The 66,206-nt window shown below is 47.1% G+C and overlaps 2 pseudogenes; both read left to right on the top strand.

The window, feature by feature from the left end:
• The first annotated feature begins 50,097 nt into the window (after positions 1–50,097).
• Positions 50,098–54,112, top strand: LOC123191825 (uncharacterized; annotated as a pseudogene).
• A 2,424-nt stretch (positions 54,113–56,536) lies between these two features.
• Positions 56,537–58,484, top strand: LOC123190115 (uncharacterized; annotated as a pseudogene).
• Positions 58,485–66,206: the final 7,722 nt, after the last annotated feature.

Here is a 66,206-nt window from a genome sequence, read left to right on the forward strand (position 1 = left end):
GGGATAAAATGTGGCTTCTGCTGAGCTCCTGAAGTGTGCTTCCCTTGTCCATACTTCCTCTTGCGATTCTCGATCTGCTGCTGCTTCCCTTCAATCATGAGGGCACGATCTACCAACTCCTGGTAGCTGTTGAAGGTGGCTACCATTAACTGCATGCTCAACGCATCATTCAGTCCTTCCAGAAACTTCTCCTGCTTTGCTGCATCAGTTGCAACGTCATCTGGGGCATAACATGCTAGCTTACTAAAATCCTCTACATACTGGCCAACTGTCCGTCCTCCTTGGCGCAAGTTGCGAAACTCTCGCTTCTTTATGGCCATAGCTCCTGCTGAAACATGGGCAGTTTGAAAAGTCTGCTGAAACTGGTCCCACATGACAGTGTTGACAGGGAAAGTGGCTGTGAAATTCTCCCACCAAGATGTTGCGGGTCCTTCAAGCTGATGTGCGGCAAACTTCACCTTTTCCGCATCTGTGCATCCTGCTGTGGTCAACTCTCTAGCTGTCTTGCAGATCCAATCATCTGCTACTATTGGCTCGGTGCTACTGGAAAAAATCGGCGGATTCAGCCTAAGAAAACGGGCTAAGTGATCAACAGGTGGTGGTGGTGGTGGTGGTGGGTTGTTGTTGTTGTTCCCCTGATTCTGATTCTGGACTAGGAACTGCATCAACGTATTCTGCTGCTGGATCAACTGGGTGAGCTCCAGTGGGAAGGTAAATCTGGGGTCACGTCTCAGAGGCATCTGAGGGTTTAGAAAAGATGAGATTTAAGAATAGAGGGGTCTAAAGAGAAAACACTACCCATATGCACATGAGGCAAAAGCAAACAATTCACTTCATTCAATTAATCAAACAAGGGCATACAATCGATCTAACTATCACAAAAGTGCTTGGACTACTATATTTACATGGTGGACTACTACTACTACTGATGAGGTGGTCTACTGGAAATATTCTTCGGTTGCAGACTCCATGATATCTACTCCAGCTTCATCAACATAGTCATAATCGCTATCATCTGGATCCGAGTCGGTGTCGTTGATGATGATGTAGTCTTCCGGGCGAATCTCCTTGGGTTCTTTGTCTTCTTCTACTGGTGTAGGGCCTCCCATGAATATTCTGATCTTCTTGATCAGATTGTCATTCTTCTCCACTAATACTTCAATTTCCTCTTCATAATCTTCACGTGTAGCCTTGAGCTCTTCCTCTAGTTCCTTGATTCTTGTCTTTGTGTTCTTCAGGTCTATCATGTCGGCGCACATCTGGTTTTCCTGACATCGAATGTGCTGGTTTAACTCCTGAATAAAAGCTGCAATTGATCTATCCTTTCTGGTGCTGATCATCTCCCAGTGCTCATCTCGGCGCCCACAAATCTGGTAGATAGTATCCTTGAGATCATTGCGATAGACTTCTCCAATGCGTCCCATGGCGATGTGAGCTGCCATGCTCTTTCCTAGACTCCAAGTTGGTGCATCAAAAGAAAACTCTATGGGCTCAGTGACTGGCATGAACGTCCTTCCTGGAACTTGAACTTGAATCATCCAGCGCTCTTCTTCAGGTAAAGTGGTGTTGTAGGTTCCGATGAAGCTTGGTACTCCTATGTTTAGATATCTAGTGACTTCCTTCAAATGACGTCCAAAGGGTGTATCTTCATCCGGTTGAGTGAACTTGTTCCTTGCATCCGCCATCCCTAAAAGAGTAGAAAAGATGAGAAGACAGAAGGAGAAGAGAGTGAGTAGTGATCTAGGTCTTTTAGCTTAGTGGTCGTGTCCTACAGTCAGCGTGTGCTCTGATACCATCTTATAGCGACCAGACCTCAAACGGTCCAATCTCTGTGCTCTGGTGTCATCCCTGGATCAGTAATGCTGACACCACACAGTACTTGACGGATTTATAACAAAGTAGCAATCGCACACTTATTACATCGAATGTCTCAAAAGAGAACTTATTACAATAAATATGGCTTAAGGCCATCTAATAACGATAACAGCGGAAGGCTTGGAAGATAAGTGAGTCCATCAACTCCAACGGCATCACTCAGTATAGAACCACGACCTAAAAACTCCTTAATTGTCGTCTGAAAAGTCTGCAACATAAACGTTGCAGCCCGAAACGGGCCTGCACATGGAATATGCTGGCAAAGTAACACATAGAGAGTAATGGAATGAAATAGCTATTCTATATGCATATTTGGCTGGTGGACAGCTCTATGGTTGCAGTTTTGCGTAAAGCCAAATTTTCCCTACTGCAAAGGAATAAATTTTATTTAACTATCATGGTAGTTGTTAAATATTGAGAATGGTTGACAGCATTCTCAATCCCAATTAAGCATCATCATTAAACAAACCCAACAAAATTAATTTTATAGTAACATGTTGAGATGCACATGATAATCCAGGTACTAGATACTCAAGATGTCCATAACCGGGGACACGGCTAATCATGATTAGTTTATACACTCTGTAGAGGTTTGTGCACTTTTCCCCACAAGACTCGATCGCCTCCATTTGGTTTCTCACACTACATGGTGTTTGAGAAGACGGATGACCGAGACATAGTCTTTCAGAAGCGCTAGCACCTTACAATCGGGTAGACCGTTACACCTACTTTCCCCTACATCTGCTAGTCTACCACTGTAAGAGTTCGCACAACTTAATCAACTATGCTAAATCCCATAATAGCTTGTGGCTGCACACGGAAGTTTCTAGCATGAATAATCTCATGATCCCTTTGAGCCTGGGTGGCGGTCCATAAATAAAACAGGCAATCCTGGAATACCCAGGTACCTCAATCCACCCAGATGTGTGTTTAAGTTGCCACCTTAAGTAAACCATTAATTAACAATCACAAATCTGTCATGGATACACTAACCCAATCCACGTCTACTAGCATAGCATGGCATAATAAGAAAACGTAGAAGTAACTCCCAAAGGTTTGATAATAAATAGGTAATAGGTACTACCTCAACTACTTCCCAAACCCACAATTTAATTAGATCCTAATCATGCAATGTGTGAGGATTGATCTAATGCAATAAAACTAGGTAGTGGGAAAGCCTGATCAAAGTGTTACTTGCCTTGCTGATGATCCGGGAAACCTAGCGATTCGAAGTAGCAAGCGGCGCACTCCAGGTACTCTATCGCAAACAAACAAGCATACAATAAGTACTCAACTAAGGCACAGGTAAAACTCAAATAAGAGATCTAACCAGAAAGTTCAACTTAAGAACTCCGGTTGGCAAAAAGAATCAAATCGAACGAAGCAACGAAAGACAAACGGCAAAAGAAACAGGCTTCGTTTACTATTCTGGATCTAAGGCAATTTTTACGGTGACAAAAACTTGTTTAAGTTGGTTAGAAGGAAAAGGGTTTCGAGACGAAACTCCAGGCGCTTGAATCGCCTGATTCCGATAAACGAGCGAAAAGTTAGACTAAAACGAAAATCGAATTAGAAATCGCGATCAGAAAAATCGCGGATTTAATCCGAGAAAAGGAAAAAAGACGAACGTTCGCTAGAAAGAACGAATGGACGAACGCTCGCTATTTAAATAAACCGGAAAACCAATTTATTTAAAAGAAAAACAAAAACTAAAAAAACGAGCAAAACCGTCGGAAAACCGAACGGTTTTTCGGGAAAAACTAGCGACTAAAAAAAACTACATCCGGCAACTCCGACGACTAATCCGGTGGGTGGCGGCGGTGCTCCGGCGGCGACGGCGCGGGGCGGCAGCGACGAAGGCGGTGGCGGCGGCGCTAGGGTTTGGGAGGTCTCGGGTTGGGCTCCCCGGCTTATAAAGCCTGGACGGGCCTAGTGTCTGGGTCGGACACGGCGCATAGGTCGGTTGCGTTTTTTTTAATAGTTACGCTCAGAAGAAAAAAAGGAATACTAAACAGACTCCAAAAATCCCGAAATAAATTTCCTCGGCTTCTAAAATCAAGCCGCACAAGATGAACATTTATTTGGGGCCTAAATGCAATTTTGAAAAACGCGCATTTTTCCTAAATTCAAATAAAATAGCAAATAAAATCTTATTTGATTTTTTATTAAATCCTCAATATTTCTCTATTTTGGGAAAGTTATTTTATTCCTTCTCTCATATTTTTGTAATAGAAATAATTGAAGATAAAATAAATAAAATCAAATGATCCTATTTTCAAAATTTGAGACAACTCAAATATGAAAATAACGAAATCTCCAACTCTCTCCGAGGGTCCTTGAGTTGCGTGAAATTTCTTGGATCAACCAAAATGAAATAAATATGATATTCAATTATGATCTAGTGTATAACATTCCAAATTGAAAATTTGGGATGTTACAGACACGGCGGTGATGGGCGAGAAATTGTTGGCTGGAGCAGGCGGGCGCCGGCATGCGCAACGGCGGCGGCGGCATATTGATGAGTGCGCGTGTGGGAGCTTGCTTTAGTTTTATATATAAGGTTGGTCAAACTTAAAAGAAAACCGTACTAGTACACGTAAACTTTAGACTTAGGCAGCGCTTTTATTAGTTACTAGCTTATGTTCTTGCCCATTGTGACCAGCCTTAGTACCACGGCCACGATACGGAATCATGTGCAAGCGCGTGAACCGTGGCCGCGCGGTCGATCGAACGGTGCGTCACCGTGTCGCGCTCAAAGGACATCCACCGAAGCTTTTTGTGTGTGTGAAAACAATCCTCGAATATTACTCAACTTTTTTTCCTGTGAAAGTTCTTGACGCTGCAATATTTCCATATATATGAATTTAGCTCCAGTTCGTGTTTATTTGGATTTGGATATTTTAGGTGTGCCCTAAATTTTTTTAATACTGATTTTGTGTGTGTGACTGAGAGAGTACATGTGTATGTGTCCATATGTGTGTTGTGGCGGAAGGGCAATGTGGAGATGGTGTGCGTGTGATACAGACATAGAGAGGTGTGAATGTGCAAATGATCGTGCATGAGTGAGACATAGACGGATGCCGATATGTTGTGTATACATGAGAGAACGGTCTTCTAGTTTACTTGTGTGTGTGTGAGAGAGAGAGAGAGACAGAGAGAGGAGCATCCATAACACAACAACCATCTCTCTCGATTCGTCTGTCCCTCGCACGGTCGCATGCAACATATGCATCAACGCGCACATTTTGACACCCCTCACCCGGCCCCTGCCCACCTCAAGGCTCGCACAATCTGTTCATGAATACCCATTTCTCTCCTTAGGTTTGTTTTCTCTCAATATCTCTCTCTCTCTCTCTCTCACACACACACACACAGCACAACACACACACACACACACACTCCCCCGAGCACACAATTCATCCCTGTCGGTGTCAAAACCGGCGGATCTCGGGTAGGGGGTCCCGAACTGTGCGTCTAAGGCGGATGGTAACAGGAGGCAGGGAACACGATGTTTTACCCAGGTTCGGGCCCTTTTGATGGAGGTAAAACCCTACGTCCTGCTTGATTAATATTGATGATATGGGTAGTACAAGAGTAGATCTACCACGAGATCAGAGAGGCTAAACCCTAGAAGCTAGCCTATGGTATGATTGTATGTTGTCCTACGGACTAAAACCCTCCAGTTTATATAGACATCGGAAAGGGCTAGGGTTACACAAGGTCGGTTACAAAGGAGGAGATACACATATCCGTATTTCCTAGCTTGCCTTCCATGCCAAGTAGAGTCCCATCCGGACATGAGATGAAGTCTTCAATCTTGTATCTTCATAGTCCAACAGTCCGGCCAAAGGATAAAGTCCGACTGTCCGAAGACCCCCTAATCCAGGACTCCCCAGTAGCCCCTGAACCAGGCTTCAATGACGATGAGTCCGGTGCGCAGTATTGTCTTCGACATTGCAAGGCGGGTTCCTCCTCCGAATACACCACGGAAGAATTTGAATACAAGGATAGTGTCCGACCCTGCAAAATAAGTTCCACATACCACCGTAGAGAGAATAATATTTCCACAAATCCAATTTGCTAACTTGTTTTGGCAACACGACATTATGCCATGGCCCGGTGATTATTCGAACCGTTTCCTTTAACTAGCCCCGCACATAACGCGAGGCAATTTTTTGACACGTCTTGTCAAAGCAGAGATCGTGTCCCCTTATCACGGGATTCTCATCAATACGGGCATGGGTAACCCAACCGCGCCATCGATTACGGCGCTTGGGGGATAAGCGAGTTTTACCACGCTAGTGGGGACGCATAGTTTCGTCCGCCCATATAAAGGGATAAGGATTCACCTTTTCATCCATGCCTTCTTCCTCCTTTGCTCATCCAGTTTCGCACACTCGAGCTCCAGCGCCCAAGTCCGCACTTCCCACCTCAACCCTCTCCAACCATGTCCGGAGCGGGAGGCAGGTGGATGGTCTCCTCCGTTACGGAGGGACACATCAAGAAGCTGAGGAGAGACGGATACCTGCCGGACGACATTGCGCACCGGCTCCCAGATGAGGGGCAGATCATCCCCACCCCCAGGACCCATGAGAGGGTAGTGTTCCTTACCCATTTCCTCCGCGGACTGGGAATCCCTCTCCACCCTTTCGTCCGGGGGCTCATGTTCTACTACGGCCTGGATTTCCATGATATGTCCCCGAACTTCATCCTCAATATCTCGGCGTTTATCGTCGTGTGCGAGGCCTTCCTCCACATCCAGCCCCACTTTGGCTTATGGCTGAAGACCTTTAATGTCAAGCCGAAGGTAGTGAGCGGCCGCCAAGCGGAGTGCGGAGGCACCATGTTGGGCAAGATGCCCAACGTCACCTGGCTCTAGGGCTCCTTCGTGGAGACCATAAAGGGGTGGCAATCGGGGTGGTTCTATATCACCGAGCCGCGTGACTCTAAATGGGCAGCGGCCCCTGAGTTCCGATCCGGCATCCCCACGCGGCTCACCTCCTGGCAAGAGAAGAGCCTGTCCTGGAGTAGTTCGGTAGTGCTGACCGGACTCCAAACATGTATCTAAAACATGGTGAGCAAGAAGCTCAAACTCGTCAACGTAGTCCAGGTCATGCTCATCCATCGGATCCTCCCGTGTCAACGACAGGCTTTCAATTTATGGGAGTTCGACCCGGCCCAGCACCAAACTCTGAACAGGCTCTTCGACACAACACACGAGGATGCCTGGAAGGTGCTGTTCAAGGGTGCCGAGGTCCCTCCCTCACCGAGGACCGCAGGCTAAGTGCGAAGCGTCGAGCGCATTCGGTGAGTTCTATACATCTAGTAGGATATTTTATTTCCCCTAGCTTAATTACGAGCGGGGTCCGATCTCCATGCCTTTGACAGGACTGGGTGGAGACATCGGGGCAGATAAATTATTCGGCCCCTCTGCCCGAAGACACTGCAGATGCTCTCCTTACGGAGATGCTGACTCCGGCCCCTTATAAGGTGTCGGAGAAGACTAAGAAGGCCAAGGGAACCCGAAAGAGTTCTCGATGCCAGGCATCATCAGACTCATCGTTCGATAACTCTGCGACACACTCCTCCCCTGAAGACGAGGAGGAAGAAGAAGATGCTCCCCCTTCAGTTGGGGGAGACAAGAAAAGGAAGGCCGCCCCAACTGGGGAGGCCGAAGGGTCCAAGAAGGGAAGGACTCTCCTTCCCGACAGTTCCACCACCGCCGCCGAAGGCAAAGACGAGTGGCTGCTTAGGGCCAAGCCCCTGGCGAAGTCGTAAGTATTCGGATACCAGACTAACTCATAGCATTCCTTTGTCACACTGCTTCCCCTAACGCCGAATATGATTATGCAGGCCGCCACGAGCTCGTATCGATGTATCGTCAGACGGCTCCCTGGGCTCATCGGATATGGATAGCGATCCACTTCCGACCGCCACCTTCCCTTGCCCTGCGGACGACACCGAGGCATTGTCTCAAGTGGCACCGGGTCGAGGGGAGACAGTCTCGGAGGTGCCTCAAGGCGACCTTCCGGACTCCGGGAGTAGAGGAAACAAGGCCCCTGAAGGCTCCGAGTTTGGCCCTCAGCCGAACACCACGCCGGAACCTCCAGTGGTTCCAGACTCGGGCAGGCGGCCTCCTTCCAAGAGGGGCAAGACGCCTGTGCCGGTGACCTCTGTCCATCCAGAGGCGCCGGACAATCTGCTGGGAGCGCTTCGCAGCACTTCCATCGACGAGGAGCACCGTACTATTATGAGTTTGGTGGTCCAGAAGGTTCAGTCCGCCAAGAGCGCATTGACTGAAGCCTGTGCCATCCTTCTAACAGGCTTTGAGGTAAGTATTTAAAATATAGGAAAAATATTACCACATAGACAGTAGCCCTTGATGCTCTGTTCGGCGTTCACAAAGAAAAGCCGAACAGAGGATCAAACAATATCGCAGGAGTCTAATATAAGTATGTCAATATGCGTATGCAGGCTTCACTGCTGGCATCTGTCGCACTGACTGTGGAGATCGCCGCACTGAAGCAGGACCTTAAAGGTTCCAAGGACGAGCTCGGCCTTGCCAAGAGGCAGCTCGAGGAGAACAAAGGTAAGTAGTACCTAGTCTATGGATATGTATAAAAAGAATGTGATTGCATAATGACAGGGTCATCATGAATTTGCCAGGGGCCACGACCGAAGTGGCGACCCTAAAGCAAGCGATGTCCGAGGCTGAAGATAAAGCGGCCAAGGAGCGCACCGAGTGGGAAAGGCAAGAGGCTCGGGTGGGTGAGGTGCAGCAAGAGCTCCAGGCTCTCGTGACGAAGCACGAGGCGTTGGAGCTTGACTCGAAGACGCGAGAGTCTAAGCTTGTCATGGCCCTCGAGACCGCAAAGAGTGCCAAGGCCGAAGCCCAAAAGGCCCTCCAAGAGATTGACGCGATGAAGAAAATAGCGGCGGGTAAGGCATTCTATATGCAAAGAAACCATGTGAAAGTAAATTACCTATTACTTACCCGAATCCGGAGCTCTCTAGGAGCATTCGCAGATTTGCCCGCAGCGTGTCGGATGCCGCGCAGTTTTACCAGGCCAAGGAGGGGAGCTCAATGGAGAAGTTGTTCTGGTCTCAGTATACTGGGACCAAACACCCGATGCCTCTGAGCGACCAGCTAAAGCAGCTGGTCGAGCTACACAAGGCGGCCGAACAGGCCATGAAGGGCCTTATAGTCCGGCTGTGGCCTGGCGACGCCCTTCCGAACAGCTACTTTGGCCTGGTGAGGCGGCTTGTGGATGCCTGCCCACGGCTGGAAGTCGTCAAGCGGTCCGTCTGCATCGAAGGTGCACGCCGGGCTTTCGCCCGTGTGAAGGTGCAATGGGCCAAGCTAGACATCGTGAAGCTGATCAAGGAAGGACTACCGCAGGGCAAGGAGCATCACACCCCCAAAATTTATTATGTGGGTGTCCTGGAGGGTGCTCGTCTTGTAGCGGACGAATGTCCAAAGGATGTAATATTTGAGTAAACTTGCTCGTGTGATCCTGTATGATGAAAACTTGTTTCATATGCGCTATGCAATGCTTGTTTGAATTTAAAATATTACCTTTTGTTTGGCTGTTTATCCAATCTGAGAGATGGGAAGTCCTTGGCTTCTGCCCCCATGCCGCGAGTGCTGGGGTGTTCGGGATAAACCTGAGCACTCTTGTTCCCATTTTTGGGTCCTTTGAGGGAGGTGCTCGGCACAGCGAACAAGGCAACCGGACTAATAATGCTTTATCACTCTCACTTAGCCATAGAATTCTATAATTTTAAATTTCGGCGAAGCCCCTGGTATTCGGAAGGCCGAATTCGGGGCACGATACATGCCTTTAAGCCGGACAGGACCGGCTCCTCGCTCTAAGCGGCATAAGTCTTTAGGGACTCGAAACCTCGCCGAACAGCGACCAGTCTCTCGCCTTATCATGACAGTCAGTTTTAGCTTTCTCTACTGAGGTGCTTAGCCCAGCAGAACCGGGGCACAATCCCAGTAGTTCTCCTAGTGCTACCTTAGCCGATAGAGCGAAACATAAGGTACCAAAACATAGGAGCCGGGCAAACCCAACATTTGACCAAAGACATGATTCGGAGCTGATGCATATAATGCTATAAGTTCCGGGTGCCGCACTTGTGAAAGTGTTCGGACTTCTCACACCATATTGTGGGAGTACTTAAGCCCCTGGTGTATTGGTCGTACCAAAGTGTACGGTTGCAAGGTGTCATTAATGAACACACACACACACATATATATATAACAAGAATGCAATAATGGTCGTAATGTTATGCATTGTTTATTCAAAAAGGTGCATTAAAGCAGAATGATACAGATAGTGCGATAAGCAAAAAGTAGGACTATGTCCCTTCCAAGGGCAAGTTGAGGAATAGTATTAAAGCAAATATTTCACTCGTTATCGTAATCCACCTGGGAGTTCTGTGGTGTGACGTAGTTTTCTGCCTCCTTGGTTGCTGCATCATGTGTTCGGCAATCATGCTGCCGGACAGGGTTTCCAGAGATTAAAGTCCTGAAAGAGAAAAATAACAAAGCGGGAAGCCCCTAGTGCGGTTTAAGCCGCGTATTGGGGCGTGCCATAGTTGTGGCCCCCTCCCCGCCTGTGCTCATGGTATTTTTAATGATTATGTACGCATGGCACAAATTTCGCCGCTTGGCTTGGGCCGGTGTAACACCCTCGATGCGGCTATATCTCCCACGTGTTGAAGCACGACTTAGAGGCATAACCGCATAGAAAGCAATGTCGCAAGTGAGGTAATCTTCACACAACCCATGTAATACATAAGGGAAAGAGGTACATAGTTGGCTTATAATCGCCACTTCACACAATTACATGAATAAAGCATTACATCATCCAAATACAATCAAGGTCCGACTATGGAACCAAAACAAAAGAAGAACCCCAAATGCGACAAAGGCCCCGATCGACCCCAACTAGGCCCCACTACTGATCAACTAGAACGAAACAAAACAAAGGACAAGATCTTCATCGAGCTCCTCCTAAGCTTGGTTGCGTCATCTGCACGGACTCAACGGCACCTGCAAACTGGTTTTGGAAGTATCTGTGAGCCACGGGGACTCAGCAATCTCGCACCCTCGCGATCAAGACTATTTAAGCTTATGGGTAAGGTAAAGGTAAGAGGTGGAGCTGCAGCAAGCGACTAGCATATATGGTGGCTAACATACGCAAATGAGAGCGAGAAGAGAAGGCAAAAGCACGGTCAAAAATCTATGATCAAGAAGTGATCCTAGAGCAACCTACGTCAAGCATAACTCCAACACCGTGTTTGCTTCCCGGACTTCGCTGGAAAGAGACCATCACGGTTACACACGCGATTGATACATTTTAATTAAGGTCAACTTTAGGTTTTCTACAATCGGACGTTTAACAAATTCCCATCTGCCCATAACTGTGGGCACGGCTTTCGAAAGTTCAAATCCCTGCAGGGGTGTCCCAACTTAGCCCATCACAAGCTCTCACGGTCAACGAAGGAATAGACCTCCTCCCGAGACGTTCCGATCAGACTCGGTATCCTGGTTCTACAAGACATCCTCGACAATGGTAAAACAAGTCTAGCAAGACCGCCCGATGCGCCGACATCCTGATGGGAGCTGCACATATCTCGTTCTCAGGGCAACACCGGATAAGCAATCCATACAACTAAAACCAGCCCTCGAGTTTCCCCGAGGTGGCGCTGCAAGGGGCTCTAGTTTGGACCAACACTTAGACAAGCACTGGCCCAGGGGGTTTAGAATAAAGATGACCCTTGGGCTGGCCTAACCCAAGGGGAAAAAGGGCTAGGTGGCGAATGGTAAAACCAAGGTTGGGCCTTGCTAGAGGAGTTTTATTCTAAGGGAACTATCAAGGGGTTCCCATTATAACCCAACCGCATAAGGAACGCAAAATCCGGGAACATAACACCGATATGACGGGAACTAGGGCGGCAAGAGTGGAACAAAACACCAGGCATAAGGCCGAGCCTTCCACCCTTTACCAAGTATATAGATGCATTAGTTAAATAAGATATATTGTGATATCCCAATAAAATATCCATGTTCCAAACATGGAACCAGCTCCAATCTTCACCTGCAACTAACAACGCTATTAGAGGGGCTGAGCAAAGCGGTAACATAGCCAAACAACGGTTTGCTAGGACCAGGTGGGTTAGAGGCTTGGTTCAACAATATAGGAGGCATGATAAGCAAGTGGTAGGTATCGCAGCATAGGCATAGCAAAAGAGCGAGCATCTAGCAAAGCAAAGATAGAAGTGATTTCGAGGGAATGATCATCTTGCATGAAATCCCGCAAGGAAGAAGAACAAGTCCAAGAAGAAGACAAACGGACGTAGACGAACGGGTCCTCACAAACTCGACGTTACCGGAACCAACCCGAAGAAGCAAACACCGGAAAGAAGCACACAACATAGTAAATAAGCAACACAGGACCATGGTATGATATGCGAGATGCGGTATGCGATGCATATGCATGATTTGACAAGGAATGCAAGAACCTGGCCTCAACATGGAAATCCAAGTGTGCCACTAGAAAGGTGAGATGAAATCGCTTGAAAACGATATAAAGAACGCCGGAATCGGAGTTACGGTTTGGAAATGGCAAGCAATTCAAATATGACACCGGTCTGCGATTTACAGCAAGTAGTCATCTAAATGCAATGAGAAGAACATGCTACAGCACCCAAACATGACAAAAAAATACATGGCAGGGATCCATTCATGATGCTTAACAAAAGACTAGCACTGAGCTACGGCCAATTCATCCATTAATAGGTTCAAACAAGCATGGCAAAAATGCATATGGTAAACAGATCTCAGACTTCGTGAAATTAACACTTGTCTGGCATTTCAGATCAGATAGCACTCTTTGGAGCAACAAAACTACAGGCTACAGGACCTGAACATGGAAAAGCAAAACATGGCATGGAGCTACTCAAAAAGCTTAACAAAAGTCCCTTAGTGACCTTGAGCCAAAAGGGATCATAAAACACATTTGCAAGCATGTGAACATAGCAAAAGCATAATCAGTTTTCAGACTTAGTGAAAATTGGCACATGCTGAAACATATCTCAAGTAGGCATGTTTACGAGCTCTATGCACTCACTACGGAGCATGTCATGAAAATCTAAGCATACATCCATCAAGAATACACAAAATGCAAGCTAGACATGGCAAGAACAATAGCATAGCATGCACGGATCAACTACAACATCATCGGCAAAATTGCTAACAAGTAGACAATCTACCCAGATTCATGAAGTAGCAAAAGTAGAGCTCGATTGACTCAAGCTAGGGTGCTCCATAATTGCAAACAAAGCCATGGATGGATAGAGCACTACAAGATTAACAAAACATCCTTACTGATCATCCTCAAAAGAGGCACGGATCACTAGGAAACAACATGAACATACGGCAACATGAGATAAACAGCTCAAGGACTTAGTGGAAATGCTAAGTCCCTGAAAATAGAGTTACCAAGTGCCTCACTTGGCAAGCTTGTGCTAGTCACCACACACATCACAAAAATACATGGGTTGCACCTCTGGAAAGATGACAAAACCCTTAACAAAACATATGTAGAGCATCAGGGCATATCATGCACACAGTAATCATGGCAAAAATGACAAATGCCTAAATGGAGTAGCAGATCTGACAAATATCTCAAGTAGCCCTCTTCCAACAGCATTTCGGGCATCAAGATGAACTCAAATGAAAATTATGCAATGAGATGAAATGATGTACTCTCTGAGACAAACATTTCAATATGCTATATGCGCGAAACGGAGTTACGGATGCAAAGTTACGATGCGATGAACATGGGCATATGAATCTGGGAATCTCGGGGACTTAGTGAAATATAGACCTCTCCGGAAAAAGTCAACGGGCGGACGAGGAGATCCGGGACGGTGTGGATCCAGATCGGGACGAAGACGTGCATTTGGTTGGGGGTGCTGGTGGATCTCATCCACCTAGAGACCCGATCCGGACGGAGTTGGATCTCCAACGATCTTCACGAGCTCCGGCGAGCGGTACCAACCCCAGCGAGGCGCGGTGGAACTCTGGCGGCTTGGCGGCGGCCGGAATAGGACGGCAGCGAGGCGAGATCAACACGGCGGGGCGGCGGAGCCGCGCCGGCGGGAAGGGGCGGCGAGTGCTGGTGCCAGCGACGAGGGGATCCGGGTCGCCGACGGGCGGCTGCATGCGGTGACCAACGTCGGCGAGGTGGCGTGCAGCGGTGATTCCCGGCGAAAGGCGGCGGTGCGCAGTCGGAGCGGCGCAGGCGGCGAACGGGCGATCGGCTCGGGCGAGCGGGCCGGGAGGGCCCGACCCGGGCCACGGCGGGCCTGGCCGCGCGGGAGGAGAGAGAGGGAGGTGGCGTGCTGAGGTGGCGCGAGCTGGTTGGCTCGCGGCGGCGGTAGGACTGACATGGCGAGCTCCGATTCGTCGGAGTGAGGTGGTGGTGGCGGTGGACATTGTCCGGCGCGGAGAAGAGATGTCCAGCGGCGCGCGGAGGAGGAAGTTAGGGTTTGATCCGCGAGACTTTTGGGGGAGATGACATATATATAGGTAGAGGGAGCTAGGAGAGTCCAAATGAGGTGCGGTTTTCGGCCACGCGATCGTGATCGAACGACCGAGAAGATGGAGAGGGTTTTGGTGGGTTTTGGGCCAAATTGGAAAGGTGTTGGGCTGCAACACACATGAGGCCTTTTCGGTCCCTCGGTTAACCGTTGGAGCATCAAACGAAGTCCAAATGGCACGAAACTTGACAGGCGGTCTACCGGTAGTAAACCAAGGCCGCTTGGCAAGTCTCGGTCCAATCCGGAAATGTTTAATCCCCACACATGAAAGAAAGGTAGAAATGACCACCGGAGGAGAACGAAGTGCCGGATTGCAAAACGGACAACGGGGAAAATGCTCGAATGCATGAGACGAACATGTATGCAAATGAAATGCACATGATGACATGATATGCAATGCATGACATGCAAGCAATGACATGGCAACCACAGCGAATAACTGGACGACACCTGGCACATCGGTCTCGGGGCGTTACAGCCGGGGTGGGGGCCGCATTGCTACGCGAGCTCAGATCGTGCCAGGCGGTCTAGTTGCCGATTACTCCGAGCGTGCTTGAAGGTGTCCGGGTCTTGAAATGCCGAACTAGAGGATTTCCTTGAGAGGCTGCTTTGTGCTTCTGCTGCGAGGGACGCAGTGTGCTCCTCCGTGCGGAGAGAGCGCTCTGTGTTTCCATTAACTGTGATGACCCCCTGAGGTCCTGGCATCTTGAGCTTGAGGTATGCATAATGCGGTACCGCATTGAATCTCGCAAATGCGGTTCTCCCGAGCAGTGCATGATAGCCACTGCGGAACGGGACTATATCAAAGATTAATTCTTCGCTTCGGAAGTTATCCAGGGATCCGAAGACCACTTCCAGTGTAATTGAGCATGTGCAATGGGCCTCCACACCTGGAATGACGCCTTTAAAGGTCGTTTTTGTGGGTTTGATCCTTGATGGGTCTATACCCATTTTGCGCACTGTGTCCTGATAAAGCAGGTTCAGGCTACTGCCGCCATCCATAAGGACTCGAGTGAGGTGAAATCTGTCAATGATTGGGTCTAGGACCAGTGCGGCAAATCCACCATGAAGGATACTAGTGGGGTGGTCCCTGCGATCGAAGGTGATCGGACAGGAGGACCATGGGTTGAACTTTGGGGTGACTGGCTCCAACGCATATACGTCCCTGAGCGCACGCTTCCGCTCCCTCTTGGGGATGTGGGTTGCGTATATCATGTTCACCGTCCGCACTTGTGGGGGGAACCTCTTCTGTCCTCCGGTGTTCATCTGCCGGGGCTATTCCTCGTCATCGCTATGTGGCCCCTTATCTTTGTTTTCGGAAATTAACTTGCCGGCCTGCTTGAATACCCAACAATCCCTATTGGTGTGGTTGGCTGGCTTGTCGGGGGTGTCGTGTATCTGACACGAGCGATCGAGTATGCGGTCCACACTGGACGAGCCCGGGGTGCTTCTTTTGAATGGCTTTTTCTGCTGACCGGGTTTAGAGCCTTTGAATCCGGCATTGACTACCATATCCTCGGTATTGTTGTTGTTAATGCGGCGCTTATGTTTGTTGCGACGTGACCTGCTATTGCCGTCCTTGGTATCCGAAGTACCATGGTTCTTCGATATGTTATTACTGCGAGACAGCCAGATGTCTTCTCCCGCACAAAAGTGGGTCATGAGTGTCGTGAGGGCAGGCATAGATTTCGGCTTTTCCTGACCAAGGTGCCGGGCTAGCCACTCATCGCGGATGTTGTGTTTAAAAGCTACTAAGGCCTCTGCATCCGGACAGTCGATGATTTGATTTTTCTTTGTTAGGAACCGAGTCCAGAATTGCCTAGCCGATTCTTCTGGCTGCTGAATTATGTGGCTCAAGTCATCGGCATCTGGTGGTCGCACATAAGTGCCTTGAAAGTTGTCGAGGAATGCGGCCTCTACATCTTCCCAAAAGCTAATGGACTCTGCTGGCAAGCTGTTGAGCCAATGTCGAGCTGGTCCTTTGAGTTTGAGTGGGAGGTATTTAATGGCATGTAGATCATCACCGCGTGCCATGTGGATACGCAGGAGGAAATCCTCGATCCATACCGCAGGATCTGTTGTGCCGTCATATGATTCTATATTTACGGGTTTGAAACCCTCTGGGATTTGATGATCCATGACTTCGTCTGTCAAGCATAAGGAGTGTGCGGTGTATCTGTATTGGGCTATATCACGACGCAGCTCGAATGGGTCTTGCCCGTTGTGTTCGGCCCGGCCGGATTTACTTTTATTGTATCCGGTGTGACATTTATCGTCTTGCATAGTGGCGCGCCCCCGTGATCCATAGATCGATCTTGCATGTTTTGCTTTGTCCTCCAATACGGCTCGCAGGTCTGGCGTATTTCCCCATGCCTTTTTATTTGAATGGCATCGGGGTGTAGGCTGAGTTTTTGGCTGGAATGCCTCTCTATCGCGGCCACGAGGTGGCCGATCAGCCGCATCATACGCTTCTTCCTCCAGTAGGGGTAGCAACCTGCATTTTGGGTAACTCTTGGAGGGGCGCTCGAGTTTATATTCCTCGGCCGCGAGGACTTCAGTCCATCTGTCAGCTAGCAGATCTTGATCAGCTTGAAGCTGCTGCTGCTTTTTCTTAAGGTTATTTGCCGTGGCTGTAAGCCGGCGCTTGAAGCGCTCTTGTTCGACGGGATCCTCTGGCACGACGAATTCGGCATCATCGAGGCTTGCCTCGTCTTCGGAGGGGGGCATGTAATTATCGTCCTCCACCTCTCCATCTGCCGCTCTGTCTGGAGGGCTGGCCTTTCCATCCTCCTGTCCTAAATCATGCTGGAGGGGATTGTTGCCACCTTCGGCACTATCCGGAGTGTTATTATCTCCTATGCCGGTATCACCACTTTTACTTTGGCGGGACTTAGAGCAGCGCCGCTGACGTCGGCGCTTGGGTTGCTTTTTGGAGGGGTCATCCTCCGCTGTCTCGTCGCCATTACCTTCTTTGGGTGTGTCCACCATGTATATATCGTATGATGAGGTGGCTGTCCAATGCCCTATGGGCAGTGGTTCCTCTTCGTCTCCCGCATCATCGTCCACACCGTCGATGTCTTCGGAGTCGAAGTCGAGCATGTCAGTTAAGTCATCGACAGTGGCTACTAAGTGGGTGGTGGGTGGGCAGCAAATTTCTTCGTCATCCGCATCCCAATGCTGCCGGACATAGTTCGGCCAGGATCCTCCTGACAAGGAGAGAGACCTTAATGAGTTCAGTATGTCGCCAAAGGGAGAGTGCTGAAAAATATCCGCAGAGGTAAACTCCATGATCGGCGCCCAATCGGATTCGCTAAGAACGGGCGCAAGTGGTTCGGAGTCCGTGGCCGGAGAAGGATCCGGCAGTCTGACAACACGGCTCTCGTGCAGGGTAAGGTCAATGTTCGGCTCGATCGCCGCTGAGGGTAAGGCCTCTATGGCGGGGTCCATCCACCCGTCCATGGACGGTGTAACTGGCTCCGAATTGAGGGTCAGAGCGGCTGCCAGTGCGATCTCCTGAACACTGTCTGATGGTAGAGCTAAATCATACTCATCGTGACCGCATGACGCACAAGGCAGAGGCTTGAATCCATCAAAGATCAAGTCTCCGCAGATATTGGTCGTGTCATTTAAGCTTTCAAACCTGACCTGGTGGCCAGGGGCGTGACTTTCAATCTGCTCCAGATGGCCAAGCGAATTGGCCCGCAGTGTAAAGCCGCCGAACACAAAGATCTGTCCGGGGAGAAAAGTCTCACCCTGGACTGCATCGCTATCAATGATAGAAGGAGCCATCAAGCCTAACAGCGACGACACAGAGGAACTCTCAATGAAAGCACTAATGTCGGTGTCAAAACCGGCGGATCTTGGGTAGGGGGCCCCGAACTGTGCGTCTAAGGCAGATGGTAACAGGAGGCAGGGAACACGATGTTTTACCCAGGTTCGGGCCCTCTTGATGGAGGTAAAACCCTACGTCCTGCTTGATTAATATTGATGATATGGGTAGTACAAGAGTAGATCTACCACGAGATCAGAGAGGCTAAACCCTAGAAGCTGGCCTATGGTATGATTGTATGTTGTCCTACGGACTAAAACCCTCTAGTTTATATAGACACCGGAAAGGGCTAGGGTTACACAAGGTCGGTTACAAAGGAGGAGATACACATATCCGTATTGCCTAGCTTGCCTTCCACGCCAAGTAGAGTCCCATCCGGACATGAGACGAAGTCTTCAATCTTGTATCTTCATAGTCCAACAGTCCGGCCAAAGGATATAGTCCGGCTGTTCGGAGACCCCCTAATCCAGGACTCCCTCAATCCCCATCCAAGGTTATACGGCGACCACTCTTGCTTGTGCTTCTGTGCACCCCAACATGCACAACACCTCAATCTTCAAAGAGGGCAACGAGCAGATCGAAGACGGCGACCACACCGCACTAGAGAATGCGGGGTCATTTGGAAGTAGGGTGATGTGACGACGGCTGACTGACTCCTCCCCCCACCCTCTCTCTCTCTCTTGCACAAAATTACCAATCCCTCTCTCCCCCGCACAAAATTATCAATCCCTCAACCCATGAGATCCTTCCCCTCTCGTCCATGTTTTTCCTGCTCTCTCATCAAACATGTTGTCTCTTCTCCTTCCACGTATACAGAATCCAGATGCATACGCATCTCATGTATATTACATGTATGCATCTTTCTCACATACCTAACTTCTTCCTCTCTCTTTCTCTCTCTCTATCTCTCTGTCTTGTTAGGTTTGTCTCCTACTCTCTCGTCCACATACATACAATCTTTCCCGCCCTATCTTCTCCATCTTCAAAAGCTCTCTCTGCACGTTTCATTCACACATTGGGATATGTCAAAATGTTGCTTCTATAATGGCTGATGTAGAGTTATGGTTGTTCTTGTTGCATCCTACAAAGTAATAACTATGAAATGCATTTAGATTCTCATTTGACTGGGATTATGTGAGTGTGAGCATGTTGTGAAGTACTATAGACCTTGTATACATCTTGGGATTCGACAATGATTGTAACTATTGAATTGTATAGACCATTACATTCGAAGTCAATAGCCTAATATATTTATTTCACAATTTCAACAAATGATTAGTTCACTACAAACTAAGAAAACAAATGTGTACTCCCTCTGTTTTTATTTAAGTCCGCGTATCAGCATTGGTCAAAGTCAAGTTTTGTAAACTCTCAGAAAGCTTATAACAAAAAATATTAACATATACAATAACAAATAAATACCATTAGATTCATTATTGAATGTACTTTCACATCATACATATTTGTTATGGTAAATGTTTATATTTTTCTATAAACTAGGTCAAACTTTAGGAAGTTTGACTTCGGTCAAACCTAATATGCAGAGTTTACTACTACTACTCGCTAGTTGCTTAGCCGAATCACTCAACACGCCACATGAGAAGTCCAGTGTCACAAAATTTTGAGGTCGGCGGGAAAATCTCCCGCGACCCTGATTCCAGCAGTGGGAAGTTACCATCATAACCTTCGGAACAGGCCTATGGATGACGCTTGGTAGGGGGTTGTTTTCGTAACTTCGGGTTCACCCTACCCAGCCAACCCCACCCCGGCACCCAGAGTAGTACACCTGCATACTCCCCAATTTCTATCCCCATTGCAAAATAGACTTCTCCAAGGCACCGCAGCCTTCATGCTCCTCCCCTTTACATCGGCGCACTCGTCCACCGCAGCGCATCTGCCTCATCAATGACCTCGTACGCCGCACTGGAGCCGGTCCACTGTCATCGTCGTACACGGAGCCTCTTCCCCGGCATCGTCTTCCACGGTCTCGGATCTGCTTCCCGGAAGCCGATGCCAAGCGCAGAAGTACCACCGTCGTGGACAATGAACTGACTCCCGTTGCCGACCATGACTCACAGAGGCCGCCGCGACCATCGTTCTCCTCCTCGATTGGTAATGTGTGTATTGAATCACTTAGCAGTACATGTGCAGTTCCAATTTTGTTCATACCTACCCTTCAAATTTCCTGGGTGCTATTGTTCCCGTAAAAGTAATTGGTTATAGCCTCCATTGTCCAACAGAATATCAGCTTGTAATTGTGCGTCGCTCCTGTATCAAGTTGTGCTTGGGTAGGTTTTTCATCTGCAACCAGTAGTGTGGCAAATAATGGAAAGGTTTTTAGAACTAGCAAAATGCCCATGCATTGCACGCATCAAGATGCATTTGTATGAGTAGTTTATCTTGTTGGAGATGCTCTAACATGGCAGACGAGTGCTTTAATGTTGCCCACAACATGCGCGAGTATTACTAGTAGTATATTTTTCTTGCCATGTTGAGATTTTAAAACCACGAGTGCGAACATGCAGAGGAGCAATGAAGACCAAACACGGGATATTCAGGACATCTTCAAGGAGCGTGGCAAGTTAAAGAGGAGCTGCACCGAACCTATAAAACGAGCTTTGGTAAGTAACACCCTTTCAATTACTTTCATGTAGCCTCGTGTTCTTCGATGTGTATATGTTGTAGTTTCTGTTTCTCTTAAGCGTGGTGTTCTTCGATGTGTAATAAGAAGAGTCTTAATCGTCCTAATGCTTTCGTTTTTAGCTTGATGTAGGAAGTGGGTGTTCTCACCTTGTAGTCTGTTTTTATTTATTTTTTCCTTTTGAATTCACTTCTCCGAGTTCTATTTATCTGGCTTCTACTAAATGGATCTAGGTTGCTCTGAGTATTGATCTAAAAAAGAAGTAACTTGATGTCAGGATGCAGTTCCTGCGAGGAGGGAAGTATGGTCAACCTCGAGACCATGTTTCCAAAATGAGGCTGGATTACACACAAGGTGCCAGTTCCCTAATGATGCTGGATTAGACACAAGGTGCAAATTCCCAGATGATGCTAGTACACACAAGCCAGGTGGAGTCGTCAGCTGTTCGTGTCCTCGTGGCATTAGTAAAGGCTGAAAGAAAGCGTGCAGCAACCCTTGAGAATGTAGCTGAGTTCCTGAAGAAGCGAAAAGAGAAATCAGATGCTCTCTTCACCCAAGCCAAAGAAGAGATGGAAGAAGCCAGAAATAAGCTAGCAGAGGCAGAGCGGGCTAGGCGTCTCCTGCTATCTAAAACTGTTGTCAATACAAAATTTCCTTCATAATAGCTAGGTTCAAATGTTTATCCAGTCAGCATGCCTGCTGTGATGTCCGTAGATCTACTGATGTGGCACAAAATGTTTTTTTCGGGTCATGTAATAACAGCAATTACTTTCCAAACAATAACAGACAAAGCATTGGACATGGTATAGTTCACGCGCAAGCCCGACATTCCAAGTGCAACTTCCACATCAAACTCATGTTCACAAATATCTGCACATTCATACATAATGTCCACAACCATGATTCACTTCAAAGCCAAAAATGTGAGGAGAGTTATAAATAAAGAAAACCCTCTACTAGTTCCTGCTACCAGTGCGAGCACAACAAGTCAAGACCATGCGTAAATTAATTATATTTTAGTCATTTTTGTGTTCTAAAATGCCTGCCGGCTCGCGGAAGGACGTGTTGCCGGCACACGTGCGGATTCAATGAAGGCAGGCAGGGCAGTCTTAAGCTGGTTGCACGTGGCGAGGAGGCATGCTCAGCCGGGCCTACAGCGAGTGCGGCCCTCTTGGCCGGCGTGCCGGTTCAATGCCTGCGCTATGAGAGGTCGCGTCCGTGTTAGAGCAATCACTCCCTCCAATCCTTTTTTGTTTGGGTATAACAAAATCTCGTTTTCCATTCACATTTTAGTGATAGGAGCTGTGTGTGTGTGTCTGTGAGAGAGAGAGAGGAGACGGTAGTCGGGGTTGTCTGATCGGTAAACAAATGAATAATGTTAGTCTAGGATGGAGACGAAAAGGAGACCGCAACAAATGTTGTGTCTACAGGAGAGATAGAGAGGGTAATTTTAGTGGTATGAGTCATATGTAGAGACATATAGGGTGTGTGAGAGAATCCCATAGAGAGAAAGACAAAGTGAAAGACGAGTGGAGATTGTGTGTTTGGCGGTGAAAAAGAAAGCTTAGGTACCGAGTTATACCAAAGAACAGTAGAGACGTGAGAGATAATGAAAACCGTGTAATTTATAATGATAGGGAGAGTGTGACACTTCTCAAGGGAGATGTCGAGAGACCATGTTTGCGAGGATAGGAGCAACATGTAGTGAGCGTGCGGGTGAGCTGGAGAAAAGAGAGTGATAGCTACCTGAAGGAGCATGCATGCGAGAGAGATGGGCATGAAAGGAGTGAACAAAAAAGGGATTCAAATATTTGAATTCGAGATGATGATACATGTAATCCATACTCGAACCAAAATTGATCTATCAAACATACATACTCATATGAATTCACGCACATCTATGTTATTTAATATGTAGATATTACTAATCCATACATTTTAGTAGAACATAATTTGGTTAAAAAAATTCGAATTCAACCTTAAGATTTCGAGATCGTTGTATTTCCAAATCATATTATACATATAAAGGAGCATAATTCTTTGTTGTGCTTTTGAAAGTATATATAAAAAATGATGTATATAGAATGTAATTCCAATTGAAAATGGATCCTGCCCGAAAAAAATAGAATACAAACGGGATTCGAATTGAGTTGGCACGGTAAACGTGCACTCTGCAAAATTTGAACGAAGCGGGGAAAGTTGCAGTAACCTCCTGAAACCAAAATCTGCGAGATGGAAATCACTACTGCCTATCCCTGCCATGCAAAGCCTATATGCTGGATTTCTATAGGTTTCGATAGGGGTAGGTTTGTAATTTCACCCAAACATGGTGTAACCGCCTCTCACCCGGATTCATACATGGTGGGCGCCAAAATACAGTGTGTCCTCGGGTGAAATCGACTCCCTCCCCGATTCATATTCATACACAGTGGGCGCCAAAAACAAACTCTCGTCGGCAAATATTCGGTGTATGCGAGATTACCATCCTATCCCCAACCGACTAGTGTTGCTGTGATGTAGTAGAAATTTGAAACGGGGGCTAAGTTTGTAAATTTCCTCGCATTTGAGACAAGTGCGCCCTGAATACATGGTTCCCCCTTCCTCTCTACCTCCCTTTTCCCCATTCGTACTCCGTGGGCGCCAAAACACCCTCTCCACCCCACCCTCCTTCGTCCGCCGCCGTCCGCCACCCCATCCACCGCCGTCCTCCTTCACCATGCCGGAGCTAATACCCCGACGCTGCCGTCCATTACAAGAGATCGACCTCTCTCATCCACGGCTTCGGACCGGGATCCTTGCATCCCGTCCTCTCGCTTCATCCCCGTCGTCGTCCACCTTGTCGGCGTCGCTCCTACGACCGCCTCGTACACCGTGCCTCGCCGCCATCGTCTACCCTCCTAGATCTGCTTCCATGCCACTGACAACCATCGCTACCGCAGCACCGTCAAATTCTCAGCAGATGTGTACACGGCGCCGCACCAGAGGCGGTACTCTTTCGTATCTGCTCAACTTATTTATCGCAACAAGAAAATAGATCGCCGCTGCTTTACTCTGATTTCTTGTCTTGGTTGCGAAGTTGCCTCTGTCCGGTTTGCACCTTCAGATCCGCCATGGCACGCCCAACACCATACTCACAATGCTTATGGTTTTCCCCTTTTATATTCCACACTAGTTAAATCACAGTAGACTAAATTTCAAAATTGGGTCGGTCGATTTTTCAGAGCTCGCCGGAGTTCGCCGGAGCGATCGAAGGGGCTTGGGTGGTTCTGGGGCCTCGCCGAACGAAGAAAACTCGACGCGGGTGGGGGTTGGGGTGGGGGTGGGGGTAGGGGTGGCGGAGGAACACAGGCGGTGGGGGCCGGTGGTCCGGCCGGCAGCCCGTGCGGTGTTCTGTATGGGAAGAATCAGAGACGAGTAAGAAGAAGGGTTAAGAGACGTAGGATCTTCATCCAACCGCCTGAAATGGTCGAGAGACAGCTAGGAGTTGCATTCTTAATGCGCTCTAGTTCATCATGTGTGGGCACTGCGCAACCAACATTTTATTATCCAAAATCTGCTTGCTCTTCTTTACCATGTTCCTCTTCCATTCTTCTTTAATATGTACTCTCTCCGTTCCTAAATACAAGTCTTTGTATAGATTCCACCATGGACTACATATGGAGCAAAATGAGTGAATCTACACTATAAAATGTACCTGGATACATCTGTATGTGATCCATAGTGGAAATCTCTACCAAGACTTATATTTTGGAACGGAGTGAGTATGATAGTAGTATAGTATGTTCCTTGTACTGAAGATGAGCAGGGACATTTGCAGTCTAGAGGTCTATACGGTCGGTTGTGATGGACACTTTGAGCCTCTTTGATTCATAGGATCTTGTAAACATAGGAATAGGATTTGTAGTGGCCTGCCCACTTGAATCCTATAAGAATAGCAAGGAAATGCGAGGAGTTGTGTCGCCTTTGAGAGTTACATTGATATTAACAGTACCGCACCTTCACTTGAAGAGAGCTGGTATCCGAAGCCATTCTATCCGTACCGGCAATACTAGCACATATATTCCAGCAAGTTCCACTTTGCTGATTTTACTCTGATGCTTAAGGTTTTCACGTTATATCTACACTATGATCTATGTAGCTGCTTTGTGTCGCACTAGCAGCAGTCCACTCTTGAAGCTAAACACTGCAATGACTTACAAAATTGGCACCAAGGCATTGAGTGCCATTCTGGATGCAATGAAACTCATACGCTCCCCACCTGTTTATTCTTGTTCAGAATATGATCCTAATGACTATTCTAACCTCGAGGAGTCAAAGGAAGATGGCATGTCCTGTTCACCCATCAAGATGCCTGTTCTAATTTGGCAAGGTTTTATTGATTGCGCGTATCTTGCATATGTTGTCTTGCATTTCTTCTACTTTGTTGCACCACCATCTGCTTAGTTTACTCATCATATATGTCGAGATGACATGCCCATCCATTATCAATACATATTCCATCTATCATCATACCATGTTTTTCCACTCAAATGTTGTTCTTGTGCATCAGACATCAAAAAGGAAGAGTGTGATTGCCGAACTTGAAGGAGCACCAGCAAAGTCCTTGAAAAACGTGGTGGTGCCGGAGAAATCAGACATCACCGCACTTATATTAGTTGTACAACCAGTGACACAAAACGTAGGACCGACTCCAGCAGACTGTACCCATACTTCACTAGCCACACCACTAGCCCCACCACACAGGACCTGCACTCCAGCAAAAGGTATACCGATTTCATTTGCCATAGCACCAGCTGTACCACAGAAAAATCCAACTCCAGCAAAAAGTACAGCAAGTCCACCGGCCGAAGACCTATCCCAACTGTAGAGACGGTCAATTCCTGTAGATTGGAACCCCATTCCATTTATTCCTAGTTTAAAAGACAATGCTTTCAATGTTGTTAGGGACTACGTGCATATATTCCCATCATGGGAAGATTATTGTGAAGACAAACACCATTTTCACATCTTCATGTCCAACTTACGTGTAAGTGCTATTATTCATGGCTATTATTTTCCTATTTTCTGCTGATTGAACACATCAATGATTTACATTACATTGTTGTAACTAGGCGAGGGTCAATCTGGATAGTCATGACGAGCAAAGCTTGCTTGTGCTTTTCAAGGAAGCATTGTAGCAGTATCGGTGATACCCGAGGAAATCACACTTTGATGGCAAGTCTATAAACGAATTTCCGGTGAAGTCTCCTGTGCTAAATTTAGAAGACATTGAATGGAAAAACCTTGTTATGCACTAGTCTCGTTCTTAGGATGAGGTACTGTCTATGAAATCACATGACAATTTGAACTTCTACTTTTCCGCATGTGCCTTACGGATCTTTTTTGCTGGAAATCAGCTCGAAGAAGAATTCCGGTTTGACAAGAACGACAGGATATCGCAAATATGATGCCCGCTACTATGATCTTGTTAGTACCTGTTGTCCCGTATCACTGTACTTGCATACATACCTGGTTCATTATGTGATAGCAGTATGCATGATAGCTTGCTTATAAATTGTTTGCTCCAAATTATCTGATCTGTATGAATGGTTACATTAATGTAGAATATATCCAACACCAATGTTTTTTAGCTCTGCATTGTTCTTGTAAGTACATGTTGTCCTTTATCAGTGTACTTATAATGATAGGTAGTTGTTCATGTACCATCACTCTGCAGCTTATTTTCCTTTGCCCTCCATTTTCTACACATCAGATCTATATTTACTCTTACCAGAAGGTTGGTACTGAAGAGTTTAGCTGTGCATTGCTCTTGGCTGTACCTTTTGCCTGTATCGTTGCACTTACATTTATAGCTACTTGGTTATGTAGCATCACTCTTCATCTTATCTTAAATATTCTCCATTTTTTCGTGTATTATCTATCAGAGTAAATAGCCATGGGTAGCCTAGCCGGCTTCCCCTAGCCCTTCTGAAAAAAGTTACGAGCCCGCCCGGCTCTCAAGAATCAAAGACATGGGGCTGCCTTCCCCTTGTCGGCTGCCGCCCAGGCCGGCTTTCGGAAGGCGGTCCGACTTTAGCCCTCATGAGAAGGCCGACTCCAAGAAGCCGGCCATGAGAAGGCCGACTCCAAGAAGCCGGTTCCCATAAAGCGGTCAAGACCGTACCCACAAAGTTTGCACCCACCTAACGGCAGTGCGACGGGGCGTGGCTACAGAAGAGCCTGCCACCCCCGAATCCCGGAGCATGCGTGGCACAGTGCGCCGTACGGGGTAGGCATGACCCGTCCGGCGCAGCACTGTTGCCATGTTGACCCTGGCATCACCCACGACGGGCCGCCAGCATGGCCCATAGGTGGTGGGCCCCTTTGGGCAGAGAGACGCCCGAAGGCGGCTACGCCTCCAACCAGTCGGCCCAAGACAGAGCCGGCTCCCCGCAGCCGGCTTGCCGCCTCCCTCGAAGAAGACGCCCCATTAAGGAGACAAGACGCGGTAAGGCTACAGTGATCGCCTGACAGGCGGCGGTACTGTAGCCACACTTACCACGATGAAGCTCACGTCTACAAGATGAAGCCACAGTAACCAGCCGCCGACCAGGCCCTGGACAGTGGGGCCTGCCTGTCGACCAAGGGGCCGGCAGCCGGCGGGCCCCAGTAGCCGGCGCAGAAGCCGGCGAACGTAGTCACAGATGGCTGGGCCCCGTGCCCAGTCGGATTACCATTGTACCCCCGGGGGGTAGGCCTATATGAACCCCCGGAGCGCCCATGCAAAGGGTTCGACCCCTTACAAGTCCTAGACACCCCACAAGGAGAAGAAGCAGGCTTGCCGTGCCCTTCTTCCTCCTCCCACCAAACAGCTCAAGGAGCATTATATTGCTACTCGATTCATCTAGTGAGCATGCGGAGACCCCGCAGAGCAGCAGTAGGGGTGTTATCTCCACGGAGAGCCCCGAAGCTGGGTAAGATCCGTCGGCGTGCATGTCTTCGCCTTATCCCATTTCCAGGCACCGGCGATGTCTTACTGGCTCCCACAATGATAAGCCACCCGTTGGCATATGTCGCACCTACCACCCGACATTATCACATCTATATTTACTCTTAACAAAATGTAGAATAAAGGCAATGCTTTTGAAGAAGATTCTGTGGTAAACTTCTTGAATTGTCCCCCCCCCATCAGCATTGACAAGGCCTTTATAGATCATGTCTTCACCAATAATGTAAGTTTGTCCATCTCAAGCCTTCAAACTTTGTTGTATATGTTTGGTTAGGCATGACTGCAATAGCTGTTTATTTTTTGTGTTTGCATCAAATTGCTTGTCTAAAGTTTATTATATGTAGTTCATAAACAAAAGTTCGTCCTTTCTCAATTTAAGTTTTCAGTTGTACAACCAAGTTCCTTCTTCATACCATGTAAATTAAACTATACAGAGCAAGTGATCTTCTTTTGCACTGCATGTATGCTTCTGTTCTTCATCTGTAATCCAGTGGTGTGGTGAACCTACCCACTACAGCACAATCTCATATTCTGCAATGTCTTAACTATGAAAAATGTCATATCATTCTACTATTATTTAAACCGTCTCTTTATTTGCCAATCTGAAATGGTATAAATTGACAGCACACTAACCATTGATACTTATGAGTTCTTGATCTGTAATCCAGTGGTGTCGTGAAGCTGCCAACTCCTTCACAATGTCATTTCCTGCCATGTCTTGACCTGAACAATACCATATTGCGTTAATGCAAATTTAAACTGTGTCACTTTATTCGTTAGTAAGAAATGTGATGAATTGTCAGCACTGATACTTTTATGTGCAAAACTTGTCATCTGTCTGTGTCAGGACCCTGATTCCAAGTCACATCGATCTAGCTGGTAACACCTCATATCACTTTGCGGCCTCACGCACGGTATTCCCACGGGTGTCGCCTTACCATGGCCCGGGACCGTTTGCGCCTTTTGGCTCATGTATATGATAGTGTCGCTAGCATCCATATGACAGAGAACCCGGGCCGACATGGCTAGTCGTGAACCCAAAGCGGCACTAACCTACGGGGACAGGCATACATGAATCACATCGAGCATGCCGATCCGCAGCGTGTGAATCCGGGCTGTAGCACTGGGCTAACAGGACTCCAGGAACCCGGGCTGTAGCAGGCTAGGTAGGACTCCGGATGTCACCGCGTGACATTTCCCCGAAGGGACAGACACAGGAACGAAGTGAAGCACATGCCGGCCAGTCAAGTGTCCTGAGCAGTAGTGTTGGGCTAATAGGACTTCGGTAAACCGGGCTGTAGCGGACTACTATGGCTCATGGAAGCACTAGACTACATTTCCCCATAAGAGAGGCCGCCAAGGATAAACAACTAGATTGTCGGATACCACGCATACCAAGCATTTCAATCATACACACAATATGCTCGATATGTGTAAATACAACATGGCATCACAACATAACTCTACAAATCAAGTATTTATTCATTAGGCTCCGAGGAGCGAGATATTACAAAAATGGGTCTCATGACCCAACAATCATAGCATACAATTCAAGCACATGTGGAAGCTTAACATGTCTGAGTACAGACATCTACAAATGGAAAAGGCTAAGAAGCATGAATATCTACCAGATCCTGCCGAGGGCACAAGATCGTAGCAGAGGTATCAAGCTAAACGTCGAAGTCCACGCGGAACTATTAGCGAGACTGAAATCTCTCTACAGAACATAAATTAAGCAAATGTGAGTACAAAGGTACTGAGCAAGACTTACATCAGAACTAGCTACATATGCATCGGTATCAACAAGGGGGGTGGTGGAGTTTAACTGCAGCAAGCCAGCTTTGACTTAGTGGCTAACCTGAACTACGACTGCAAGCAACTCTTTTGAGGTGGCGCACACGAGTCCACATATTCACCATTCAATACACCACTATGGATCCGCTCCCGTCTCCCTACGAGAAGGCCATCCATAGCACTCACACTTATCTTGTGAGTTTTAGAGTATCCGCTTTCACTTGTCTATGAACTATTATAGGCAACCCAGAAGTCCTTTACCGCGGACACGGCTATTTGAATAGATCATTTATAACCCTGCAGGGGTGTACTTCTTCACACACGCTCTTGCCACTTACCACCATGTACACGTCATGTATCTCAGCAACCTTCAAGCGGAAGCCTGGCGAGGGAGTCGGCCACGACCTGACGAACCACACGAGTCTCTAGTCCAGGTTTATCACCTATTCGGGTTCCATCCGCGAGGAGATCCGGCCAGAGTTTCGCTCACAGCCCCAAACGATGTGTGTAGGGTTCCCGAGACACCAAACGGGCGCCTGATACACCGTGCCACGGTGTATCTACTGCATCATAGCCCTGTTGGGGAACGTTGCAGAAAATTAAAATTTTTCCTACGGTTTCACCAAGATCCATCTATGAGTTCATCTAAGCAACGAGTCAAGGGGAAGAGTTTGCATCTACATACCACTTGTAGATCGAGTGCGGAAGCGTTCAAGGGGATGGTGATGATGGAGTCGTACTCGACGTGATTCGGATCACCGATGACCAAGTGCTGAACGGACAGCACCTCCGCGTTCAACACACGTACGGGACAGACGACGTCTCCTCCGTCTTGATCCAGCAAGGAGGAAGGAGAGGTTGAGGAAGGCAGCTCCAACGGCAGCACGACGGCGTGGTGTAGTTGGTGCAGCAGTACTCCGACAGAGCTTCGCCAAGCACGTACGGAGGAGGAGAGGTGTTGGGGAGGGGAGGGGCTGCGCCTTAAGTTGTGTCCAGCAGCCCTCCCCTCACCCCTCTATATATAGGAGGAGAGGGGCAAGGGGGCCGGCCCTCTAGGGGAAACCCTAGAGGGGGGCGGCGACCAAAGGGTGGGGGGCTTGCCCCCCAAGCAAGGGGGGTGCGCCCCCTTTAGGGTTCCCCCCCCAACCCTAGGCGCATGGGCCCAAGGGGGGGGCGCCAAGCCCACTAGGGGCTGGCTGCTATCCCTACGCAGCCCAAGTGGCCCCCCGGGAGGGGTGGTCCCTCCCGGTGGACCCCCGGAACCTCTCCGGTGGTCCCGGTACAATACCGGTATGACCCCGAAACTTTCCGGTGTCCGTTTAACAACTTCCCATATATAAAACTTTACCTCCGGACCATTCCGGAACTCCTCGTGACGTCCGGGATCTCATCCGGGACTCCGAAAAACATTCGGTGATCACATACTTGTCTTCCTGATAACCCTAGCGTCACCGAACCTTAAGTGTGTAGACCCTATGGGTTCGGGAGACATGCAGACATGACCGAGACGACCTCAGGTCAATAACCAACAGCGGGATCTGGATACCCATGTTGGCTCCCACATGCTCCTCGATGTTTTCATCGGATGAACCACGATGTCGAGGATTCGATCAAACCCCGTATGCAATTCCCTTTGTCAGACGGTATGTTACTTGCCCGAGACTCGATCGTCGGTATCCTAATACCTCGTTCAGTCTCGTTACCGGCAAGTCACTTTACTCGTACCATAATGCATGATCCCGTGACCAGACACTTGGCCACCTTGAGCTCATTATGATGATGCACTACTGAGTGGGCCCAGTGATACCTCTCCGTAACACGGAGTGACAAATCCCAGTCTCGATCTGTGTCAACCCAACAGACACTTTTGGAGATACCTGTAATGCACCTTTATAGTCACCCAGTTACGTTGTGACGTTTGGTACACCCAAAGCACCCCTACGGTATCCGGGAGTTACACGATCTCATGGTCTAAGGAAGAGATACTTGACATTGGAAAAGCTCTAGCAAACGAACTAACCGACCTTTGTGCTATGCTTAGGATTGGGTCTTGTCCATCACATCATTCTCCTAATGATGTGATCCCGTTATCAACGACATCCAATGTCCATAGTCAGGAAACCATGACTATCTATTGATCACAACGAGCTAGTCAACTCGAGGCTCACTAGGGACATATTGTGGTCTATGTATTCACACGTGTATTACGATTTCCGGATAATACAGTTATAGCATGAATAAAAGACTATCATCATGAACAAAGAAATATAATAATAACACTTTTATTATTGCCTCTAGGGCATATTTCCAACAGTCTCCCACTTGCACTAGAGTCAATAATCTAGTTACATTGTGATGAATCGAACACCCATAGAGTTCTGGTGTTGATCATGTTTCGCCCGCGAGAGAGGTTTAGTCAACGGATCTGCGACATTCAGATCTATATGTACTTTGCAAATTTCTATGTCTCCATCTTGAACATTCTCACGGATGGAGTTGAAACGACGCTTGATGTGCCTGGTCTTCTTGTGAAATCTGGGCTCCTTCGCAAGGGCAATAGCTCCAGTATTGTCACAGAAAAGTTTGATCGGCCCCGATGCATTGGGTATGACTCGTAGGTCGGTGATGAACTCCTTCACCCAAATAGCTTCATGCGCTGCCTCCGAGGCTACCATGTACTCCGCTTCACATGTAGATCCCGCCACGACACTCTGCTTGCAGCTGCACCAGCTTACTGCTCCACCATTCAACATATACATGTATCTGGTTTGTGACTTAGAGTCATCCAGATCTGTGTCGAAGCTAGCGTCGACGTAACCCTTTACGACGAGCTCTTTGTCACCTCCATAAACGAGAAACATGTCCTTTGTCCTTTTCAGGTACTTCAGGATATTCTTGACCGCTGTCCAGTGGTCCTTGCCGGGATTACTTTGGTACCTTCCTACCAAACTTACGGCAAGGTTTACATCAGGTCTGGTACACAGCATGCCATACATAATAGATCCTATGGCTGAAGCATAGGGGATGACACTCATCTCTTCTATATCTTTTGCCGTGGTCGGGCATTGAGCCGAGCTCAATCTCACACCTTGCAATACAGGCAAGAACCCCTTCTTGGACTGATCCATTTTGAACTTCTTCAAAATCTTATCAAGGTATGTGCTTTGTGAAAGACCTATGAGGCGTCTCGATCTATTTCTATAGATCTTGATGCCTAATATAAAAGCAGCTTCTCCAAGGTCCTTCATTGAAAAACACTTATTCAAGTAGGCCTTAATGCTGTCCAAGAATTCTATATCATTTCCCATCAAAAGTATGTCATCTACATATAATATGAGAAATGCTACAGAGCTCCCACTCACTTTCTTGTAAACGCAGGCTTCTCCATAAGTCTGCATAAACCCAAACGCTTTGATCATCTCATCAAAGCGAATATTCCAACTCTGAGATGCTTGCACCAGCCCATAAATGGATCGTTGGAGCTTGAATACTTTGTTAGCGTTCTTAGGATCGACAAAACCTTCCGGCTGCATCATATACAGCTCTTCCTTAAGATAACCATTAAGGAATGCCGTTTTGACGTCCATCTGCCACATCTCATAATCATAGTATGCGGCAATTGCTAACATGATTCGGACGGACTTAAGCTTCGCTACGGGAGAGAAAGTCTCATCGTAGTCAATCCCTTGAACTTGCCGATAACCCTTAGCGACAAGTCAAGCTTTATAAATGGTGACATTACCATCCGTGTCCGTCTTCTTCTTAAAGATCCATTTGTTTTCTATCGCTCGCCGATCATCGGGCAAGTCAGTCAAAGTCCATACTTTGTTTTCATACATGGATTCTATCTCGGATTTCATGGCTTCTTGCCATTTGTTGGAATCTGGGCCCGCCATCGCTTCTTCATAGTACGAAGGTTCACCGTTGTCTAACAACATGATTTCCAGGACAAGGTTGCCGTACCACTCTGGTGCGGAACATGTCCTTGTGGACCTACGAAGTTCAGTAGCAACTTGATCCGGAGTACCTTGATCATCATCATTATTTTCCTCTCCAGTCGGTGTAGGCACCACAGGAACATTTTCCTGAGCTGCACTACTTTTCGGTTCAAGAGGTAGTACTTCATCGAGTTCTACTTTCCTCCCACTTACTCCTTTCGAGAGAAACTCTTTTTCCAGAAAGGATCTGTTCTTGGCAACAAAGATCTTGCCTTCGGATCTAAGGTAGAAGGTATACCCAATGGTTTCCTTAGGGTATCCTATGAAGACGCATTTTTCTGACTTGGCTTCGAGCTTTTCAGGTTGAAGTTTCTTGACATAAGCATCGCATCCCCAAACTTTTAGAAACGACAGCTTAGGTTTCTTCCCAAACCACAATTCATACGGTGTCATCTCAACGGATTTAGACGGTGCCCTATTTAAAGTGAATGTAGCTGTCTCTAGAGCGTATCCCCAAAATGATAGTGGTAAATCGGTAAGAGACATCGTAGACCGCACCATATCTAATAGAGTGCGATTACGACGTTCGGACACACCGTTACGCTGAGGTGTTCCAGGCGGCGTGAGTTGTGAAACGATTCCACATTTCCTTAAGTGTGTACCAAATTCGTGACTTAAGTATTCTCCTCCACGATCTAATCGTAGGAATTTTATCTTTCGGTCACGTTGATTCTCTACCTCATTCTGAAATTCCTTGAACTTTTCAAAGGTCTCAGACTTGTGTTTCATTAAGTAGACATACCCATATCTACTCAAGTCATCAGTGAGAGTGAGAACATAACGATATCCTCCACGAGCCTCAACACTCATTGGACCGCATACATCGGTATGTATGATTTCCAACAAGTTGGTTGCTCGCTCCATTGTTCCGGAGAACGGAGTCTTGGTCATCTTGCCCATGAGGCATGGTTCGCATGTGTCAAATGATTCATAATCGAGAGACTCTAAAAGTCCATCAACATGGAGCTTCTTCATGCGCTTGACACCAATGTAACCAAGGCGGCAGTGCCACAAGTATGTGGGACTATCATTATCAACTTTACATCTTTTGGTATTCACGCTATGAATATGTGTAGTATTATGCTCGAGATTCATTAAGAATAAACCATTGACCATCAGAGCATGACCATAAAACATATCTCTCATATAAATTGAACAACCATTATTCTTAGACTTAAATGAGTAGCCATCTCGTATTAAACGAGATCCAGATACAATGTTCATGCTCAAACTTGGCACTAAATAACAATTATTAAGGTTCAAAACTAATCCCATGGGTAAATGTAGAGGTAGCGTGCCGACGGCGATTGCATCGACTCTAGAACCATTCCCGACGCGCATCGTCACCTCGTCCTTCGCCAGTCTCCGCTTATTCCGCAGCCCCTGCTATGAGTTACAAATATGAGCAACAGCACCAGTATCAAATACCCAGGAGTTACTACGAGTACTGGTAAGGTACACATCAATTACATGTATATCAAATATACCTTTAGTGTTGCCGGCCTTCTTATCCGCTAAGTATTTGGGGGCAGTTCCGCTTCCAGTGACCCTTCCCCTTGCAATAAAAGCACTCAGTCTCAGGCTTGGGTCCATTCTTTGACTTCTTCCCGGCAACTGGCTTACCGGGCGCGGCAACCTCCTTGCCGTCCTTCTTGAAGTTCTTCTTACCCTTGCCCTTCTTGAACTTAGTGGTCTTATTGACCATCAACACTTGATGTTCTTTCTAGATTTCAACCTCTGCTGACTTCAGCATAGAAAATACTTCAGGAATGGTCTTTACCATCCCCTGCATATTGTAGTTCATCACAAAGCTCTTGTAGCTTGGTGGGAGCGACTGAAGGATTCTGTCAATGACTGCCTCATCAGGGAGGTTAATATTCAGCTGGGTCATACGGTTGTGCAACCCAGACATCTTGAGTATGTGCTCACTGACAGAACTATTTTCCTCCATCTTACAACTATAGAACTTGTCAAAGATGTCATATCTCTCGACCCGGGCGTGAGCTTGGAAAACTAGTTTCAGCTCCTCGAACATCTCATATGCTCCGTGATGCTCAAAACGCTTTTGGAGCCCTGGTTCTAAGCTGTAAAGCATGCCGCACTGAACGAGGGAGTAATCATCAGCACGAGACTGCCAAGCATTCATAATGTCTTGGTTCTCTGGGACGGGAGCGTCACCTAGCGGTCCTTCTAGGACATATTGTTTCCTGGCAGCTATGAGGATGATCCTCAGGTTCCGGACCCAGTCCGTATAGTTGCTGCCATCATCTTTCAGCTTGGTTTTCTCTAGGAACGCGTTGAAGTTCAAGTTGACATGAGCGTTGGCCATTTGATCTACAAGACATATTTGCAAAAGGTTTTAGACTAAGTTCATGATAATTAAGTTCATCCAATCAAATTATTGAATGAACTCCCACTCAGATTAGACATCCCTCCAGTCATCTAAGTGTTACACGATCCGAGTCGACTAGGCCGTGTCCGATCATCACGTGAGACGGACTAGTCATCGTCGGTGAACATTCTCATGTTGATCGTATCTTCCATACGACTCGTGTTCGACCTTTCGGTCTCCGTGTTCCGAGGCCATGTCTGTACATGCTAGGCTCGTCAAGTTAACCCTAAGTGTTTTTGCATGTGTAAAACTGTCTTACACCCGTTGTATGTGAACGTAAGGATCTATCACACCCGATCATCACGTGGTGCTTCGAAACGACGAACTTTAGCAACGGTGCACAGTTAGGGGGAACACTTTCTTGAAATTGTTATAAGGGATCATCTTATTTACTACCATCGTCCTAAGTAAGCAAGATGCATAAACATAATAAACATCACATGCAATTATATAAAGTAGTGACATGATATGGCCAATATCATATAGCTCCTTTGATCTTCATCTTCGGGGCTCCATGATCATCTTGTCACCGGCATGACACCATGATCTCCATCATCATGATCTCCATCATCGTGTCTTCATGAAGTTGTCACGCCAACGACTACTTCTACTTCTATGACTAACGCGTTTAGCAATAAAGTAAAGTAGTTTACATGGCGTTCTTCGATGACACGCAGGTCATACAAAAATAAAGACAACTCCTATGGCTCCTGCCGGTTGTCATACTCATCGACATGCAAGTCGTGATTCCTATTACAAGAACATGATCTCATACATCACAATATATCATTCATCATTCATCACAACTTCTGGCCATATCACATCACATGATCAATCGCTGCAAAAACAAGTTAGACGTCCTCTAATTGTTGTTGCATCTTTTACGTGGCTGCAATTGGGTTCTAGCAAGAACGTTTTCTTACCTACGAATAACCACAACATGATCTTGTCAACTTCTACTTACCCTTCATAAGGACCCTTTTCATCGAATCCGCTCCAACTAAAGTGGGAGAGACAGACACCCGCCAGCCACCTTATGCAACTAGTGCATGTCAGTCGGTGGAACCGGTCTCACGTAAGCGTACGTGTAAGGTTGGTCCGGGCCGCTTCATCCCACAATACCGCTGAGGCAAGATAAGACTAGTAGTGGCAAGCAAGTTGAAAAGATCCACGCCCACAGCAAAATTGTGTTCTACTCGTGCAAAAGAGAACTACGCATAGACCTAGCTCATGATGCCACTGTTGGGGAACGTTGCAGAAAATTAAAAATTTTCCTACGGTTTCACCAAGATCCATCTATGAGTTCATCTAAGCAACGAGTCAAGGGGAAGAGTTTGCATCTACATACCACTTGTAGATCGAGTGTGGAAGCGTTCAAGGGGATGGTGATGATGGAGTCGTACTCGACGTGATTCGGATCACCGATGACCAAGTGCTGAACGGACAGCACCTCCACGTTCAACACACGTACGGGACGGACAACGTCTCCTCCGTCTTGATCCAGCAAGGAGGAAGGAGATGTTGAGGAAGGCAGCTCCAACGGCAGCACGACGGCGTGGTGTAGTTGGTGCAGCAGTACTCCGACAGAGCTTCGCCAAGCACGTACGGAGGACGAGAGGTGTTGGGGAGGGGAGGGGCTGCGCCTTAAGTTGTTTCCAGCAGCCCTCCCCTCACCCCTCTATATATAGGAGGAGAGGGGCAAGGGGGCCGGCCCTCTAGGGGAAACCCTAGAGGGGGGCGGCGGCCAAAGGGTGGGGGGCTTGCCCCCTAAGCAAGGGGGGTGCGCCCCCTTTAGGGTTCCCCCCCCCCCAACCCTAGGCGCATGGGCCCAAGGGGGGGCGTGCCAAGCCCACTAGGGGCTGGCTGCTATCCCTACGCAGCCCAAGTGGCCCCCCGGGAGGGGTGGTCCCTCCCGGTGGACCCCCGGAACCTCTCCGATGGTCCCGGTACAATACCGGTATGACCCTGAAACTTTCCGGTGTCCGTTTAACAACTTCCCATATATAAAACTTTACCTCCGGACCATTCCAGAACTCCTCGTGACGTCCGGGGTCTCATCCGGGACTCCGAACAACATTTCGTGATCACATACTTGTCTTCCTGATAACCCTAGCGTCACCGAACCTTAAGTGTGTAGACCCTACGGGTTCGGGAGACATGCAGACATGACCGAGACGACCTCAGGTCAATAACCAACAGCGGGATCTGGATACCCATGTTGGCTCCCACATGCTCCTCGATGTTGTCATCGGATGAACCACGATGTCGAGGATTCGATCAAACCCCGTATGCAAATCCCTTTGTCAGACGGTATGTTACTTGCCCGAGACTCGATCGTCGGTATCCCAATACCTCCTTCAGTCTCGTTACCGGCAAGTCACTTTACTCGTACCGTAATGCATGATCCCGTGACCAGACACTTGGCCACCTTGAGCTCATTATGATGATGCACTACCGAGTGGGCCCAGTGATACCTCTCCGTAACAAGGAGTGACAAATCCCAGTCTCGATCCGTGTCAACCCAATAGACACTTTCGGAGATACCTGTAATGCACCTTTATAGTCACCCAGTTACGTTGTGATGTTTGGTACACCCAAAGCACCCCTACGGTATCCGGGAGTTACACGATCTCATGGTCTAAGGAAGAGATACTTGACATTGGAAAAGCTCTAGCAAACGAACTAACCGACCTTTGTGCTATGCTTAGGATTGGGTCTTGTCCATCACATCATTCTCCTAATGATGTGATCCCGTTATCAACGACATCCAATGTCCATAGTCAGGAAACCATGACTATCTGTTGATCACAACGAGCTAGTCAACTAGAGGCTCACTAGGGACATATTGTGGTCTATGTATTCACACGTGTATTACGATTTCCGGATAATACAGTTATAGCATGAATAAAAGACTATCATCATGAACAAAGAAATATAATAATAACACTTTTATTATTGCCTCTAGGGCATATTTCCAACAAGCACGGTCAAAACTGACGCATGGGGCCACTGTGGTTAGTTAATCCTAAGAAGTAACAAAACCAAGTTTAATTAGGCCGCAGGGCCCGGCTATCAGTGTCACTAAGTACTAACTAACTGCGTCACTAACCCTAACTAATCTACCACGTCACCGGATTAACTCCGGCGATAACCGGAGCGCGGCGGCGTCGCTCATCCTAGCGATTCCGGCGACAGGAGGAGGTGGGGTTGGGCTCGTTGGAACACCCGCAAAGCAGCGCGTCCAACGGTGGTGGTGGCAGGTGCTGGGGTGGCCGGAGACAACCGCGGCGAGCTCAAAGGCGGCGGCCGGAGTTCGAGTGACGACTGATTCGTCGCTGCGGTGTGCAAATCGACTGGTTCTTGATGCCTACGATACATACGCGTGCCCACAAATCCTTTGGACACCCTGGCACGACCAAAAAGTCGCCGGAGCAACTCCGGCAATGAGCCCGGGCGGCGGCGGGATTTGGCCACGGTGGGAGTCGCAGCTAGAGGGCGAGAGGTGCAGCGGGGGTTAGGGAGGAAAGAGAGAGGAGCTCATGGCGGTTGCTACGGTGGCCTCGGTGAGCTCGGGGAGGGGATGATGAGGTCATGCGGCCGCCGACAATCTCGGGGCAAAGACGATGAAGATGGCGGGGTAGAGGACGAGGCAGGGCGCCCGGCGTCGTGCGAGCTGACGGAGAGACGCGGGAGATGGAGGCAGAGCCCGTGGACTGCTCGGAGAGGCGAGGGGAGCTCGGTGGCCACGGGGACAGCGGGCGGCGGCAACGGTGGTGCTCGGGTGCGAGAGGGAGAGAGGACCAGAGGACGGGAGGGGCACGGGAGAGAGCTCGAGGGGGTCGGGGAGGTTGCGTGGCATCGCGGGGAGGGTCCAGAGCGATGAGCGGGCAACCAGGCAGGGCGGAGGTGGCCGCACTGCGGTGCACGCACGTCGGGCACACGCCCGTCCTTCTGGTAGAGGAGGAAGACGACAGGGAAGGAGGCGGTGGTGGGCTGGGCCGGCCACTTGGGCCGCCAGGTGGGCTGCAGAGGTAAGTCCAGGTAACTCTCTCTCTCTCTCTATTTCTGTTTTTAATTTTGTTTTCTATTATTCTATAGTCTTTAGGGATTTATTAAAAATACTTAGACACTTCCAAAAATCATGAAACTACTCATGATCACTGTTGGGAATATATCCTACAGTAAACATTTTAGTTCATGATTATTTGAGCATTTAAAATATTTAATAGCATTTAAATGCCCAAATGCAAATAGAGTATGATTTAATCCAGAGCCCAAATATGTCATGCAAAAATGTGCATCACCTCTGGTTACAGTTTCCAGCTTTTTTCCAAGAATGATGAACATTTTTTAAAGCCATTTGGATTTACTGGAAATATTTTGGTTGAACCTAGTGAATTACTTTAATGCTAGGGTTTAGGCAATCCCCATTTCAAGTTTCTTTCAAAGTTTAAACATGATGCACACATGAAGTTACCCTAGTGCAATGCCAGAAGCTAGGGATGTGACAACTCACCCCCACTAAACAAGAATCTCGTCCCGAGATTCAAGCATAGGGTAAGATAAAGGGGAACACAACTAAAACAACCTTATCGATCCAAATTGCACTTGATAAGAACGTTGATTCGATTACCATCATTGTCTCGATGTCCTGCTCTGAGAATCCAACTAACATGACAAATGAGAGGAAAGGGAAATCTCTAGAAGGATCGATCTTATTGAAGATCGAACAACTTAGGATCAACTCATGGAGCGAGACGCTGAAACATCTCTCGAGCTGAGACACGGAGCATACGTCCAGAGGAATGGAGTCAAACACATGACAAAGGATCACTAGGTGGGCAACAATTCCACTTGTAAAAGGGTGGTGAACGGTTGCCAACGTAGCGAGGAGTTGAGTTTCCAAGACACCGAAACGAGACATCTTGGAGGAGGTGACCTGTAGAATCATCCCTTAAGTGGCAAAAATAATTACTTTTGATCTAGAGATCAATAAAATTCTCTATACCGGCCTAGGGAAAATCTCGATCAATCGTTTGAAGAAGTTAGAAAGAATGACATACCCTGACTGGAATGGATGATGTGGACTACCTTGTTAAAGACAAAGCAATGGATGAATTTTGCTTATCACCGGAAATGGATGGGACCCATGGTAAGTCCACTTCTGAAGATGATCCTTATTCAGCAATTGAGAATGGAAGCCCATGGGAAACTGGCATGATGGCCATACAAGATGGAAACAAAATGCTAATGTTGGAAATGTTCCAACCATCATATCTGTCTGAGATTCAGATCTGGTTGATAACATGATATTTCAGACAACATGCCTGGAAAGAAGGGTTGCAACACAAATCGACGAGATGACGTTGCAAGATTCTCAGGGAATGAACTATGATAGAAATTACTAAGCTCCTCTTCCTCCTTGCAAATGGAGCTTGCCTAGATGACCTCCGCGCAACCACCACCGCCTCCCCGTAGGATGCAGCAAAGAGGGTTGGCCCCAACTTTTCCCAGTCGAGCTCCTCCTCCTCCACCCTAGCTCCCTCCTACCGACCTCTTCCTCCACCAACCAAACTCCCCCAACTGACCTCCTTCCCTGCTGTTGGAAATATGAGAAATTAACCAAATGATTTTATTAACAGAAATATTAGATAAAGCATGACTAATATAGCTGTGATAAAGCAAGTCATGCAATCTGACGGAGAGAAAGTAAATAGTATCTGCATATATGAACTTGAACTGAACACATCTAGGACAGACACTAGATCATGTTGCATATATGGAGTAGAACCTAACACATGTAGGTCAAGAACTAGTACGAGAAACTGTGGCAGGACATCTGACAGAAAGAAGAAGAACACATACGGGACAGCAGCAGCAGAAGCACTGGACTTGGGGTCGACATCCTCTCCAGCCATGTCGTTGCTGAGGTAGTCGACGTCGGGGAAGAAGTTGTCATTGGGAAAGTAGTCGTCGGAGTCCGTGATGAAGAAGCCAGTAGTCACACAGAGCGCTCCCCAAAAACCGTATCACCCTTCTCCCGTACAGGACTCAAAAGGTGCAGTCTCGGAGGCCTACTGTCCCGACGTGTGGTGCACGCCGCAAGCCAGGATGAGGAAGACAACAGCAGCTCAGAGATGGAACCGATGATGAGGGAAGGAGTAGTTCTGGTGCGTCTCTCTGGGAGGAGCGACCTCCCTTTTATAGGAGCAAGAGAAGGAGGCGAGAGGGCAACGACGGGAGGCGAAACGAAGAGACAGATACGAAGCGAACAGCCAGCAGCCGAAGGGCTGCACCGTTCGCATTCGAACTCCACTTTTGCAAAAATCTTTTCAGCTTCTGTGTGACCTTTCGTATACCCGTAGTGCGTGGCAAAAATTTAGATATCGGCTCGGCTCATTCCCGCAACCCGTGGCGCGTCGTGACGAGGCGTGGCGTGGCGGGCGGCGAAGGAGGAGCGCGCATGGATATCCCTCTTGTTCTCATGCTCGTACAAGTGGGGAAAGAACCTCCCTTATAAGGAGGTCCAACTCCCACTAAACTAGCAATGTGGGACTAAACTTTAGTAGTATCCCTTGCCTTGCACAAATGGGCTAAGTGGGCCTCTAGGATTTATTAGGGATTTCTGAAATAGTTATTGGGCTGCCCAAAATAGACTAAATTCCAGCAATCCCCCACCAGATCCCAGAGGCACACAGAAATTTGCCTTTGGTTCCCAAACACTATTTTATATACCGGTACTGCAGTGGAGATTATTAAGTAGAATTTCCACCTAGAACTCTATGATACACTAGTAAGCAACTTGAACAGTGGACTGAGCCTTGAACTGCAAGTTTTCTGCTAATCTAGTTTCACATAAAGCCTTGACTGATACGTGGCTACCGTGGGTCTTACCCGCGGGTGGAGCTTATGCGTCATACTCCGTGACCTTTCATGAGTTTACTAGAGAGAACCCTACTCTCATAAATTGCGACGTTTGACAATCAGACTCATATAGGTGTGTTCTTCAAAAGATGTTCTGCAGGATAACATCTCTGCTTAAATAAGCCACTTAGAACACATTAAGATATACATCAACCTGCCATGCAGATTAGGAGAGTATTGCATCTTCATGGAGTGGTATTGTGAATAGTAAGGATACTCTCCTCTCAGTTAACCAACAACTTGTCTTCCACATCTCATTCACGGGATCTCTGATCACAAAGAATAGGTTACCACTATGAACAACTCATATTGTGGGTCTCATACCCATCTCCCTCAATGCATTATCTATCACATTACGTGATAGACCCTTGGTAAAAGGATCTGCCAGTTTTTTAGACGTTTGGATATAATCCAACGCAATAACTTCGGAGTTTTTCATTTTCCTGACAGACTTTGACCTTCTCTGAACGTGTCTTGATGACTTCATGTTATCCTTTGAGCTGCTCACTTTCGTGATCACAGTTTGGTTGTCGCAGTTCATAAGGACACCCGGTACAGGTTTCTCAACAACTGGCAAGTCATTCAAGAGCCGGTGAAGCCAATCTGCTTCAACCGTAGTTGTATCTAGTGTTGTGAGTTCTGCTTCCATTGTTGACTTCGTTAAGATGGTCTGCTTGCAAGACTTCCAAGAAACAGCGCCACCTCCATGAGTGAATACATAACCGCTCGTGGCCTTTATCTCATCAGCATCTGAGATCCACTTTGAGTCACTATATCCTTCAAGCACCTTTGGATGCCTGGTGTAGTGAATTCCATAATTTGCAGTGCCTTTCAAATAATGCAAAACTCCCTCTAGAGCTTTCCAATGCACATCTCCTGGTTTTGAGACAAACCGACTCAGTTTGCTAACAGCAAAAGACATGTCAGGTCTTGTAGCACTTGCTAAGCACATAAGCGAGCCAATAATCTGAGAATATTTCAATTGATCTCTAGCAATTCTTCGATTCTTTTGAAGTAACACACTCGCATCATATGGTGTTGGAGAGGGCTTGCAGTCACTATAACCAAAGCGACTCAAGATCTTTTCCACATAGTGAGATTGAAGCAATGTAATCCCACCATCATCGTCTCTCAACAACTTGGTGTTCAGAATGACATCAGCCACTCCTAAATCCTTCATCTCAAAACAACGAGATAGGAAATCCTTGACCTCCTTAATAACATTCAGATTTGTTCCGAAAATTAGTATGTCATCAACATACAAGCACAGGATAACTCCCTCGCCCCCACCATGGCGATAGTACACACATTTCTCAGCTTCGTTCACAACAAAGCATGCAGCTACTAAAGTTCTTTCAAACTTCTCATGCTACTGTTTGGGTGCTTGCTTAAGTCCGTACAAAGACTTCAACAACTTGCACACTTTCCCTTCCTGACCATCTAGTACAAACCCATCTGGTTGTTCCATATAAATTTCCTCGTCCAACTCTCCATTTAGGAAAGCAGTCTTAACATCCATTTGATGAACGAGAAGACCATGCGAGGCAGCTAGTGAAAGTAGAACTCGAATAGTGGTCAGTCGAGCCACAGGTGAGTAAGTATCAAAGAAGTCTTCACCTTCCTTTTGGGTATAACCCTTAGCCACGAGCCGAGCCTTGTACTTTTCAATAGTACCATCAGGCCTAAGCTTTTTCTTGAATACCCATTTGCATCCTATAGGTCTGCACCCATAAGGACGATTAGTTATCTCCTAGGTTTCATTTGCCAAGATGGAATCCATCTCGCTACGAACCGCTTCCTTCCAGTAGTCAGCATCTTCAGATGCATAGGCCTCTGAAATAGAACTAGGAGTGTCATCTATGAGATACACAAGAAAATCATCACCAGAAGACTTTGCAGTCCTCTGTCTCTTGCTCCTAGTAGGAACTTCATTGTTCTCCTCCACAGGACTTTCAACGTGTTCCATCAAAATGGCAGGTTCGGTAATTGTAACTGGTTCCTGATTCGATGAACTAGGCATCTCCTGATTAGATGAGGTAGCCATATCCTTCATGGGAAAGATATCTTCAAAGAAATTCGCATCATTCGACTCCATGATCGTACTGACATGTATGTCAGGTACCTCAGATTTTACAACCAAGAATCTATAGCCAATGCTATGAAAAACATATCCCAGGAAAACACAATCCACACTCTTTGGTCCAAGCTTCCGCTTCTTTGGAATTGGAACATTGACTTTCCCCAAACAACCCCATGTTCGTAGATAAGAGAGTTTTAACCCTTTCTTCTCCCATTCCTCGAATGGAGTTATATCTTTGTTTTTTGTGGGAACTCGGTTTAGGACATGACATGCAGTCAATATTGCCTCCCCCCACCATGCCTTGGAGAGACCCGAAGTGTCTAACATGGCGTTAACCAAATCTGTTAGAGTATGGTTCTTTCTTTCGTCCACCCCATTTGACTGAGGTGAATAGGGAGGCATCCTCTCATGGATTATACCATGTTCCGCACAAAAAGCATCAAATTCATTGGAAAAATACTCTCCACCACGGTCGGACCTAAGCCTCTTGATTTTTCGATCAAGTTGATTTTCCACTTCAGCTTTATAGATCTTGAAAAAGTTCAAAGCCTCATCCTTAGATTTTAGAATATACACACGGCAGTATCAAGTGGAGTCATCAATTAACGCCATGAAATATTTCTTTCCACCTTTTGTCAACACACCATTCATTTCACATAGATCTGAATGTATGAGCTCTAGTGGTGCAAGATTTCTTATTTCCGCAGTCGTGTGAGACTTACGAGGTTGCTTAGCTTGCACACACACTTGACACTTAGATCCCTTGACGGTAGTGAAACTAGGGATTAAGTTCAACTTCACTAGTCGCGACATGCAACCAAAGTTAACATGACAAAGACTTGAATGCCACACATTGGATTCACTATTGTTGCAAATATGATTAACAACTTTATTGCAAACGTCTGATAAGGATAAACGAAACAAGCCTCCTGACTCATAGCCTTTACCAACAAAGGTTCCATACTTGGATATTAAAATTTATTCGACTCAAAGACAAGCTTGTAGCCATCTCTACACAGAAGAGATCCGCTAACAAGATTTTTATTGACGGAGGGGACATAATGCACGTTCTTCAGCCGCACGATCTTCCCCGAAGTAAACTTCAGATCGACCGTGCCAACACCACGAACAGAAGCACTTGAACCATTGCCCATCAGCACGGTTGAAGTCCCTGCGGTCTGATAAGACGAAAACATGGAAATATCACCGCATACATGCACATTAGCACCCGTGTCAATCAACCAGTTAGGAGAATGACATACTGAAAGAATAGTGGGAAATATACCATACCCAACATCCTTCATGTCAGTGTCTCCAATGACAACATTAGCGGTCTTGCCGCCTTTCCCAGGATGACGCTTGTCATAGCGATTAGGGCAACTAGGAGCCCAATGATCAGGATCCCCACACACATGACAAGCACCTTTCTTCTTGCCATTCTTCTTCTTGAAGTTCGTGTGTTGCACAGCCTTGTTCTTCCCATCAAACTTTGCTTTTCCATCAAACTTGCCCTTGTTCTTGAACTTGTGGGGCTGGAAGTTCTGCTTCTGTACCACATTGGCACTAGATCCTCCCTCAATACCTCGAGCACGTGTGTCCTTTGTTCTCGCCTTTTCTTCCATATCAAGAGTGCCAATGAGATCTGAGAAAGAAAACTCCTGCCTCTTATGCTTCAGCAAGGTAGTAAAGTTCCTCCATGAAGGAGGAAGCTTAGTGATGATACCTTCGGCAACAAACTTTTCCGGTAGCATACAACTGAAGTGCTCAAGTTCTCTAGCAAATGACTGTATCTCATGAGCTTGCTCAACCACGGAGCGCTCTTCAGTCATCCTGTAATCATAGAATTGCTCCATGATGTACAGCTCAGTGCCAGCATCCGAGACCCCAAACTTGGCCTCGAGTGCATCCCACATATCTTTTCCATTATCAATGGACGCATAAGCATCAACTATGTTCTCACCAAGAACACTCAAGAGAGCAGCCTTAAACAGAGTATCCATTTTCTGAAAAGCTTGTGCCTGTTGAGCATCAAGCTCTCCTTCAGGTTTGCCGAGAGTGGCGTCATAGCAACTCATGGTTTGAAACCATAAAACTGCTCTCAGGCGCCACCTCTTATAGTGGATACCCTCAAACATAGGAGGTCTCATGGAAGCAGCAAAACCACTCGGGGTAAATTGCCTATAATAAGGTTTTTGGATTGTTGGCAATATGAGCAATTTACCAAATGATTTTATTAACAGAAATATTAGATAAAGCATGACTAATATAGCTGCATAAAGCAAGTCATGCAATCTGACGGAGAGAAAGTAAATAGCATCTGCATATATGAACTTGAACTGAACACATCTAGGACAAACACTAGATCATGTTGCATATATGGAGTAGAACCTAACAAATGTAGGGCAAGAAGTAATACGAGAAACTATGGCAGGACATCTGACAGAAAGAAGAAGAACACATAAGGGACAAAAGCAGCAGAAGCACTGGACTTGGGGTCGACATCCTCTCCAGCCATGTCGTTGCTGAGGTAGTCGGCGTCAGGGAAGAAGTTGTCATTGGGAAAGTAGTTGTTGGAGTCCGTGATGAAGAAGCGAGTAGTCGCGCAGAGCGCTCCCCAAAAACCTTATCACCCTTCTCCCGTACAGGACTCCAAAGGTGTGGTCTCGGAGGCCTACTATCCCGACGTGTGGTGCATGCCGCAAGCCGGGATGAGGAAGACAACAGCAGCTTAGAGATGGAATCGATGGCGAGGGAAGGAGTAGTTCTGTTGCGTCTCTCTGGGAGGAGCGACCTCCCTTTTATAGGCGCAAGAGAAGGAGGTGAGAGGGAAACAACGGGAGGCGAAATGAAGAGACAGAGACGAAGCGAACAGCCAGCAGCCAAAGGGCTGCACCGTTCGCATTCGAACTCCACTTTCGCAAAAATCTTTTCAGCTTTCGTGTGACCTTTCATATACCCGTAGTGCGTGGCAAAAATTTAGATATCGGCTCGGCTCATTCCCGCAACCAGCGGCGCGTCGTGACGAGGCGGGCGGCGGAGGAGGAGCGCGCGTGGATATCCCACTTGTTCTCATGCTCGTACAAGTGGAGAAAGAACCTCCCTTATAAGGAGGTCCAACTCCCTCTAAACTAGCAATGTGGGACTAAACTTTAGTAGTATCCCTTGCCTTGCATAAATGGGCTAAGTGGGCCTCTAGGATTTATTAGGAATTTCTGAAATAGTTATTGGGCTGCCCAAAATAGACTAAATTCCAGCACCTGCTCCCCACCGAACATCCTCCCCCATGCCCCCACCCGCTATCCATGGATAGATCAAGGACTTGGCTACCAGGAATAGGTCTCCTCTAGTGGATCTGGTAGGTGGGAATGGTTAGGGGACAAAACAGATGTTGATCAAGATAAAATGGCGAAGAAAAGAGAGAGATAGAGAATGAGCAGTTAGGAGGAAGAAAGTGACCGTGGTAGCCTTATCCCGAACTCTTCGGTCATCTCTTGGCGAAGACCACTCTTCGGCGTACACGCAGCCGAAGTTAATATCTTCAACCCACTGGCCATCCAAGATTACTCTTCAGCCCAGATCGGCATGTCTTTGGCCCACACAGGACCCAAATGCCCTCTTCGGCTTTACGTTGGACGAAGAGTTACTCTTCAGCTTATGTATGAATGAAGACCCACTCTTCGGTCTAAGTGAGGATGGCGGGGTCATATATTTGAAATTTCCAAATTAGGTCATACATTATCAGAATTTGTTAAAAATATTTTTTAATAAATTTAATAATATTTTCATTTTTTGTGAGAAAATTTCCGATCTATTCATCTTCAATCATGGCAGTACAATGAATACTAGAAATAATAAAAATTACATCCAGATCCATAGACCACCTAGCGACGACTACCAGCACTGAAGCGAGCTGAAGGTGCGCCGCCATTATCGCCCCTCCATCGCCGGAGTCAGGCACAACTTGTTGTAGTAGACAGTCGGGAAGTCGTCATGCTAAGGCCCCGTAGGACCAGCGCACCAGAATAGCAACCACTGCAGATGAAGAATAATGTATATCAGAAAGATCCAATCCGAAGACACGCGAACGTAGACGAACAACAACGAGATCCGAGCAAATCCACCAAAGATAGATACGCCGGAGACACACCTCCACATGCCCACCAACGGTGCTAGACGCACCGCCGGAACGGGGGCTAGACGGGGAGACCTTTATTCCATCTTCAGGGAGCCGCCGTCGTCTCGTCTTCCTGAGCAGGACACAAACCCTAGCAAAACTGAAAGAAACGACTAAAAACGGAGCCCTCCCACCGGCCCTTGCCGAGATCCACCGCCCCCCATGGCCCTAGGACCACCAGAGAGGAGGCGGACCTGCGGTGGCGGCGGCGGGAGGCAGAAACCCTAACTTTTTGTGGAGGAAGGAGGAGGCAATAATATTTTCATTTGATAGTCTCTACACTCCTCTATACACACCCAATACTCATTGTCAGGAAAATAAGCACGACAATTGACAACCAAATGTCATGTATTAAACGACCTTGTGATGCACTGTAGGCAACCAAACCAGATGCAAAATATTTTTTTCTTATATTTACTATTTTTTGAGACAACGAATTTTTTGAGACAAGAATTTTTTGAGACAACGAATGCTTATATTTACTGAGCCCTGAGCCGAACAACGAATGCAAATACAAATAGCCCAAGGCAAACAAACAAGCCCAAGGTGAGAAAAAAAGAGTGGCTGGTTTGCGCTATCCCGAGCCAGCCGACACAGTGTGTGTCGTTCTACTGGGCCGGGCTGAGACTGAGACGCGATAGAGTGCACCCCACCACACCCACCAGTCTCTCCGTTTCGTCGAAACTCGAAACCCTAAGCAAGAAATTCCCTTCCTCGAAATCGAAAAGAAAAGAGAACAGCGGCGGCGGTCGGCGGCGGGTGGCAGCGGAAAGACGAGCCATCTCCTGAGATGGAAGGAGAGGCGGAGATGGAAGCGGAGGCGAGGGGAAAGAGTGTCAGAGAGGGCATCGAGCATGCCACGGGAACCCAGGGCAGGGAGCAAAAATAAAAGAAAAGAGGCGGCGGAAAGGTGAGGATCATGAGAGATCGGGTTCCTGAGATGGAAGGGAAGGTGAAGCGGAAGAGCGCCGAATCCAGGAAGGGCATCGAACATGCTGCGAGGAGGAAGCACGTGAAGTCATTATCGGAGATCAAGTCGGCGACGAAGAAGGTTGCGGCTGAGCTCTACCCCTTGCTTGATGTTCTTGGAAGGCACATCATGAGTCTGGAAGACGGGCCGGAGCAACGGTTTATGGAGGCCAGGGGCCACATGGATAAGATGTACAAGGAGGTGACGGAATGGTTGAACACGAAGGGGATCCAGACTAGGGCTGAGGTGATGGAATGGCTGGAGACGAGGAGGGTCCAGATTTAGGACTCAAGACAAGGTCGAGTCATTAACGTACACGCAGGCCATGTGGATCTACTTCGTGAACCAATTCAGTTTGATCTTCCATGAGTTGGAGCAGCTTCACGCCATGTTTGGTAAGATGTAACTACTTGGTTCCGTTTTGGAGTCCAAACCAATCTCCGAGCTGCTCAAGGAGTCGCGGGAAAACCTCACAAGAATAAAGCTGGAGACCAAAAACAAATTGGATGAAATAGAGGAGGCCAGATAGACGGACGAGGCACCACCGAGAATCTCCATGGAGGCTGTGAAGGGAACCATGGAGAGCGACGAGTTGCCAGAGAGGATTTCCACTTCAGAAGATACAAAATTAGAGATTGACAAAGCCAAGGAGATGGGAGAGGAAGGCGAGGTGAGGGATGAGGTGGAAAAGTTGGATATTGAGGAAGCTGAGGGGATGGAGGAGAAGATGCAGACTGGGCCGTTCTTTGATATGTACTGTGGCGGCTTGAAAGCGTGTTGGTCCTGGTTCTTCAGCAGTCCCTGCAAAGATACTAGTGAGTAAACATGCATCCATGCTACTCGTACTTATCTGCTCATTGTACATTAGGTTCCTTTTCTTCCTTTCTGCTGCATCTCTCAAACAGGCAGATTGATTCATTCTATTGAGGAAGGGATTTACCTTACTTTGTAGTGACCGAACGAATTATCTAAATCTTCCTTTTTTCGGTGGCTGCAGCGTCATTCAATCCTATGCACTTCACACGCATTACACCGGGAAGCCCCTCTGATGCTGCTGTCATTGCCAGCACCCTGCAGATTTTCTTTGTCAAAGTCGCAGAAATAAAAGAAGCTCTTGAGTTTAATTGGCCACTGCATGTGTACGGCATGGTTGCGGTCCGAGATACCGTCGATCACAGTCGCAACATTCTCTTCCTCCATGAAAGGCGTGATTGCCAAATACTGACTCAAAAGGTTTTATTTAATTTTATCCTAAAAAAATTGCCCAGTTTCTCTTTACTTCCTTTTGCTTTCATCTTTTGTTGTTTTGTTGATTGTAGTTGTTGGGAAATGCAGGATCCTTGTTTGCAGTTGACTGGCCCGTCTCGCGCAGTTGTTTCTATAGATCCTGTTGACTTTGAAATCAAGCTGAAAGTGAAGGGCAGAAGCAGGTCAGAAGATAGAATGCTGATCCATCAGACCTTCAACTACAGTGCTAATGAGACCACTCTGTCGAATGACTTCTGCAAAATTATGTTACGGTGTGCAAAATTGGAAAATACAGTCCAAGAAACTATAGTGAGTGTCTGTGTTACTAATTGGAGGAAAAGGAAATGGCCTTTTAAACATGATGGTAGAGCTAGTTGCATTGCCAAGGGAACTTCTAAGCCCATTAAACCCGAGCAACCTGAAGAAGAGCTTGTACTTCAAGATCAAGTGATGGCTAACAGTTCAGATGGTTACATTGATCTGTCAAGGCATGTTGTTTCTGTAGAGTTAAATGGAAGGCTGGAAGTTATCATCAGTGCCGACAAATCACATGCCCGCAAATCATGTGGTCGTGTCTTCTTTCCAGCCCAGGAAAGCAAAGTAAGTCGGCGCACATGTAATCTTGGCTCCCATACGGTGGAGGTTACTGTTGCTTGGTCCTTGCTTATTAGAGACAAGCGGTATATCTCGAGGGAGGGATGTGTTGATGGCCAGACGTTCGAGCATACTGTAAAGATCCGGGCGAGGAAGCATGTGGTGACAACATCGGAGACTCATTCAGCCACAAAGATCGTTCAGGCTAAGATCTACTCCTTACTCCATCTTTTCTCTGAGAACGCTGTGAATCTGAAACCCGAACCGAAACTGAGGATTAGCGACTATAGCATTAGTGAGATCCAAATCCACATGGATAACATGTACACCGACGTGACGAGTTTGCTCCAGATGATGGGCAAATTGCAGAACAGGGAGGTTCTAGGCAAAGAGCCAGTCACGGAAAAGATGGGTGTGAAGGGGATCCACATTAGGACCGAAGAAAGTGGAGAATTAGCAACGAAGATGCAGGCGTCGAGGACCTACTACAACTACGGATTTAATGCGATCTTCGGTGGGTTGGATCAGCTCTGCACCCAGCTGGATCAGATGGGACATCTTAGCAACAAATCCCCATCATTCTCCGAGCTATTCAAGGAGCTGCTACACGATGTGTCGCCGATGAGTTCCTCTTCCATGGAGACAAAATTGGAGACAGAGGAAGTCGAGGAGATGGGAGAGGATGCCAACATGGACAAGGAGTAGATTGATGAGGAGTTCTTTGCTAGGTACCGCAGCGGCTGGGTATCGAATTGGTCCAGATTCCACGATTCCTTCACAGAGACGAGTGAGTAAACATCCAGTCATGCTACTTATGTGCTCATTGTTCGGTGCGTTTCTTCTTACCTACTGCATGTATCAAGCAAGCATGCTCCTTCATTCTTTAGTAAGGGAAGCCGATTGAATTCTCTAAATAGTCTTCTTTTTTTATTGCTGCAGCGTCATTGAGTCCTATGCACTATACACACATTACACCGGGACAACGCCCATTGGGTGCTCTCATTGATAGCACTTTGCAAATCTACTCCCTCAAACTCGCAGAAATAGAAGATGGTTCTGGCTTGAAGTGGCCACTGGAAGTGTACGGCATGGTTGCTGCAAGAGACAGCGTGGATCACAATCGCAACATTCTCTTCTCCCGTCGAAGGAGTAACTGCCAAATACTCACTCAAGAGGTCCTTATAGTATCTTCCTATTTTCTGTTTGTTGGTCCGCTAATTAGTTATGAATAAATGCATTTTGAAATACGCATGTAGTTAAGAACACGTATCAAACAATTGCCCACTAAAGTGCTACCTTAGCAACACTGATTAATGAATGGTGAATGCAGGATCCTTTTTTGCGCCTGACTGGCCCGTCTCGTGCAATTGTGAGTCGGGAACCTCTTAATGTGGAAATCGAGTTGAAAGTGAAGTGCGCAACCAAGTCTGAAGATAAACCATTGATGAGTTTTTTCTGTTATTACAGCGGTAGTCATTGTGGGATATGTACTCTATATATCCCTCTCGAAGGAGACTTTTGCACAATGGAGTTAAGCTCAGAGGAAGTTTATGAATCAGTACAGGCAACTGCCGTGGGTATCCGTGTCTGTGTTCCTGAAGAGACGCCAAGTATTTTTAAAAATGGCGGCCGAGTTGTTTGCTCCTCTCTGCCTCGGAGAAGAGCCAAATTGCCTAATCCTGAACACAGGACCGGCCCCTCGTTTTGGCAAGTTGTGCTTCAAGATGGAGCAATGACAAGTTGTTCACAGGGTTACCTTGATCTGTCAAGGCATGTTGTCTTTGTAAAATTGTGTGGAATGCTTGAAGTTCTCATAGAGGCCAACTCGCGATCTGGGGCTATGGCTGCTCAGGTATCCATCCAGGCCATAGATTGCAATATAACTCAGAATGAGTGTCAACTTGGCGACTCTAAGCTGGAGATCACTGTTGCTTGGTCCCGTCTTGTTTGGGACAAGCTGTGGATCACGAGGGGGGCAAATGAGGAACTTTGATGATGCCCAGGCAGACATGATAGCCGTCAGACTAACTCATTTAGTCAGTTTTTCCAGTACTGCGTCGATCTAAAAATATGCAACTATTTGTGTATCGTCGTATCATGTAATGTAATATCAGCAAATCTCTATATCAACTGATGTCACTAGGTATCTGATTATTTGTGTATCCGCCTGCTTTTCGTTTCTACTCCTATGTGCCAACGCTTGTTTCTGGAAGCAATGTTCTTACTAAAATGATTCATTTAGCAAATCTGCTAGAAGAATACCAATGCTCGATTCTGCTTAGTTCTTTCTCAGATCCCTCAAGCGGCATGCGGCTGTTGCTTGTACTATCTTCTACTACCTTCGTGTTAGGGAACTAGATGTCTCTGTCGATTACAAGCCCGAATTACAGTAGCTAGTCGAGTCTCCATTCCGTCTACAATAGGAGTTGCTTGCAATGATGGCCACGGCATCGGCCGTAGCAGCAGGCCCTGGTGGCTTGTGTGCGGCGAGACGTCCAAGTCATGCTTCCGGAACGGCTGCATCGAATTGACAACTTTGGTAGCAGGACAAACGAGGTCAACGACGAGCTCATGTGTGGCTACTGGGAGTAGCGATGTCGTCGTGACCGGAGACGGGAATGAAGTGGCACCAACTTGGTTGGAGCATTTCATCGAACAGATAGAAGGCGTCATGCCGATGTAGATATGGGACACACTGCGGGGAACAACAAGGACCTCATGGGCCTTGTTGGTGGAGAAGGAGACGCTTGAGAGGACGGCAAGCTCGAGGGCGACGTCCGGAGTGGCCGCCATGAGTGTGTACTCATCCGGTCCTGCAATAGCGACGCCGCGGGTGCTATCGGCGAAGGAATTGGGTGACAGAACTTGGACGTGGAACAGCGGGTTGATGCTGGCCATCACAGGAATGTGAGGGCGCCAAACTTGTCACTGAGGTCGATGACAGACTCATGGTAGACGGTGGTGACCTTGTCGACGTTGTTGGTGACGGCGACCTGGTGCGAGCATTTCATCGAACAGGCGACATGCGCCATTGCGCTGCAGGCGGGGAGCGCGTCGTGGACGACCTTGACAACCTCTTGGGCCTCGCCTGTGGAGTAGGAGACACTAGGGATGTGCAACGACGCGTCAGTTGTGCTCTCCGACGAGGTGGCGAGCGGTGGTGGATTTTGGACATGGGCGCCGAGTTTCTCGGCGAGGGACGGTATGGCGTTGGTGTAGGCGTCAAGGCTGGCGTCAAGCCGCTGGAGATACTCCTGGATGGACGGATCCATGGCTGATTCCCTCGGATGGTGGTGGTGAAAAAATGTGGAAGAATTTGAGGAAGGGTGGTGCCTGGCTCTGAATACCAGATGTTAGGAAACTAGATGTCTCTCTCGATTACAAGCCCGAATTACAGTAGCTAGCCCTGATTACAAGCACGAACTAGGATACAGAAAGAGGGAAGCGAGAGGAAGAAGAAGAGAGCCACCGCCGCCGGGTTCGTGATCCTCCGCGGATTGTTGGCCCCAACTTTTCTCAGTCAAGCTCCTCCTCCACCCGAGCTACCCCTTCAAACCTCTTCCTCCTCCACCCGAACTCCCCCCAACTGACCTCCTTCCATGCTCCCCACCAAACATCCTCCCCCATGCCTCCACCCTCTACCCATGGATAGATCGAGGACTTGGCTGTCGGGAATAGGTCTCATCTAGTGGATCTGGTAGGTGGCAATGGTTAGGGGACAAAATGAAGGTTGATCGAGAGAAAATGGCGAAGAGAAGGGAGAGATGGAGAACGACGAGTTAGGAGAAAGAAATGGCCGTGGTAGCCTTATCCTGAACTCTTCGGTCATGTGTTGGTGAAGATCACTCTTCGGTGTACGCGCATTCGAAGTTAATCTCTTCAACCCACTAGCCACCGAAGATTACCCTTCGGCCCAGATCGGCATGTCTTCGGCCCACACAGGACCGAAATGCCCTCTTGGGCCTAAGCGAGGCTGGCAGGGCATATATTTGAAATTTCCAAATTAGGTCATACATTATCGGAATTTGTTAAACAATATTTTAAATAAATTTAATATAGTAATATTTTCATCTGATAGTCTCTACACTCCTTTATACACACCCAATACTCATTGTTAGGAAAACAAGCACCACAACTCACAACCAAATGTCATGCATTAAACGACCTCGTGATGCAATGTAGGCAACCAAACTAGTTGCAATTTTTTTTCTTATATTTAAAGGGCCGGGCTGAGCCTAACAAGCGAATGCAAATACAAATAGCACAAGGCAAACAACAATCCCAAAGTGAGAAAAAAGAGAGGAGCTGGTTTGCTCGCTCCCTCTTGAAGCACGCGGCAGCAGTGTGGACTGGCTGGAAGTGTATGTGTCGGTCTCTACTGGGCCGGGCTGAGACAGACGCAATATAGTGCACCCCCCACACCCACCGGTCTCTCCGTTTCGTCGAAACCCTAAGCAAGACATTCCCCTCCTCGAAATCGAAAAGAGAAGAGAACAGCGGCGGCGGGTGGCGGCGGAAAGACGAGGAGCAGAGAGCCGTGTCCTGAGATGGAAGGAGAGGCGGAGATGGAAGGGGAGGCGAGGGGAAAGAGAGGCGGCGGAAAGGTGAGGATCATCGAGGCACCACCCAGGATCTCCATGGAGGCTGTGAATGGAGCCATGGGGAGCGACGAGTTGCCGGAGAGGATTTCCACTTCAGGAGATACAGAATTAGAGATTGAGCAAGCCAAGGAGATGGGAGAGGAAGCCGAGGAGAGGGATGAGGTGGCAAAATTGGAGATTGAGGAAGCTGAGGGGATGGAGGAGAAGATGCAGACTGGGATGTTCTTTACTATCTACTGTCGCGCCTTGGAATCGAATTTGTCCAGGTTGTTTAGCAGTCCCTGCAAAGATGCGAGTGAGTAAACATGTTCTCTGCTCATTGTACCTTAGTTGTTTTTCTTCCTTCCTGTTGCATGTCTCAAGGAAGCAAATTACTTCATTCTGTTGAGGAAGGGATTTACTTCACTTGTGGTGGCCGAATGAATTATCTGAATCTTATTTTCGATGACTGCAGCTTCATTGAGTCCTATGCACTTCACACACAGTACAACGGACCGCACCTCTTATGCTGAATTCGCCACCAGCACTCTGCAAATATACTCCATTAAAGTCGCAGAAATAAAGGGCACTCCTGAGTTGAAGTGGCCACTGCGTGTGTATGGCATGGTTGCTGCCTGAGATACCGTGGATCACAATCGCAACATTCTCTTCTTGCGTCAAAGGAATGACTGCCAGATACTCACTCCAGAGGTCTGTATCGTATTTTTCTGTTTTATGTTTCTGGTCCGTTGATTTGTTATGAACAGATGCATTTAGAAATAAGCATGTAGTTAAGTTGGCAGCTAAACTGCTAGCTTAGCAAAACTGTTGCACTCACTCAAAAGGTTGTACTTAATTTTCTCCTGAAAAACTTCCGTGCAGTTTCTCTTTTTTCTTGCATCTCTGTTTTGTTAACTATGATTATAATTGACAAATGCAGAATCCTTTTTTGCAATTGACTGGCCCGTCTCGTGCAATTGCGGCTATAGATCCTGTTGACTTTGACATTAAACTCAAAGTAAAGGGCAGGATGAAGTCAAAAGATAGAGTGCTCATGCATCAGACCTCCAAGTACAGCTGTAATGAGGCCATTCTGTTGGATGACTCCTGCAGAATTGTGTTACGGTGTGCGAAACTGGAGAAGACAGTGCAAGCAACTATAGTCGGTGTCCGTGTTATTAATTGGAGAAAGAAGAAATGGCCTTTTAGACATGGTGGTCTAGTCATTGCCAAGGCACATTCTAAGCCCGTTAAACCTCAGAATGAGGTCCTGCTACAAGATCAAGTGATGGATAACATTTCAGATGGTTACTTTCAAGGTGAAGTTAGTTGTGTTGGCGACAGATCTTCGGCGCTGAAACATGAAGATGAGGTTGTGCTTCAAGGTCAAGTGACAGCTAACAACTGGGATGGTTGTCTTGATCTGTCAAGGCACGTTGTTTCCGTAGAGTTAGATGGAAAGCTCGAAGTCATCATCCGTGCCCTGTCTTCAAATGGTTTTGTTACTAAACATGGCCATGTCTTCTTTCCAGCCCAGGAAAGCAAAATAAGTCGGGGCATATGTGATCTTGCCTCCTATAAGGTGGAAGTCGCTGTTGCTTGGTCCCTTCTTGTTCGAGACAAGCAGTTTATCTCGAGGGAGGGATGTATGGATGATGACTAGGCGTGAACATTATATAAATTAAATACAGTTAGCCATTTAAAGCTGTCAGCTCTATCCATTGTCTTAATGGCTTTATATCTAATGCTATGTTAAACTATTAGTGTATTGGCTGTCAGTGATTTTACTTAAATTGTCTACTACACCCTTCGTTTTTAAATATAAGAGTTTTGGCATTCTAATTTATACTGCCTAAATGTCTTACATTTATGAACGGAGGTAATGTTTTGTATTGACTGCAAAATGTAGGTTTGACTCTTTTTTTTAGCCACTCTGTTTTTACTCCTGAATACTACATGGGTGGTAAGCTGGAGATTGGTTAGTATTATACCCATCTGATCTGTGAAATATTTGTTTGGCGTGAGATTGATTAGTTTATACCCGTAATGCCTAATTGACATCCGTGGCTACGAATCAGTCTGGTCGTGATTTAAAGTCAGCTCCTATGTGATAGTAGTCTGTTTGAGGTTTTGTTGTGTCGAAGCAAGAACAGTTCTCATCCCAAGTCACTCCCATCTACCTTACGAAGCATTTTTGGATTACACGGCACTAGCCAGTGAGGACCTCTGCAGAATGGTGTTGCTGCCTCCCAGCATACCATCAACGAGATCAATTGCCGATATCAAACAGACAATGACAAGTCAGTCTCCGTCCCTAGTGGATGCTTCAACCCTGTGAGGCTTTGCTTTCCCCGAGGCCACTTGAAGAGAAAATTACATGTATCGTCCTTGAACTCGCTGGTGCATGGTCCTTATACTTGCAAATACGTAAAATAATGCAGTCCTGCGTAAGCTAGGGATGTGTTTGGTAGACTGCATGAGCCCAACCAGGACCACACGGTGCAAAAATATCCTGTTTGGTTGTCTGGTCTGCATCAGTCTTTTTTGCCCGCATGATGTTTAAAGCACTCCCGGGCGAGTGAAGTCTGAAATAAACCCTGTCGTTGTAGAGCTTGACGCAAATAAACCCTCACCTCTAAATCCCTGAAGTTGGTACCCTATACTCTTTAATCCCGGTCTAAATAAACCTTATGGCGGTTTTATGAGTGGATTTGATGATGTGGCAACTAAAGGCCAGGATTGCTGACTTTGACCATAACAATTTTCTTTGCCGAGTTGTATTGCTGCCAGATCGCTGCGTTTGTCAATGGGCTCGAGCCACAGACCATCTCCTCCTGCCATGGTGCGAAGCCGGCGCCTGAGCCCATCTGGTCGCTGCACGTGTCTGGCACGAACAGCTCCTGCGTTGCCTGCGAGAAGCCGGCGAAGGTCAGCGAGGAGGAGCGGACGGTGTCTTGCTCGTTGTCCACTTTCTGCTTCTCGAGCACCGTGCAGAGCACCGAGTCCTCCTGCATAATTGAAGTGCCGTGCCATGCATCCAGATTAGGAACACCGATCGATGCAATTGCAAAGAGGAGCTAACCTGGCCGTGAGCTTCGCCTGTCTACGCGCACCCAAAGCATGATTAGCAGTGTGAGTCAGTGAAAATACATACAGTATATACCGCGTACACATGCATGCATAAGCTAGCCTTCAGATCAGGCCTCATAACGTAAGTAGCCTTCAGCACATCACACACAAAATACGTTAATTGTGTCGGTTCGTACAATTTCCAGCACACAACCCATCCATCCCAGCCATTTCCACTGCCACCATCTAGTTCCCCGTTTGGATAGGCATATAAGGTTGAAAATGGCCGGGATTGAAAAGAACAGGGTATAAACTTCAGTGATTTAGAGGTGAGGGTTCATTTGCGTCGAGCTCTACAACTACGAGGTTTATTTTAGACTTCACTCCTCCCGGGCCAGGCTGAGTGGAAACGACCATTTTTCGGACCCAGGTTTGGAGAGTCACGTGTGACTTGCCTGCACGCTTGAGGAAGCGCGGGAGACGATGGACATCTCAAACACGTCATTGCCCAAACCCCATTTGGTTCTCTCTCTCACCGCCCCCTCGTCTCCGATGGCCGCTCCACCACCGTGCCACCCCAATCCCATTCGCGCTGACCCTGAGAACCACAATCACTAGCTCGACAGCCTGACGGCAGACGACATCAACCACGGTCAGTTGTTGGCGGCTCAAGTCACCATCCCCTCTCTGCAAGAGGCCACGGTCCGCGGCCATCGACCCTCTACGAAACTTCGCTCTTGTGTCCGCAGCGGCTGCCGATGTTCTTCATTTGCAGTGGTGGTGACGTGGATGGGTGTTGTGGGTGCTGACACCTCGGATGTGGTGGGGGCGGTGATTTTCACTCATGTCCGAGGGTTTTCTAACATCACCCCGGCTGGTACGTCAATTGTGGCGGCCTAGACCTCTAATGTGATGGTGGTGACGAGGGCCGCGTCAATGGTAGGATCACTGGATTCGGTTGCAAGCACATCCACCTTTGCCGGTCCTTTGTTACTGCCAGGGTTTGGTGCAGCCTGCTACACCTTCCCCTCCGGCGCGGTTTGCTTCACCTCCACCCATGGTGGCACCCTAGACGAACGTAGTACGTAAATCTTCGTGTCTACCAGTTCAAATTTTGGGGTGGTTAGGGTTTTGTTCGGGCAGTTGCTTTGATTTGAAACGACTCGATTCGCGTCGAATCGATTTGAACCATGATATGCTCTTATAATTTTCTCATGATATGTGCTTATAATGTGCCCGCGACAATGCTATGATTACATGTTCTTGCGGTGTATGATAAGTACGGCTGTTGACCTAGAAATGTGTTCATGCTACATATGATTATAAGGAATCCTATGGTTAGAGTAGGAATGGTATGCCTGCTATGTTTGTATGACCACTGATCAAGGCAATGGCATGGCCATGATCAATGCACAAATCATGTCACTGGGCATTGCTCTGGTTAGTGCTTAGTTGTGCAGTGCAACGGTGTTACTCACTCTTGTCTTCTGAACTGACAAGGTGAGAAAGAACGAGTGAGATCAAATCGATGGTGGGGTCAAAGTCATGGAAGGCGCGGAGGACTCCAAAGAATTAGTTGTGCTAGCAACGATCATCTTGTCGGGGAGGAGGGGGCAACGAAGCCTCTGCATAAGACTGCCGGCCCATCGAGGATTAGGCATGAGCTGGCAGAATTGGTGCCACACAGGTTCTACATGCAGATATGGGACACTAAAGATTTAGCCATGCTCATCATCCCTAGGGCTTTCCAGCCGGTGATGCCAAGGTGGATATACATCTACCTTCTACAAGTTGTCAAGCTCTCTATCAGCAAGCGGCGCCAGTACTTCGTGCAGATCTAGGAACTCAATGGCGAGCTCGTGCTGGTGCAGGATGACAGTTGATTCCAACAGATCTCGGGTAGGGGCCCCTGAGTTAGTAGCCTAGATGCAATGGTAACAAGGACACGAGGTTTACCTAGGTTCAGGCTCTTCGAAGAGATAAAACCCTATGCCTTGCTTATGTTGTATTGATTTGAATGGAGTACAAAGTACAGATTGGTATACCACGAGATTGTTGTGTCGTCTATCAACCCTACCCATTAGTTTATATAGATCCGGAGGGGGGGGGGTCTAGGGTTACAATTAGGTCGGCTATTGTCGGTGTCTCACTACTACAGGATACTGCTAACGCGACACTACGATCAGAGACCCTTTGCCGAAACTGTGTGCGATGCAATAATCGCAAACAGCGGTGTAAAAAACCCGTCAAAAAAGGTGCAGAACTTTTGCGATGACGGAGCCATCAAACACGGTTCATATTTTAGTTGCGTGTGTGATGCAGGGCACATGGTTAATCGATTTCAAAGTTTGTAATGAGGCAGAACAATAGAAACGGGCAGCCATATCAATGTGTGTGCGATGCAGGACACACAGTTAATCCATTCGAATTCTTTGCGATGAGGTAGAACAACAGAAACGGACAGCCATATCAATGTGTGTGATATACGGCATACGGTTCACTGGGACGAACTGTTCTCGATTAGGGAACACAACATAAATGATTCAACTTAACAAGATGTGTGTGATATGCGGCATACAATTCACATGGATGAACTGTTTGCAATAAGCCAAAAGAACACAAACGCATCGTGTAAACAAGATGTGTGTGATACGTGGCAAACAGCCGACTCAGATGAACTGTTTGCGATGAAAAATTACAACACAAACAGTCAATGCAGTTACTTCGTGTGCGATTCTTTGTGTATAAAAAACTTTAAAAAATGCAAACTAGTTGCTTGCGGTGGCTAGGAGTATCGCACACGATGCGTCTGCGAGTACTCGTGTGCGATGATTAGTATGGTACACATACGTTTCCTTATGTTAACATGTGTGTGAATTTGCAATATGGATAGTTAATATCCAAATGCCTTCTGGACATCGGGCACACACTTAAACTCAATGAATTGTGTACGATACTAATACTTTCCATGAAAATTTATGAACTTGAGTAACAACATTTGAGTAACACATATATAGTGGTTACACTATTCGACAAAAGGAGGATCTTCGTAACACGGTTTTGACAACCATATGGTCCATATCTACATACTTAACATAGTAACAACTATCACATTTTAAGAGGCTAAGGGCCAACAACCATATGGTCCATATCTACATACTTAACATATATAGTAACAACTATCACATTTTAAGAGGCTTAGGGCCAACAACCACAACTATCCACTAGAAGCAGCTTGATCATGGCGACTCGGCATCTCGTCAATGAAAAGTAAGATCCCTCATGTGCCTTGGTAGAGCATGAGTAGAACATTGTCTCCAATTTTCCAATATGGATGCATTGCCACGAGAAGCGAGAACTTGTTAATTTGAATGGTTCAATTTCTGCGGGAAATGCAGTACCTTACAATCACTTTGGCATTATTAGCAGGCACACGTGTAATTCAACCACGCCGGGAAATCGATCCAGGAATTGCTACAGGGGCAATTTGTATTGACATGTAGAATAAAAACCAATTGTAACATATCATTGAAGATATATATAGTTTATGAGCATCAACATTAAAATAAGACTTTTTACCAGCGTTTTGTGCACACAATTGGTCTTGTTCAGTGTGTACACCATAGGTCTAATTAATTCCATCCAAAATCCAGCATTCACACGCTGTGCTATCTCTGTCATATTATCAACAAAGTTTATGACATGCTTCAAGTCCTTCCAGTGAAATTTGGTATGCTTAGTAACATACAGATCGTTCACTATGCATCCAACATATCCTGCTTGAAAGGTGGAAATGTATTATTTATTCAGAACATGGCAAAAGAATATATAGTGCGCATAAATTGGTAAACATAATTTGTTACTGCCTAGGAACGGAGTCAGAATATGATATCACAATTGGTTGCTTAAGTGATCAATTAGTCAAAACAAATACCTCGATTTTGCTAAGTAATATGACAACATGGAGAAAGTTGAAAGGACACTAACCTCGATCAGACTTTGATCGGCTGATGACATTGGGAAAGTAAACATCCATGTTTATTAGACCAGGTTGTGGTGCATGCACTAGAATTTTATCACCAGCTTTCAGTTCATAACACTTAGACATTTTTCTCCAAAGGTCCACATTAAAATAGAAGTGACCATCTTTATCAAGTTTTATGCTAACCGTCATTGTAAATCCATGCTGCGTTGTCAATATGACATCATGCGAGTCATCAACAAAGTAAAGCCCAAGATTTCCTTCTACTCATGTTCTTGCAAAGCAAGGGATGTACTGCTTGAAATGAAAATTAAGATCGTAAATCAGATATATTGAAATAACAGAGTAAGATGCAAATATGGGAGTAACTAGTAGAACAGATCAATATATAGATGAAAGTAAAGTACAAAAATATAGAATTGAAAATAGATAATGTAACAAATATTTGATGCAAATATATAGATAATGTAGCAACAGACGGTATATATTCACAAATTTAGGCCATGCCGACCGTGGTAGGTCGAGATTGAACATACCGATCGCTCCCTGAAGTCATCCGGAATGGTGAGATAGAATTTCGTTTCCGACTGGCCACGACCATAGTTGCCCGATTTGTGCTCGCACTGTGGACACATGAATGAACACCCACGAATCAGCTAGAACAAAAATGATTCCACGACGATTTCCGCCGGTTGATTAACAACGACGGACGGACTGCGATAAGAGATGAGTGAAATATTTCTCTAAGTTGATTACCTTCTCCATGAGAAAAATCCCCGGCCCAATCCCGCAGAAAACCCTAGTTGACCAGAGTCTAGAATGTCGGTGCAGATAGGCGGCGGGACGCGGTAGGGGCGAAATCCCGTTAAGTTTGGAGGGCGACCTACGCCCGCCGCCAACAGTCGTCGAGCTTAGGGTGCAGAGTTGCGGAGGAGTCCGCGGCGAGTGAGTGGGGACGAAGTGGGTGAGGGTTTTCTTTTTCCCTTTTGCATGTGTGAGTGAACACACACAGTTCGCAGAGGCGGCGGAGACGAATCATGTGCGATAGTAAATCACCGAGATTGAATGAGAATCCAAATTTCCTTTGTCCTTCATCCATGAGTTTTTTTTCTACGATGAACATAAACCCTGCTAATCACCATGTTCAAATTTGACACTTTTCCGGGTTCATTTACAATATTTAGGGGATTATGTGCATTTTGTAGGCATTAATGCACATAATTCAAATTCAAACAATTGGTGCTTGAAAAGGTGCACAAGAACGGTCTGGAAAAACCATACTCGTGGTATTTAGTAATTTCTAAAGCCTTTTACAAGGAATGGGCAGAGATTTCCATGGAATGCGTGGCAATAGTCAACCACAAACGCGTCATTTACTGGGTTATCAACTATAGAACAATGAAATACGTGCTTGAAAAACATGATGCCTGGCATGGTGCCATGGTATGGCCTCATAGTGCCCTGGTTAAAAGCTGAGAAGGTTTGACTTATGTCGTCATGCACGCCCTTCATAAATCGAACCATTACCGAGGAAGTTCAATGCTTTCGAGAGGGAAATCACCAAGATTGAAGGGGAATCAAAATTTCTGTCCTAGTTTGTCATTTAGTTTTTTTCCAATGATCAACATACCGCCTCAAATGCAACATGTTCAAATTTGACATTTTTCCGAACTCATTTACCATATTTAGGGGATCATGTGCATTTTCTAGGCATTAATTATGCACATAATTCAAATAAGAACAATCAGTGCATGAAAAGGTGCACAAGAATGGTGGAAAACCATGCTCGTGCTATTTAATACATTCTCATGCCTTTCACAAGGAATGGGCAGATATTTCAAGGAAATGTGTGACAATAGTCAACCATAAACGCATCGTTTACTGGGTTAACAACTATACAAAAATGAAATACTGTTGGGGAACGTAGTATTTCAAAAACAATCCTACGATCACGCAAGATCTATCTAGGAGAAGCATAGCAACGAGTGGGGAGAGTGTGTCCACGTACCCTCGTAGACCGAAAGGGGAAGCGTTTACTAATGCGGTTGATGTTGTCGAACGTCTTCGCCATCCAACCGATCAAGTACCGAACGCACAGCACCTCCGTGATCTGCACATGTTCAGCTCGGTGGCGTCCCTCGAACTCTAGATCCAGCTGAGGCCGAGGGAGAGTTTCGCCAGCATGATAGTGTGGTGACAGTGATGATGAAGTTACCGACGTAGGGCTTCGCCTAAGCACTACGACAATATGACCGAGGTGGAAAACTGTGGAGGGGGGCACCGCACACGGCTAAAGATAAACTTGTGTGTCTATGGGTTGCCCCTCCCCCGTATATAAAGGAGGGGAGGAGGAGACCGGCCGGGGCGCTCCAAGGGGAGAGGAATCCTACTCTAGTAGGAGTAGTTTCCTCCTTTCCTAGTCCAAGTAGGAGAAAGGGGGGAGGAGGAGGAGGAGA

Source organism: Triticum aestivum, chromosome 2A, assembly GCF_018294505.1.
Source record: "Triticum aestivum cultivar Chinese Spring chromosome 2A, IWGSC CS RefSeq v2.1, whole genome shotgun sequence".
NCBI lineage: Eukaryota > Viridiplantae > Streptophyta > Magnoliopsida > Poales > Poaceae > Triticum > Triticum aestivum.